At 39.4% G+C, this 72,089-nt stretch overlaps 1 protein-coding gene across 1 annotated transcript; it reads left to right on the forward strand.

Annotated features, from left to right (window-relative positions):
- Positions 1-4,672: 4,672 nt before the first annotated feature.
- Positions 4,673-48,664, forward strand: LOC138373245 (uncharacterized). Its single transcript, XM_069339285.1, has 2 exons — positions 4,673-4,787; positions 47,679-48,664. The coding sequence occupies exons 1-2, from the start codon at positions 4,673-4,675 to the stop codon at positions 48,662-48,664; spliced, it is 1,101 nt and encodes a 366-aa protein (XP_069195386.1).
- The last annotated feature ends 23,425 nt before the right edge of the window (positions 48,665-72,089 follow it).

A 72,089-nucleotide genomic window follows, 5' to 3' on the forward strand; every position in this document is an offset into this window, starting at 1 on the left:
GGTCCTGAAGTTGTTTATAAGTTTCTTCTTCTTGTTGATGTTTCTCAAGTTCTTTTGTTTGGAGTGATAATAACTCCTCCTCATATTGCAGTCGATGGGCTTGTTTTTGTTCCTCAAGTTGTTTCATATAGGTTTTTTCTAGTTCATGTTTTTCATAGTTACATTCCTCAAGTTCATTCTTGTAAGTTTCTTCTAGTTGATGTTTTTCATTAAGCCGCTTTAGATTCAAAAATTCTATTTGTTATTATTTTTCATTTATTTCTCGTTTACAAGTTTCAGTTATATCAATCTTTATTTTTTTATCACTTTCGCAATCGTTTAAAGAAATCCTTAACTCGGCAATATGTCTATAACTTTGAGTTAATTCTTCATTTATTCTATTTATTTTTTGTGTTTGTTCAGATAATTGTGTGGTACATAGTTGTAGTTTTTTATTGAGTTCAACATTTTTAGATTTTATTTCGGCATTATTTGAATTAGTTAGAATATTTAACTGTTCAATTTGATTACCTAATTCTGTTATTTGTTTGTCTTTTTCTGTTAGTTGTTTGTCTTTTTCTATATTTCTATTATCTAATTCTTTTATTTGTTTGTCTTTTTCCTCTATTTTATCTTCACATTCTTTTAATTGACCTAAATACAATACTTGGGTTTTCAATTCTTCTTCATATTTATTGTTTTCAATTTCTATTTTGTTTATCATATTTTTTTGTTTTTCTATTTCAGTTGTAAACTTGTCAACTTGTTTATTTAAGTCGATTATTTCGCGTTCTTTTTCTGCTATTGCAGTCTCTAGGAATTTTTTTCCATATAACACTCATCATATTGTTTATTTAATAAAGCTATGGTTTCCTTTTGTTGATATTGACTTTTAATAAGAGGATATGTTTTAGTTATTAATTTTATGTATCAATCAGACAGATCAAATAAATGAAACAATTTATTTAGTAATATGATTGTTCTTGTTTCATCATCATCTTTAGCAGAAACATTTTTTAAATAAGTTTTTATATTTATACGTTCTCTTAAACCTGAGGTCCCATCCTCAGGGAAATGTACCATACTCAAGATTGTTTTAACAATTTCACTCATTTTTTATGGGGTGAGAAAAAAATACCTATTTTGAAGTCCAATGTTAATTTTATCTTATTGAAATGAAATGAAACAGTCCATCAACCAATGCACATTATATTGAATAGGACATTCAATGTTGATTTTTCAGTATTCAAAATAATTATTTCTTGGATAGTATATTCAACACCAAGTCTGTTCAATGATTTTCAACATTGAATACATGATATCATAATTTTACATTCTCTCGAATATTACGTTTCTGGACTCATAATCGGGAACCATATCAGGGAGTCCTCCTGCTCTTCCTCCTGTTTCTTGTTCTTCTTCTGAGACTTCCACATTGATATTAAATTTAATGCTAGCAAAGGTTTCTGAGGAATTAATGTTCTTAGCCACCATTTTACATTCCACCTCATTATTACCATCTTGAGTTCAAGTTTCATTACCACAAATGGTGGTAATGAATTTTCTTTTATTGGAAAATCATACTTAGAGAATCCCTGAATAAATATATCTTGACTTGCCGCATGCGTACATGATATCCACAATTTGTCCATGTCGAATTTTTTTCTTTTATTGTGTGATTTGGCCCGTACTGCATTTATATGGTTCTGTAATGTAACATCTTGTATTTCACTTTGATCTGTATAAACATTAGGTTTTAAATCATGAATCTTCCAAGGAAATATTAAAATAATTGGATTTTTGGTATAATATCCCTTATCGTAACTAGAATTTTGCCATACATAATTTGCGTTATATGAGACAATATTATTATATAAATATCTGTGGATTTTATTGTAATTTAAAAGGAAGCTATTAAAAGGCTTAATGATTGTATTCTCACTTTCGATTCTATTCTTAGGATTATACGAAATTGTTGGTTTAGGAATAATTACAAGACCTTTATAGGTATTTATATCTCTGATAAACGGGGAGAATAATGATTCCAACTTTGAGATGATTATATTAGATTCTTCAGAGGACTCTGTTGTTGTTGTTGTTGTTGAACTGATGGTGGATTGTAATGTTGTTTCTTGAAGTACTTCAGAGGACTCTGTTGTTGTTGTTGTTGTCGTTGAACTGATGGTGGATGGTAATATTGTTTCTTGAAGTACTTCAGAGGACTTTGTTGTTGTTGTTGTTGGACTGATGATGGATGGTAATGTTTCAGAGAATTTTGTTGTTGTTGGACTGATGGTGGATTGTAATGTTGTTTCATAAGGAAGTTCAGAGAATTTTGTTGTTTGACTGTTGACGGAATGGTATGTTTCTTGATTGGAGGACTCTGGAATCGGATCATGTCTGATAGCCTTACTGACATTGATACGTTTTCCGCGTAAATGAATAATTATTATAACGACTACAATTAGGATTATAGCAACTAAAATTCGTATTAACCCCATTGCTACTTTTATCTTTTTTTCCTATTGTTTTTTAGTTATAATAAATTCATAAAAAAACTATTTTAACAAAATATCAAACATATGCTTGTTTGAACCCCCCAAAGCATTGATTAACAGTTATACATATAATTTTTGAACAATAAGTTTTACAATTAGACCAGCAAATATTGTTATTATAAACAACGCTATGAACAATAAACTGAACTATATCATCTGATAATATTAAACTATACCTGTCTTTATTATTATTATTATTATTATTATTATTATTATTATTATTATTATTATTATTATTATATATACATTTGTTTCTTTAAAAAAATAGAAGTTTAATAATAATGGAAAATTGCTTTTTGTTAGCTTTTAATTATATGCAAACTTTTTCTGAATCGAATGGATATGTCCATAAACGACATATCCTATACGAAGCCTCTGCTTCAGTAGTAAATATGGCTAATGGTTATTGTTATGTAGATAAATCGGTCTTTCATTTTCCCTTCAAATGCATTGATAGGTATCTAGATATAAATACAAAAACGAACAAAGATGAAATGACAGATGAAGAATTAAACCAAAATCAAGAAGAATTAAATAACTTAAGCGAATGTCTAGAAACTCTGGTGTCCAAATATGATATAAAATATGTCTGTGTCTATGGAATTAATCAAATCTTATTCCAATTACCTGTTTTACAAAATCTGGCAGTCTTCGATATCCGAAATAAGAACATCCACACATTTGGAGACAAAATAACAATAAATAAATCTTTCAATGAATCTCGAAATGTATTATACCGTCGGGGTAATATTTATACATTTCCACCAGTTTTACATAGTATTGCAAATCTTTGTCATTTACTCGCCCAAAATTTGATTAATGGATACCAGGATTCCACAAAGAGTATTACCTTCTATACCACAAACAAAAACAGCAATAATGATCTACAGTGTAATTTTCATTTAGAAGGTGAGAGTAGTTCAACTTGTGCTTGTCTGTTGAATGAAATAAACCGCCTTACTCTTATGTTCATATCGGCTAGTCAAGAGCTATATACGACAGAATATAAAGACTACATTAATAGTAATCATAGGGATAAGGAACGAATGTACCAATATATGGCTGAACGTGAAGTCGAATACAAACTGCAAGCGCTGTTGCTCAGTATGGTTTGGCCCGAGAAAATACATTGGCAATGTAGGAGAAACGTAAATGGAATGGATGTAGGCGTAACAATTCTAAACTCTCCTGTTAAAAATAAATATAACTGGATTCAATGGGAGGTTAGGAATTTTAACAAACACATAATGAAGCAAACAAGGGTGAATCATCAAGATTCATATATCATAGCAAATTTTCTGATCTTTTTAGGGTATGAAGAAACACATAATATACGTAAACTACCATAACAACAATCCTGAAACATTTCTCAGGCTTTGTGATAGAGAATCTGTTAACTTGATTTTGTTATATTATAGCTGCCCAAAATTACAAAATATATATTGTATAATATACTAATTAAAGAAAAGAGAGAGAGAGAGAGAGATTTGTTTTGTATTTCCAAACAGCTTGATTTCAACTTAAAAAAAAAAAAAAAAAAAAAAACATAAGTTAATATTTAGGGGGGTAGAACAGGAAATTCATTGGATGGCATCTAAAGCTTTTTTTTTTAATAAAATGGTGTTCTAAATCCTCTAATGCTAAGAAGACAATACAACTCTAAATTATTTTCAAATGCATGAGTTAGGAAAGAACCTGGGACATTGTTTAGCTTAACAATACGAAAGATGCAAGAATAAGGATTTTTTCAATGGTCACAAAGGGTTGACATGTTTCATTCCATATTAATTCCACTGTAATTTTCACTAAATAAAAGTGTGCATATTTTTATTTTTTTAAATTTTGCCTTGGTAATTATTATTCAGTGTATTCAGTGTAGGTTATCGAAAGGGCAGGGCTGTATGGGACATATGTTGTTTTTGTTGTGTTTGTGAATTGGCTAGATAAGCTAGATAGTAATAAGTACCACATAAAAGTCCCGGTTCTGACTAATAGCTGGTTGCCGGAAGCACTGTGTTAGCTGAGCCACATATATAAATATCCGTGGCCACTCTCACTACATTCACTAACGGACGGCCATCCAGCCAGCCCACCACACACACTTTGCTGCCCTTCCAAGAAAAAGTTGTACGAAGATGCTTTCCCAGATTAACCCTAGGCAGAGACAAGCTGAGTTGAATAAAACCTTGAAAAAAATGGAAACACTCTTGAAGAAGAAAAAGAAAGAGTTGTTTTACTTCAAGAACGAGCGTAAGATGTTAACACAGAAGAATGTTGTTATCTACCAGAAGTTTCCACCAACCAACAAGAGAGTGAACTAGAAAATAGAATATATAAGGGGGGAAGAAAAAGAAAGAGTTGTTTTACCTCAAGAACGAGCATAAGATGTTAGCACAGAAGAATGTTGTTATCTACCAGAAGTTTCCACCAACCAACAAGAGAGTGAACTAGAAAATAGAATATAGGGAGAGAGGGAAGTGCGATTGCCTTTTCCACTATTATTAAAGTTTTATAATAAATAAACATTGTTTATTTGAATGCCTTAATGTTTGTTTGTTTGTGTAAGTGTGTGTGACAGATTTAACCTTGTTTATGTTAATATGCTATAAAGTTTGTGTGAAGAGGCTCTGGGAAAATGAAGGAAATCAACCATTCCAATAAATATATTTTTCCAACTACATACATAAATACAATAATTATATTATAAAAAAAAAGTACCACCCAATTTAATATCATAAAATTGTGTAGTGAGTACAATAGGGCATGAATGATAGATACTACTACTAACCTTAAATATGGCACGAGCCAAGTTTAATTAATAAAGCTTAGGTAGGGGAAAATCAACAGGGGTGGTCACGGCATGTGGCACTTGGGTGGCCACAGCAATAATAACAATTGAGTTGGCCCACCCACATCGGGTGGCCCTGGATGAATTATTAAATAATTAATCATCAGTGGGGGGCCATTTCTCGATATATATTTTGTAAAAATGTAAGGTCCTCAATGAAAGCATTATCTAATCGAGACTTACTAATAGACTCTTGGTACAAGATAGCAGCTGGTATGTCTTCATGCCTGCAAAAATAGGCTGCCGAGTGCAAATAATGAAGATAATTTGAAGAATAATGACGTGCTACATGTAAGTGTTGATTATACCTTTTACTGGGTATCAGGTAAAAAGGACAATCTCGACATTGACAAGCATTACCCAACAGCCCTACATCTGGTCGGTATTTCTTATACACTTCTTCAAAAGTATCATTTGTTACCTGAACTCCTTGTCCAGAAGCCTCTATTAGGATTTGTGGCCTTGTCATGGGGAGCACAATTTCTCTGTGCGTTGATAAATATTCCTGCAACCACAAATCCTTTTTATGTTGAACAATTATATTTTCAAACTCATTGTAAATATTGAGACAATTCTCCTGGTGAACCCGCTGAGTCACTAAAGCTTGGACGTTATCACTAACATTTGAAGTTAGCCATTCACGAGAGTCTCAATACTGTAGGGCATGTGCAGTATAAATAAACACGTTGTGTTCATTAAACATATTGTCAATAACCTCTTCCTTTAGACCAACTTCTTTAGCAAAAATTCGCAATGAAAACCAAGATATATCTCCAGCCAGAAAAACATCCCGTAGCTTATAAATAAATAAATAAATAATTGTTTATTTAGGTAAGGTACATACATAAAGAGATTTTACAAAGTTTGTTGGATTAATAGATAGAGCTAGTACATACAATTCCTAAAGCCACTATTACGCAAAGCGTTTCGGGCAGGAAAAACATTAATGACTAAAGCTTAATACAAATGGGTAAAAAGAATAAAATGTGTTGAGAACAAATAAAAATAGAGGTAAAAGAGGGGGGAACATGGCTGTAAAAGCAGCACAAATACAATTACAAATATTTACAGAAAATTACATTCAAACAGCGTTGTTTTGAAAAAAACAAAAAACATACATGGGTTGACAACAGAGGGGTAAGGTAGGTTACAGGGAATTTATTAGGTAGTGCTTCGTTTTTATCTTTTTTATTTTATTTATTTATGCATATACAAGAATGTACATAAGGAATGTGAGGATACACATATGGTAATTACAGTCTTGTAAAGCCACTACCACGCGCAGCGTTTCGGGCAGGTCCTTAATCTAAGAACATTTTAAGGAGGTAAAATACTTGCAAAATTTATAGACAAAAAAATGATAACAGTTACATGAAATGAAAAAAAAAAGATGAGAGAAAATTGTAGGTACAGTATATTAAAGCACATAGGTAGCTAAGATTGATTGCAATGACAGCTTGAATGGTAGTTGACAAAAATTGGTAGTCACAATACAGCATATGGCTAGCACATAAAAGAAGACAGCAATGAACACAATGATAAGGTTGTTTGATATTACATAAAAATTAGGAGATTGGGTAACACTAGGTACAGAGCAAATTTAAAGCTCAGTGTAGAAAACTAAGAAGATGAAGTTAGGTACTTTTTGGTTTTGCTTTTAAATAAGGCAAAAGTTTTACAGTTTTTCAATTCACTAGGGAGTGAGTTCCATAGACTAGGTCCCTTAATTTGCATAGAGTGTTTACACAGATTAAGTTTGACCCTGGGGATATCAAAGAGATATTTATTTCTGGTGTGGTGATAATGGGTCCTATTACATCTGTCCAGGGAGAGTTTCAGAGCATGGTTTGCATTTATGAACAGGGTTTTGTAAATGTAGTTGACACAAGAGAATGTGTGGAGGGAATTAATATTTAGCAAGTTTAGGGATTTAAACAAGGGAGCTGAGTGTTGTCTGAAAGCAGAGTTAGTTATTATTCTGATAGCAGATTTTTGCTGTGTGATGATGGGCTTAAGGTGGTTTGCAGTGGTAGACCCCGATGCACAGATACCATAATTAAGAAAGGGGTAGATTAGTGCATAATATAGTGAGAGGAGAGCAGAGTTAGGAACATAATATCTGATTTTGGAGAGTATACCAACTGTCTTAGAGACTTTCTTAGTTATGTGATGAATGTGGGTGCTGAAGTTGAGTCTCTTGTCTAGGAATAGGCCAAGAAACTTGCCATCATTTTTATTACTGATGTTAATGTTGTCTATCTGTAGCTGAATTGCATTTGATAATTTGCTTCCAAATAAGATGTAGTAAGTCTTTTCGATGTTTAATGTTAGTTTGTTCGTTGACATCCATAAGTGGACTTTTCTTAATTCATTATTCACAACATTATTTAGTGTATGTGGGTTGAGGTTTGAATAGATAAGGGTAGTATCTTCAGCAAACAATATAGGTTTGAGAATATTAGAGACATTAGGCAAATCGTTTATATATATAAGAAATAGAAGAGGTCCCAAGAAGCTGCCCTGTGGCACTCCAACGGTTATTGGTAGAGTGGAAGAAGTTGTATCATTGATGGTTACATATTGGTGTCTGTCACTAAGATAGGATCGGATGTAGTCAAGGGCAAGGCCTCGGATTCCATAATGCTGGAGTTTAAGGGGGCATATCAAAAAATATCGTTATAAATTAAAATTGTTCAATTTGCTTATAAATTTTTTTATGAAATGGTTATAGAAAGGGCTGCAACTGGTCCAAGTTTCACCATCACACCCTAAACAGAAAAGGAGAAAAAAATACACAACGTATTATGCAACGAATGTTCAACATTCTCAAATAATCTCAGGGAACACATGTGTCAACTAAAATGTCTACTATGTGCTGTAGAAGCACAAACTCTTGTAATAATTGTAATATGTATGTTCAATATATTTATATTTAATTTTTTGTTTGTTTTCTTTTTCTTTTTTTTCTTTTTTTTTTTGGCCAATTTTTTTTCTCGTTTGTTATCAAGGGGATTTGCATGAAACTTGCACACCTTGCTCAATGGATGCCTATCTGCAAGGGTGCCAATTATGAACGAAATCTATCAAAGTCAAGCTCAGCTACAGGTGGCCGAACTTGGATCTTTATTTTACTCTGGAAAGTAATTTACACCTTCAAATTACTTCAGAGCTTTCATTTATTAATCAATTTACATGCAAATTACACCTTATATGTAGCGTTTGTGGTTCTACATACTCTAGTAGACATTTTAGTCCAAAGTTTATTTGTTGATTTTATAAAAATTTATAAATATCATATATTGCATATTTTTTTTAGTAGGGTAACTTTGAAAAATTATATTATTGCACTAAACATTTTTTTGATAAAACTGATCACTAGAATCCTTTATTATGTGCTTAATTTAATATCTGAGTGTTATAGAAATGATTTTAGTTGACACATGTGTTCCCTGAAACTATTTCAAAATTCGTTGCATAATTTGTTGTTTATTTTTTTTCTCCTTTTCTGTTTAGGGTGTGATGATGAAACTTGGACCAGCTGCAGCCCTTTCTATAACCATTTCATAAAAAAAATTATAAGCAAATTGAACCACTTTTAATTTTACATCGATATGCCACCTTAAGTAAGAGGTAGTTGTGATTAACAGTATCAAAGGCTTTTCTTAGGTCAATGAAGAGTCCAATCGGAAACTCATTTTTGTCAAGGGCTGAGTAGATAACGTCAAGGAGACTAATGATTGCATCGTTGGTGCTCTTTTGGGACCGGAAGCCAAACTGGCAGGGGCTGAGTATGTCGAATTTTACGAGGTAGGAATAAAGCTGTTTGTAAATAATTTTTTCAAATATTTTTGATAGAATGGGTAGATTTGATATTGGTCTATAATTGTTTATGTCCGCCGGATTGCCTCCTTTATGGACTGGCGTTACTCTTGCTTTTTTGAGGATATCAGGGAAGGTGTGACACTCTATAGATTTGTTGAACAGTAGTGCTATGGGTGGGGCAAGGGCATGGGAGGCTCTCTTGTACACAATGGACGGAATTTCACTGGTGTTCCCTGCCTTGGATTTTAGAGAGTGTATGATGGACACAACATCTACGGCCTGATTGGTGACAGGAGAAGAGAGTTTGGATAGCTGCCTGAGAGATATGTGTTAATATGCGTCTGAGTCTGTGGGATTTTACTGGCAAGATTGGCACCAACCGATGAAAAGAAACTATTAAATTCATTTGCCATTTCTAAATCAGTTGACGGTATATCCCCATCCTTGTAGAGTTTTATTTGGTTATGTGAGTGTTGTTTAGTTCCTAGGATACTAGAGATAGTTTTCCAAGTGCTTTTCATGTTGCCTTTTGCTTCATTGAATCTATTCACATAATATGCAAGTTTTGCCTTTCTTATGATACTGGTAAGCATTGATGAGTACCTTTTAGCTACTTCCTTTGAAACTAGGCCAATCCTAACTTTCTTTTCATATTCATGTTTCTTGTTGATTGAGTTGAGAATGCCACTTGTGAGCCATGGATTGTTTAATCTTTTGTCAGTTACTTGCTTGGTAAGAAGGGGACAATGAAGGTTGTAGAGGCTTAGAGTTTTGGAGAGGAAGAGGTTAGCTAATGAATTTATATCATGGGTATTATTGAATTCAGAATCCCAGTTAATATTGTGAAGTGCCTCTGTAAGATTGTCTAAAGCTGATTCACTGTGTAGCCTAAATGAAAGTTTCTTGCTTTTTGGTGGTGTTATGTCCATGTTCGCTATGAGAAAGGTAGGATAGTGGTCAGTTGTTCTGTCGTAGATTATACCAGATACAAGGGGAGCTGTTATGTTTGTCCATATGTGGTCCAAGGTGGTGGCTGATGTTTGAGTGACTCGGGTAGGTTTGGTGATTGTGGGGATTAGCATACAGGAGTTCATGCTGTTAAGGAAATAGTCAACTTGAGAGCAATTTTGTTGACCCAGGTCAATATTAAAGTCTCCTCCCAGAATGATGTGGTTTTTGTTGAGATTGTTGTTTATAATAAGATTCCTTAGGTTGTCTGAGAAAGAAGCTATGTTAGTATTAGGAAATCTATAGATGGCTCCAATAGTCAAAGAGGATTTAAGGGATTTAATTGTAAACTGAGCAAAAGTATATTCACAGTAGTCATCTCTGTCACTAATAACACTGTTGCAGATAAATGTATCTCGGTAATATATAGCTGTGCCACCACTTTTTTTATTAGGCCTACAGTTATGAATGGCTTTATAACCAGCTAAGTTGTAGAGTTGGGTATAGTCTTTATTTAGCCAAGTTTCTGTTAAAATAATGAACGATAGGTTAGTACCTAGTGCTGTGAGTAATGCATTTAAATCATCAAAATGTTTACCAAGTGATCTAACATTTTGGTTGTAGACTGATAGACAGGTGCTATTTTGGAGTTTGTTTTTAGCCTGGTGTGCTGTGAAATACTTGCAATAATGATGATCAATGTGCTGGTTGGTGTAGATATGAGACAGAAGATTTTGATCAGGATCAATATCATTGTGCATAGAGATGCAGAAGGATCACGATACAAGATACACGATAAAGCAAAACACAAGAATAAAAGCAAATACAATAAAATAGTAACAATTTAGAAGTAAAATAAAGATCCAATAGATAGCCAGGGAGGACACAGAAGTTACATAAAATAAAAAACAAAAAATCAGTAGAGACTGACAATATAAATGTAAAATAAAAAATAATAAGAAAAATAATAATCATAAAAAAATGATCTTGAAGATAATTAGCTTAGTAATGGTTAATTAAAATCCTATAATTGGTATGAACCTAAGAAAACAGTGAGCTCAAATAGATAATTCCGAGAGAAAAAAAAGAAAAGAAAAAAAAATGACATGTAAATCTAATTAAATCTTGAAATTTACTCTAATATAAATCTAAGTGTAAAAATAAACAGGGTGAGAGTATATTCATGTGGAAGATTTTACTAAGATACTGAGGTAGATGCTTATATAAACAATTATACTGTTAATTAATTCCAATAAATGATTATAAGAAACAAATACCAAGTTACTTTAAGTAACAGGGTAATAAAAAGCCCTAGGTTTAGTGACAAGGGGATTAACTAAGAACAAATAATTAAGAGTATAAAACAGGCAAAGATGACAAACAAAAAAATAAAATAAAAATAAAAATAAACACCTTTGGAAAGGAAAGGCAGAGCTTAAGTACACTTTGGTTGTATGTGAGACTACAAATAATGTTCTGGTTAATCAGCTGATATCCCACAGTCATCCAGGAAAGAAGTGAGGTGTGCTTCAGTGGTTATGACATAAGTTTTTCCAGAGTCAGTCTTCCTAGCTATTATTTTACCATCGCGCACAAAACAATGTTTAATAGCAGTGGATCTTTTGCAAATTCCACGTAGTTTAAATAAGAGATTTTGTCTGAATCTGGTAAGACATTCGTTCACATAAACATTGGATTTTCTAGCGACTGCAGCAGTGATAAGGTCTGACTTGCGGGAGCAGCTATCTAACTTCGATTATTGGGATAATCTACTCGCTACAAGTCTTTAACATAATTGGGAAGGTCATTCCACATTTGAGGTCCCTTGATTTGTAAAGCATTTCTAATTTGACTAAGTCGTACTCTTGGAATATCAAATAGGTATTTGTTTCTGGTGTGGTGCTCATGGGATCTGCTACAACCTTCTAGGAAGCTATTAAGGTCCGGATTGACATTACAGTTCAGCGTTTTATATATAAAAAATACACATGAGAGGATGTGTAGTGACTTAATATTTATTTATTTATTTATTTATTTATTTATTTATTTATTTATTTATATACAAGAAGGTACATTGGGTTTGTGAGAATACATAGCATAGTATTTACAATCTTGTAAAGCCATGGTACATGGCTTTACAAGTCGTCGAGGGAGGGGGAAGACGTACCGTGCGCGCTCCATTAAAATCGTGTCATTAACCGGGGTTCTTAAGACTACTGCCATGGATTTCTGATTACAGACATAACAAAGTGCATAGTGACCCGCTGGAAAATTGTAAATAGTCATTAACAATAGAACTTTGTGCTAAATAGAGAATAAAAGGGAGACACGTGTGAGCCAGTGAACGAGGCTTTGTGTACATGCGTGTATTAGGAAAAAAAAATAATGAACGGTGAATCGTGGAACAGTGATGTAGAACGGGTATCACAACAACATATATGTTGGAAGTGAAGGAAAATCGTGCATAGAATATTATAAATATAGAATACTAGAAATATAGAATAGTGGCAAGAGGCGACATCAGTGGTTATAAATCGGGTAACTGGAAACTGGTGACATCACCCTGGGACAACAAGAGGTCACCTGTATTCACCGGGGACCAGCTTCGCTACCCTACGCTAAGTACCTGCCGTAAAGTTTGAACAAAATAACATACATAATTGTTACGGCCCTATTGGGTCGCAACCGGGTTCTTTCTCTGATGTAAGTAGAGTTTGGGTATCCGGCCCCAAGCTAGTAGTGGCTTTCAAGGGGTGTGCTCCGTAATGCAAGTAAATTAAAGGGGAAGGGAGACAAAGGCAAAAAACTTAATAATATAATTATCACCATCACCATAAATAATATATTGATTATCACACGGGGGAGGTATAAACACTAATTATGTACAACGTAGTCTTCCTCTGAAGACTCTGGACGTTCACGGTGCTCAACGATGCTAAGCTCTTGGTCCTCTTGTGGCCTCACGATGAATCCTTCGATTCTCTTGAGTCTACCCTGGCCACAGGCCAGCCAAATCACATTTCCACTGGGGGCACCGTCGTGGAGGCCGTCAACCACAAATCCAGCCTGTAGCTGGCAGGTTCCAATCAGCAATGCTGCGTAGGCCACTCCACTACCGATACTAGGGCTGCGAGCCCTAGGCAGGAGCCTCGTGTGATAACACAGATCACTCTCCTCACCACAACACCCCAGTGGTTAGTCTTCTCCACCAGTCAGTCCCAGGTACGACAATTCCTCAACTGCCACGTCACAGGCAGGCCAACACCACAGTGTTCATCCGGGGGGTGACTCACAGCTGCTGCAGCAAACACGTGGAGATTCTTCGGTTGCCTTGGGTAGACTGATCCAACTTCCATTACAGCAGTCCCAGGTCGACTCTGTAATCAGACACGTCATCAGTAATAGGGACACTCTAGGGCACCTCACTTACAGGCTTAGACACAAACGCCCACCTATCCACTCCATAGATGGCGTTGCTGTCTAAGCTCCACCTCACCAGAGGTCAGCAGCGGCTGTGTTATGAGCTGATCAGGATGGGAAACCAGCCCTCGTGGCTGGTATTTCCTGTCCTCACTAGATGGCGCCGTCCATTTGGAGGGGGTTTCGGGAGCTGACCCACAGATGGCGCGGTCGTCACTGCTCCGTGCTCGGACGCTGGGCTCGGGTCCGTAACAATAATATTACTAATATACGGTACACATATAATATAAATATTAAACATATAAATATATATACATATAATTTTATAAAGAGTTAAAAGGACTGACATCAACAAGTGATCCATACAGTGACTCTCAAATACAACACAATACACCAGACAATGGAGAGGTGTGGCGAGTGTTCGGGAGTACTGGGAAGACGTAATGCAGGCGTAACGTGCTGCATCTGTAACATAAGATTTCACCTGGGCTGTACAGAATTAGCTCCAGGATGCATAAAAAGGCAAGGAATTTACTGGGTTTGTAAAGATGACAGATTCATGTTAGAGAACATAACTAAGCTGAAGAAAAACATTCCCGAGTCACAGAGATTATCATTCACAGACAGGCTACCAGTGATATATGCGGACTGGGAAAAGTCAACATTAGATAACGACCAAAACTCAGGAACAGATAGTTTGGAGAACCGCAGCAGTAGTGTGGAGGAGGAGACTATTGTGGTACGAAATAACAGCAATATTGCAGAGCCAGATAATATAAACGATGAGAGCAACAGTGAAACAGAGTGCATAGATGAAGGAATTAGGACGAAAACCGGAGATGGCTCCAATAAAGAGGTAGACAAGACAGTCACATATATAAATACCTTGAAAAACGCAAAACCGGAACACATTTGCAAATTCTACGCTAAAGGAATATGCAAATATGGAAAATTAGGAGCAAAATGCCATTTTCTGCATCCTCGAAAATGCAGGAACATGTTGGAGAGGGGTACATGCCGTTTTGGAACAGGGTGTAGATACTTCCACCCTAAATTATGTCAATTTTCAATTAGGGACAAAAAATGCTACAATCTTCAGTGTCCGGAATTCCATGTGAGAGGTACAGAGCGTTATAGACGGGAAGATCAATATGACACTACTGGTAATTTTTTAGAGGAAGACAGAAACAGAGTAGTAAATATAAGAGAGAGTAACAGTCAGATGGAACCACTACAGGATTACAGAGGGGAACGGAGATACCCACAAGACTGGAATTCAAATTACCAACAAGCACACAGGTACTACACCAGACAACACCCGTCCTACTACCAAAACTGGACGAATCACTTCCAAAACGACACACCCTGGACGCAAACACAGTGGCCTCCTTACCAGAGCCTCAGATATTAACACCAAGTAAGGCTTCCAGCACTTCCACTAACACGATAACATCATTTATATTTGCCAACATCCAGGGTATAAAAACACGCAAAACCAACAAAGTTCAATTTATAGATGGTCTCCTTCATGAGGCAAATGCAGTGTTTGCAGCCCTAACAGAAACCCACACAAAGGACTACCATGATGGTGAAATATGGATCTCAGAGAACAATCTTTTCAGATGTGATAGGAAACACCGGCTTCAGGGTGGGGTCAGCCTCTACATCAAAGACACACTCATCTGTACTGAGCTGCTAAACACCTCAAATGATATGATGGAAGTGCTGATAATCAAAATAGAGATTTTAAATGTAGTTATTGTCCTTGTATATAAGTCACCGGAGGCAAACCCTCAGCAGTTTAAAGACCAACTAATGAAAATAGAACACTGCTTGGAAAACCTCACAAATCCAGCTCCGAACATCATCCTGCTTGGGGACTTCAACCTACGGCACCTGAAATGGAAACACCTGGCTAACACAGTAATATCAGAAAGAATACCAGGAAGTAGCCTAAATGAACAGGCACATGCAAATGACCTGCTACGGATGTGCGACAGGTTTGCCTTAAACCAGCAAATAGTAGAACCAACTAGGAAGGAGAACACGCTGGACCTCATTTTCACTAATAATGATGAATTGATCAGGAACATAATGATTACAAATACCTGTTACTCAGATCACAACTTAATTGAAGTTATGACAACCATGGGGAGTAGACCTTCAAAACCAGTCCAGATTCCCGGTGGAGGAGATTTCAGCAAATTCAACTTCAATAATAAACAGATAAACTGGGAGCAAATAAACCAGGACTTCACAGAAATAAACTGGGAAGAACAGCTAGAAAATGCAAACCTGAACCAGTGCCTGGAAAAAATAAGCTCAGTAGCACTAGAAATATGTTCAAACCGCATACCTCTAAGAAAAAAGAGGAAGAGATGCAGATTGGAACGGGAACGTCGTTCCCTATATAGGCGAAGAAAACGAATCGCGGAACAACTTGAGAGTCGCACCCTATCTCAAGAACGGCGAAGAAGGTTAGCTAGAGAAATAGAAACAATTGAACGGAAGCTACAAGAATCACACAAAACCCAGGAGAGGCAAAGAGAGCAAAAGGCCATCAGTGAAATAGAAAGAAATTCGAAATATTTTTTCTCCTATGCAAAATCAAGATCAAAAACCACATCTAGTATCGGGCCCCTGCGAAAGGGAGATGGGACTTTCACCGATGACAACAAAGAAATGAGCGAGCTACTGAGGACGCAGTACGACTCTGTCTTCAGCGAGCCATTAAACACACTAAAGATTGATAACCCAAATGAATTTTTCATGGATACGATACCAACATCAAATCATATATCAGACGTCACCCTATCCTCACTGAATTTTGAAGAAGCCATAAACAGCATGCCTATGCACTCTGCACAAGGCCCGGATTCTTGGAACTCCATATTCATAAAGAACTGTAAAAAACCACTATCGCAGGCCCTTCACATTCTGTGGAGACAAAGCCTAGATACTGGCGTTATTCCTGATATACTAAAAACAGCAGAGATAGCACCACTTCATAAAGGAGGAAATAAGGCAGAGGCAAAAAATTACAGACCGATAGCGCTAACATCGCACATCATAAAAAATTTTGAGAGAGTGCTAAGAAGTAAGATCACAAAATACATGGAATCACAGCAACTCTATAACCCCGGACAACATGGTTTCAGAATAGGGCGCTCTTGCCTGTCGCAGTTGCTGGACCACTATGATATGGCATTGGATGCTATGGAAGACAAACATAACGCGGATGTAATTTACACAGATTTCGCAAAAGCTTTTGATAAATGTGACCATGGTGTTATTGCAGATAAAATGCGTTCAAAAGGAATTACCGGAAAAATAGGCAGATGGATCTACAATTTCCTGACCAACAGAACCCAATGTGTAATGGTCAACAAAATAAAATCCAGCCCATCAACCGTGAAGAGCTCAGTCCCCCAGGGTACTGTGCTTGCTCCAGTACTTTTTCTCATCCTCATTTCGGACATAGACAAGAACACAACCTATAGCACTGTATCATCCTTTGCAGATGACACTAGGATCTTCATGAGAGTAGGCAACATAGAGGACACGGCGAACCTCCAGTCAGATGTAGATCAGGTCTTTCTATGGGCTACAGAAAATAATATGGTGTTTAACGAAAATAAGTTCCAGCTCATGCGCTATGGAAAAAATGAAAATATAAAAACGGAAACCACGTACAAAACTCAGGCAAATCATAACATAGAACGAAAAGGCAATGTAAAGGATCTGGGTGTACTCATGTCGGAAGACCTTACCTTTAAAGAACACAATAAAGTAGCTGTCACAACTGCAAGAAAAATGACAGGTTGGATAACAAGAACTTTTCACACTAGAGATGCTATACCGATGATGATATTTTTCAAAACGCTTGTGCTCTCTAGAGTAGAGTACTGCTGCACAATGACAGCACCTTTCAAAGCTAGAGAAATTGCTGACCTGGAGAGCATGCAGAGATCCTTTACTGCTAGAATCCATTCAATAAAACATTTAAACTATTGGGGCCGACTAAAGAGCATAAAACTGTACTCCCTTGAGCGCAGGCGGGAGAGGTACATAATAATTTACACGTGGAAAATATTAGAGGGGCTGGTCCCAAACCTGCACACAGAAATAACATCACATGAGACCAGAAGACATGGCAGGATGTGCAGAATACCCCCGTTGAAAAACAGAGGTGCAACTGGTACTCTGAGAGAGAACTCTATCAACATCAGAGGTCCGAGACTGTTCAACACGCTTCCACTACACATAAGAGGCATAACTGGCCGACCCCTCACAGTGTTCAAGAGAGAACTGGATAAGCACCTCCAAAGGATACCTGATCAACCAAGCTGTGACTCATACGTCAGGCTGCGAGCAGCCGCGTCCAACAGCCTGGTTGATCAGTCCGGCAACCAGGAGGCCTGGTCGACGACCGGGCCGCGGGGACGCTAAGCCCCGGAAGCACCTCAAGGTAACCTCAAGGTAAGCCACTAGTATGCGCAGCGTTTCGGGCAGGTCCTTAATCTAACAGATAATTTTAAGTAGGTAAATTCTAGCAGGATTAATAAAATGATAACAAATACATTGCAAGAAAAAAAATGAAATGAGAGAGATTAGTAAGTATATTAAAGCACATTGGTATATCAAAGCTCTGATTGATTACATTAACAGCTTGATTGGTAATTTAAACAAGATTAATAGACACCATACAGCAGATTAACAGCACATATAAGAAGACAGCAATGATCACAATGGTAAAGATGTTCGGATTGGGTACATAAAGATTGGGAGATTGGGTAGCAATAGATACAGTGCAATTTTAAAGCAAAAGGTAAAAACTATGAAGATGAAATTAGGTACTTTTTAGTATTGTTTTTGAATGACGCAAAAGTTGGACAGCTTTTCAATTCAATAGGGAGTGAGTTCCATAGACTGGGTCCCTTTATTCGCATAGAGTGTTTACACAGATTAAGTTTAACTTTGGAGATATCAAAGAGACATTTATTTTTGGTGTGGTGATAATGGGTCCTATTACATCTGTCCAGGGAGAGTTTCAGAGCAGGATTTACATTTAAGAACAGGGTTTTGTAAATGTAGTTGACACAGGAGAATTTATGGAGTGAGATTATGTTTAGCATGTTTAGGGAGCTAAACAAGGGGGCTGAGTGTTGTCTGAAAGCAGAATTTGTTATTATTCTGATAGCAGATTTTTGCTGGGTGATGATGGACTTGAGGTGGTTTGCAGTGGTTGAACCCCATGCACCGATATCATAGTTAAGATAGGGATAGATTAGTGCATAATATAGAGAGATGAGAGCAGAGTTAGGTACATAATATCTGATTTTGGAGAGTATACCAACTGTTTTAGAGACTTTCTTAGTTATGTGTTGTATGTGGGTACTGAAGTTGAGTCTCTTGTCTAAGAATAGGGCGAGAAACTTTCCATCATTTTTATTGCTAATGTTTACATTAAATAAATAATAAATAAATAAATGTTTATTCAGGTAAGGTACATACATAGAGGAGATTTTTACAAAAATTGCTAGGTTTATAGATAGAGCTGGTACATACAATGCCTAAAGCCACTATTACGCAAAGCGTTTCGGGCATGAAAAACATTAAAGACTAAAACATAATACTAATTGAGTTTAAAGTATAAAATGTGTTGAGAACAAATAAAAATAAAAATAAGAAAGGGGGGAACATGGCTGAAAAAGCAGCACAAATATAATTAGGTCGACAAACAGCGGTGTTTAAAAAAAAAACAGACATGGGTTGACAATACAAGGGTAAGGTAGGTTACAGGGAATTTATTAGGTAGTGCTTCGTTTTTATCTTAAATTGGTTAAGAGAGGTACAGTCTTTAACATGATTGGGAAGGTCATTCCACATTCTGGGTCCCTTGATTTGTAGAGCATTTCTAGTTTGATTAAGTCGTACTCTTGGAATATCAAAACTGTATTTGTTTCTAGTGTGGTGCTCATGGGTTCTGTTACAACCTTCAATGAAGCTTTTGAGGTCAGGATTGGCATTACAGTTCAGCGTTGTATATATGTATAATACACATGAGAGAATGTACAGTGACTTAATGTCTAACATATTCAGAGATTTGAGTAGGGGTACCGAGTGATGTCTGGGGCTAGAGTTGGATATTGTCCTAATAGCAGCTTTGTGTTGAGTAATCAGAGGACGTAAATGATTTTGGGTAGTAGAACCCCAAGCACAAATACCATAGTTGAGATATGGATAGATGAGGGAGTAATAGAGCGTCACCAGTGCAGGGCGGGGTACATAATATCTGATCTTAGAAAGAATGCTGTAATGATCTGGGGCTCAGATCATTGGTTCTCCCTTCTCCCCTCTTTTCCCTCTCCTTCTCCTCTCCTTTCCTTCTCCCTCTCCCCTCCTTCCTTCTCCCCTCCCCTTGGCCGTCATTCGTCTCCTCCTCTTCCCCCCCCCCCTGGTCGCCCATTTGTCAGGGTCAAGAGGTTGACCTGAGGGTGGGGTGGTCGTGGATACCTTGGCTTCTCCCACTCAACTTCCCCACTCAGATATTTCCCTCTCCACCCCCTCTCATCCCCTCTCTTCCCCTCTCACCGGCCTCTTCCCCATACGAGGCAGAGTCAAATGTCCATACTCGCTATCTTAGAGGAGACAGGCTTGAACATAATTTATCAGTTTTGTAAACAATACTCGCAGGTGCCTGGGCTCCATAGAGGCGCCTTGTCTCCCTTCTCTTAGCTGGGGAGAGCTGACTCAATCTTCAGGAATTCATGTAGCTTTCCACGGCAGATCAGTGAAGGTGATTGGCCTGAGATAAGGGCCAAGTCCTTATTGGCCCTAGAGAGCCAGACCTCAGGCCTACGTGTTAAATGGTTGGCCATGGCCAAAATAATGGGTGGAGCCTGGGGCTGTATTAGATGGTGGGAGGAGTAATCCTTCCCAGCAATAAGTTGGAAAAACAAAATTTCATTAGTGTGTCTTGTGAGTGTATTAGGAACAGGGCCGCAAGCCCGTATCCTAGGAGCTGAGGGCAGCCATCAACATCTTGGCCGTGGTGCGGGTATTTAAGGTATAGTAGCACTTGAGTTCGTGCCCTCAGTAAATATCCATTGTGCCTCTAGGGAAATAGAATAGGTTATGTGTTCAAATTGTCTTAATTTACATGTTTCATAAAATAAATTGTATAGCTTGTCCAGTGGTATTCACTTAACTCCCCTTTTATATATTTTGCTACTTTGTCATTTTTAGGTGTTGTATTGGAAGCCCCCCAGGTTCTCCTAACAATTAATCGATACTAAAGTTGCCCTTGGATTTAAATTAGTAACGTAAATTACACAAACTAATTTTCCAGAATTTATTACTGAAATTCATATTACCCGGAGTCCCATGGTTACTGATTCCTTGCCTTCCTGGGGGATCGGTGATAAGACACATTCAGGTATGGTTGGTCGGGAAGGTGGTGGCAGCGCAAATGTGTTTTGTTATTTTTTTTAACTAATAACCCTTGTCCTTGGTGTATCTTCCTCATTTAATATTCCTCTTATATACGGGGCAGTCCAGTGAGGGGTCATGCTGGACTATAACAGGGTTAAGCTGGGGTATTGAGTGAAGAGAGACAGAGATGTACAACAGAGAGCGTATATTACGATCACGAGAGATAACAAGATAACAGGATTAATACTGGGGAACATCGGGTTATTACAATAGAGGCCGCGGTTATTACGACAGGGTAAGCAGTCATTACAATGCCAACAGTTTTTTGAAACTTTTTTTGATATATTTAGAATGTGTCCCTGGAAATTCAGCTTGTGGTCAATGAGAATGCCAAGGAATTTGCCATCTAATTTGTTACAAATTTGGGTATTGTTTATTTTGAGATTTATCTGATTAAAGGATTTATTGCCAAACAGAACATAGAAAGTTTTGTCAGTGTTAAGGGTGAGTTTGTTGGCGGTTAGCCAAAGATGGACTTTATTTAGCTCAGTATTTACTGTGGCATTTAGAGCAAGGGGGTCAAGACTGGAGTAAATGAATGTTGTGTCGTCAGCAAATAGAATTGGTTTGAGGTGTTGGGAGGCATTTGGAAGGTCATTAATGTAGATGAGAAAGAGGAGAGGGCCAAGTATGCTGCCCTGAGGAACACCGATGTTGATAGGTAGGGTGGGAGAAATTGAATTATTCACAGAAACATACTGGAGCCTGTCAGTAAGGTAAGACTTGAGGTTATTGGTGAGTGTCCTCTGACTCCATAATGATGTAATTTAAGAAGGTTTTGGTGGTTGACAGTGTCAAAAGCCTTACGCAGGTCCACAAATAACCCAACAGGAAACTAATTTTTATCAAGAGCTGCATGAATCAAGTTAATCATACTAATAAGTGCATCGTCAGTGCTTTTTTTGGATCTGAAGCCATATTGACAAGAGCTAAGTATATTGTGTTTGGCTAGATAAGAGTAAAGCTGCTTGTAGATTAGTTTTTCAAATATTTTTGACAAGTAAGGCAGGATTGATATAGGCCTGTAGTTGTTAACATCTGTGAGATCACCACATTTGTGGACAGTGTTTACTCTCGCTTTTTTTTAGAATATCTGGAAAAGTTTGGAGTTCAACTGACTTGTTGAAGAGCAATGCAATAGCAGGGGCTAAAAATCTGGAGGCTTTTTTGTAAATTAAAGTTGGTATCTCCTCAAGGGCACTAGACTTGGTTTTAAGGGAAAGGATTATCTCATTAACGTCAGTGGAATTTGTAGGCTTTAGGTACAGAGATTGTGGATAGTTACCTGTAAGATAGTCCTTAACATCAGTACTGGAAGATGGAATGTCATTGTCTATCTGAAGCTGAATTGAATTTGTAGATTTGCTTCCAAATAAGATGTAGTAAGTCTTTTCTATGTTAAGTGTTAGTTTGTTGGTTGACATCCATAAGTGGACTTTTTTTAGTTCATTATTAACAACATTATTTAGTGTATGTGGGTTAGGGTTAGAGTAGATGAGAGTAGTATCATCAGCAAACAAAATAGGTTTCAGGTTTGAGGGACTTGAAGTAGAGGGGGTAGAAATAGCCTAAGCTACTTTATCCCTTTGAGATGTATTTATTGCTTATCTCAATAAACATACTTGAACTTGAACTTGAATCGAACAAAACGGAAATATATAAATAAACGAATAGAAGTGGAGCAGTAGAACCAGAATAAGTACATAAGTAATAACTAAAATAGTAAATTTAATAACAAACAAACGGATAAACAAGAATAAAACGAATAAATGTGTCGCAGTACAAACAGAATAAGGACAAGTAAAACTAAAATAAAGTAAAGTAAATCACGAATGACAAAATAAATAAAACGAATAAAGGAGTAGCAGTATAAGCAGATTAAGGACAAAACACCCCACCTGGGAATCCTACTATTGACAATTGGGAGAAAAAGGGGGGAGGAACTAAAGAGGAAGTTGGGGCGCACAAATGCAGTGAGTACAAATAGACAAATTGCACCCCTCCTGCAGGATCTTCGAGACGTTCTCCGACGCCCTGCAATGGATCCTCGCGGGATGTCGTGAAGGTGCTGGACGACTTCCTCTTCGTGAGTTCTACCTACAACGAGTGCTTGCAAGTAGTGTAAAGTGCGACTACGACGACGCGCGCCATCTGTCCAGGTGGCTCTCTTGAGAGCCAGCTGGGCAGGTGGCGCGCGTCGTCGTAGTCGCAAAGGGTTTGGGAGGAATTTTCCCGGAAGTTTGGCGCGTGTCGGACGCGTGTGAGCGTCCGGTGTTAGGGTATGTGGTCAGGAAAGATGGGAGGTCATGTTGTTGGGGTGTAGGAGAGTATGTGGGCTATGTGGTAGAGTAAGAAATACAAGGATAAGAGTGGAATATGAGGAAAGAGTAGTTAAATATGTATGTGTTTTTGCCGTAGACTTAATCCTGTGTGTAGATAATAGTTTTGATGATAGTAAGTAAGCTATGTAGAGGTTGAGTGAGAGGGGGGAGCCAACATAAGGTGGATATGTTGTTTGGGGTGAGGGAGGGGAGAGGAGAGCCCCCTTACCTGAGAGGATAACATTGACGTCCATTAGCTTCCCCCTACAGGAAGCTGTAAGTGTTGAGGGGGGGTAAGAGAGAGCAGCCTCTTGCGAAAGTGGTCCATTTGCTTTAATGGTTTTTCGATGTCTTCAGAGTAGTCTGGAGATGTTCACCCCAGCATGGCTCTCCCTCCACTGCGATTCGTTAAGGAGGGGCGAGGTTCGTACTCTCGCCAGCAGGGGCCTCACCTGCCAACCATCAATCACTCCCACCCCTCATCCCCTCCTCTCCCCATACCATCAACCATTGTTCTGTGCAAAGCCTTTAGTATTATTTCTGTTAATATGTGTAAGCTATATCATAACGTGACCAACATGGCAACAAGTACATCATCATCATTCTTTGCCCAAATAGCATTTTTTTTTTAAGAGCAATAAACGAGGGAAACATAAACACATAATATATATAAATTTATTTCTTTTATTAAACACTAAGCGATTTACAACGATAATAATAATAATAATAATAAGACTTCTTCTTGGTGGTTTAGCTAGCAGACAGATGGGGAAAGGCTTTCATTCAGTCCATCGAACCTTCCCACCACGCTAGTCAACCAGCCAAATCTGTAGAAAGGGTTTAAGTAGTAGACAGACAGATTGGGAGTCATTCATCCACGCCATCGAACCTTCCCGCCACGCTAGTCGATCAGCCAATCTGTAGAAAGGGGAAAAAAGGTTATAAGTTATTTTGTTGTCAATGTTATAAACATAAATACAGACGTAATTATATTCATCATTCAGTCCTAACATAAAGTATTACTCACCACGCTATCATCCTAGCCAACTTCGTCACACAGCGTTTCACAGCATCAGTACCGTTTAAGCAGAATGTTTGCTTACACACAGGCATTTTCATCTGAGCATAATTGAATTTCAACACTTTTTCATCATTCTTGCGAAATTGACCATATTTAAATGCTTCATCAAAGTGAAGCAGGGCCGCCTCTAAGCCTAGTCTGGAAAAATGATATGCAAAATAAACGCCGTAATTCCCACAGAAGTAACTATTCAAGGATTGAATCCTTTTCTTCATAATATATAGGGTGTAGTCTTGGAAGTAAGACATAAACTCTTCGAAATATCTTGAATAAGATCTTATTGCAGGATTGGCATAGCTGTTTAGTATAACTATCTCGCTTCTACCTTCATCCTTATTTACATAGAAAGTTATCCAATGCCCCATTTTATTACGAGAACCAGACTCCAGAGTGTTGATTATGAACACCACAGGTCTTTTTTTATGTATTTTTGTCAGTATTTTCCTTACGTCATCAGCTAGGAAACATCCTAGATAGTCTACCTTATCACCTAAATTACTTCTGATAGCCTCATTTATTTCCAAACAATTCATATTAGTATTTTATCCTCGCGTATCGCAAATAACGCGGCGATCCGCGTTAATGCTGATCACACCTGTTGTAGACCCATAAACTAGAATGACTTTATTTCTAGACACACCTCGTTTAAATTCCAAAGCGATCCGCAGATTACCACTTTTTTCAATTGGGATGGTGTCATCTATATCCTCAGGTTGTAAATTAAAGGCCAGTATGGTTCCACCATTCACATATGTGTCATAAGATAATATATTGTCTTTATCGAAGACTAAGGCTTGTAATGCGGTGTAATACAACTTGGCGCAGTTATGAGGGAAGTCGCAACCAGTATTGACAATATTAGTGCTATTCTGCGATATTAATACTTTACTAAGCTCACAGTTTTCCAAATAAAGCGGGTTGCGATTATAAGAATTCTCAAAGAATTACTCATTATTGCTATCTAAGATAATTAGACGAGCCAAAACTAAATACTACGAAGATAAATTTACCCAAATAAAGAGCAACATTAAACAAACTTGGAGAACAATTTCACAAATATTGGGATCAAAGAAGTCTTTAAATAACAAACCGACTCTCCTGTCTAATAACGATGGTCAGCTTTCAGCCTCTGATTCTGCTATTGAGTTCAATAGGTTCTTCTCTTCCATTTGTTCATCCCTTGCTAATGATATTCCATCTTCCAGTACTGACATTAAGGACTATCTTACAGGTAACTATCCACAGTCTCTGTACCTAAAGCCTATTAATTCCACTGACGTCAATGAGATAATCCTTTCCCTTAAAACCAAGTCTGGTGCCCTTGAGGAGATACCAACTTTAATCTACAAAAAAGCCTCCAGATCTTTAGCCCCTGCTATTGCTTTGCTCTTCAACAAGTCACTTGAACTCCAAACCTTTCCAGATATTCTAAAAAAAAAAAGCGAGAGTAACGCCTGTCCACAAATGTGGTGATCTCACAGATGTTAACAACTACAGACCTATATCAATCCTGCCAAACTTGTCAAAAAATTTTGAAAAACTAATCTATAAGCAGCTTTACTCATATCTAGCCAAACTCTATATACTTAGCCCTTGCCAATATGGCTTCAGGCCCAAAAAAAGCACTAACGATGCACTTATTAGTATGCTTAACTCGATTCATACAGCTCTTGATAAAAATGAGTTCCCTGTTGGGTTATTTGTGGACCTGCGTAAAGCTTTCGATACTGTCAACCACCAAAACCTTCTTAAATTACATCATTATGGTGTCAGAGGACACTCCCTGCAATACCTCAAATCCTACCTTACTGACAGGCTCCAATGTGTTTCTGTGAATAATACAATTTCTCCCACCCTACCCATCAACATTGGTGTTCCCCAGGGCAGCATACTTGGCCCTCTCCTCTTTCTCATCTACATTAATGACCTTCCAAATGCCTCCCAACACCTCAAACCAATTCTATTTGCTGATGACACAACCTTCATTTACTCCAGTCCTGATCCCCTTGCTCTAAATGCCACAGTAAATACTGAGCTAAATAAAGTACATCTGTGGCTAACTGCCAACAAACTCACCCTTAACATTGACAAAACTTTCTATATTCTGTTTGGCAATAAATCCTCTAATCAAATAAATCTCAAAATAAACAATACCCAAATTTGTAACAAATTAGATGGCAAATTCCTTGGCATTCTCATTGACCACAAGCTGAATTTCCAGGGACACATTCTAAACATATCAAAAAAAGTTTCAAAAACTGTGGGCATTCTTTCTAAGATCAGATATTATGTACCACGCCCTGCCCTGGTGACTCTCTATTACTCCCTTATCTATCCATATCTCACCTATGGTATTTGTGCTTGGGGCTCTTCTACCCAAAATCACTTACGTCCTCTAATTACTCAACACAAAGCTGCTATTAGGACAATATCCAATTCTGGCCCCAGACATCACTCGGTACCCCTACTCAAAACTCTGAATATGTTAGACATTAAGTCACTGCACATTCTCTCATGTGTATTATACATATATAAAACGCTAAACTATAATGCCAATCCTGATCTCAAAAGCTTCATAGAAGGTTGTAACAGATCCCATGAGCACCACACCAGAAATAAATACAGTTTTGATATTCCTAGAGTACGACTTAATCAAACCAGAAATGCTCTACAAATCAAGGGGCCCAGAATGTGGAATGACCTTCCCAACCATGTTAAAGACTGTACCTCTCTCAACCAGTTTAAGTTAAAAACGAAGCTATATGTAATAAATTCCCTGTAACCTACCTTACCCCTCTGTTGTCAACCCATGTATGTTTTTTTTTTTTTTTTCAAATCAACGCTGCTTGAACGTAATTTTCTGTAATAATTTGTAATTGTATTTGTGCTGCTTTTTCAACAATGTTCCCCCCTCTTTTACCTCTTTTTTTATTTGTTCTCAACACATTTTATTCTTTTTACCCATTAGTTTTAAGCTTTAGTCATTAATGTTTTTCCTGCCCGAAACGCTTTGCGTAATAGTGGCTTTAGGCATTGTATGTACTAGCTCTATCTATAAAGCCAACAAACTTGTAAAATCTTTTTATGTATGTACCTTACCTAAATAAAAATTATTTATTTAATTATTTATTTATTTATTTATTTTATTTATATGCACCAGACACTGCCTCCATATCAAGGATGATCATATATAAATGTTCTGATATAACAGTCCCCCACGGCTGGTCCATTGTTATCGAGCGCTGACCTGTGCCCAATATATACGTTTTGTATAAAGTTTTATTAAAAGTATACGTAATAGGAGAGTTGTTCTGCACCATGGCTTTATTAACAGCTACTAATCCTTCAGGGTATGGCAATACCCGATCCACCCATAGACGTGTAGACTTGACATTGTATTTAAAATTAGCGTGTTCATTTTCGCTGAGTATAAGCCACTTATCAGGTTGAAGTTCGAGCCGCACCCTGATGTCCACATTATCCAAAACGTATTCACTAACTGATGTGACATCCAGCATTAGTTTAAAACAAGTATTCACGCCACTCGTTTTCATATCAGTCATCCGTTGCTTCTCACCAGCCGAGGCGTTAGTGAAATAACCAGCTTCAATTTTACCAGGATCGACTCGGTTAAAAAACTGTGACAGTTTATCATAGCGATTAGCCTTACACCCAGAAATCGTAGATAATAACTTTACGTATGACCAGAATGAGAATAATGAGCTGGTTTCAACTACTGTTTCGTTTAAATACACAATAGCGGATTTGAATAGAGTTTGCGATAATCCATTCACCAACGAAACGTTTTTAGTGTCTCCTAAAGGCGTTATTCCATCTTCTTCGGTTAGATCAATAGACAACTCCAAAGCTATAGATGATAAATCCACCAGTTGACCATTCACTCCCTTGATGATGAATTCCAGATAGGTGTCTGTAAACTTATTATTGACCCCAGAATTCACAGGTAATACATTCACCGTTTGTCTGCTTGCAATTGTTGATTCTACCAATCGAGGGGAAAATACTTTAGGAAAGGCTTCACTAACAGCAGCTGTATAGTGTTCTAATGGCACCTGGAGGCCAAGAGCGTTATATCCGGCCATGTTCGCGCTTTAGACAACACCAACCGAGTGAGAAGAAGTTATGACAGCACATCATTATATTTCGCTTTAGTAAAACGTTTGATGTTTACTAATTTTTTTGTTTGTTTATTCTTTTTCTGCACTCTTCCGCCTATCATTTGCTTCCCCACTCCTTTCAATGTTTCAATTCCGCGTTTCTTAAGAGATTGTTTGAAAGTTTGTTTGTCATTATTAATGTCGTCTAGTACGTTCTGCCCCAAGCTAAGCGCTGCCGGGGCCAGAGTCCTCATGATAAAGGGCGCTGCTCGACGCGCTATCCCGCTTAAAAACGAAAATATTCCTCCTCCACGCGTATAACGTCTACTGCTGTTGAAAATCCGTATATCATCAGTCCCCCCACCTCTAGGAGGGGTTAACAGAATGTATAATTCCTCAACAGAGGGGGGAATAAAGTGGACACGCATTTCTCCGCTTGTTTCAGACGAATGAGGAGTGGCGGGAAAGCGTTGGTGTTATATACCTCCTGTAACGGGGCGTACATGCAAGACTGCTATGATACACCCACGTTCATAGAAATGTATTGGGTTACCATCTTGATCCCTAATAGTGATGCTGACGCTGTCTATCATGTTAGTGTTAAGACGCACATATAGTTTTTTATTGTTGCTGTTATCACTTCCATTTAGGGAGATTACATCCAAAATATTTACAGACTGGTTTCCATATCTAGTAGAAGAGATTTTATCGCAATAAACACACAGAATATCAACTCCTCCTCTAGGCATTGGCGGGAATAGACATGTGTTAACTACACTCGAGGCATACTGACGTTTTGCGAATATGTCATATTCTATTTCTGGAACTACACCCAACACTTTCCCAAAAGCGGTTCCAAATGATAATGTAACTCTACTGATGTTTTTATGCCCCGTTGCAGAGCTAATATTCTCATCACTAATCACAGTAGTGAACTTGTTTCGATTGGAGGAAGAATCATATTTAATAAAATTCGTTCCATATTTAGCTGAAAATTGTTTTAATGACTTTCCTAAAAAACTCAGTTTAGCATTACTTGAAAATATGGCTTCTATTTCTGTATTAATCGTGGTATTAATTTCTTTTATAGTTCCAGCTAAAACATCAGATGATAACAAATGCTTTGAATGCATGTATTTCCCCTCACCCACTTTCTCATACGTAACTCCTACACGTATATATGCCTCAGGATTATCACGCTTAATAACGTAATGTGAAGTGGGGAGGAGTAATTTTTGTAGACACATTTCATAACTCCTCCTGGGATCTAATTCTAGCTGGTTAAACAATCGATTTTGGAACGATGCGGGGACGTTATTGGGGAATAAATGCGTATCTGATACGCTGGTGGCGTATATCACATGAGTGTCCATCGCTCTGTCTCCTTAGACTGCTTTTTGCCTAGTAAAGCTAGCTACACATTACATACACATTTATATACACTCACCTGTTAATATACGATCCAGGAAGCATTCCTTTTACTGTGAGGATCAATCTTTGCAGTTGCCTTTCTCTTAACAGATGGAGCCTCATACACTTAACTGCTTGCCGTAGTATTACGGAATAAATCTCGTGGTGTAGATGTTAGTGTGAAAAACAGTTGAGCAATGGGGAGTTTATCCGGTAAAAAAACAGATTTAAGCACAGTCATTTTATGTATAATGTCGTTAATTATATGTATGCCAGATACTGGAGCCAATACATTTCCATTCAGATCCCAACGAACGATTCCAGTAGCATCATAATGGTTTAGCAAGGATCTTGCATATTCATGATCTCGCACTTTCAACTTCAAATCTATTAAATGTTTTATGGAAGGGTTGGTATGCAACTGAGGAGGAGGTGGTTTGACAGTAAGATGTTGAGCAACAGCTTTCACAGTGGAGTAAGCAGGGCTGTGTGCAGCTTTACGGTTGTCCACTATTTTACGCGGTACGAGATAAAAGGCTTTCATTTTACTTTACTTACTGAACAACCGTGTAATTAAACTAGCTGCAATCGGCAAAATAATGGATAAAATACTGCCTCCTCGTTTGCTGGTTAATATCCGTTTCTTAGTTGACACAGAAGGTTTCTTACAGGCTAGTGACCGAATAAGCAATTTATATTTTTTCAACTTTTTAACGACCTTGTCAGGCACGGGCAATTTTTTTTTTTAAAAGTTATTAAAAATTTCTGATAAACAATTTATATGTGGTTTCTTCAATTTTTCAATCAACTGTTTTCTCGAGGAATACTGAAGTTTTGATAATAGTTGGATCAATTCCTTGTATTTATAAACTAAGGGCTTCTTATAATAATAATAATTTTATTTAGGTAAAGGTACATACATAAAGATATTTTACAAAGTTTGTTGGCTTTATAGATAGAGCTAGTACATACAATGCCTAAAGCCACTATTATGCAAAGCGTTTCGGGCAGGAAAAAACACTAATGACTAAAGCTTAAAACTAATGGGTAAGAAGAAAAAAATGCATTGAGTACAAATAAAAATAGAGGTAAAAGAGGGGGGAACATTGTTGAAAAAGCAGCACAAATACAATTACAAATTATTACAGAAAATTACATTCAAACAGCGTTGATTTGAAAAACAAAAACAAACAAAAAACATACATGGGTTGACAATAGAGGGGTAAGGTAGGTTACAGGGAATTTATTAGGTATAGCTTCGTTTTTAACTTAAACTGGTTGAGAGAGGTACTGTCTTAAACATGGTTGGGAAGGTCATTCCACATTCTGGGCCCCTTGATTTGTAGAGCATTTCTGGTTTGATTAAGTCGTACTCTAGGAATATCAAAACTGTATTTATTTCTGGTGTGGTGCTCATGGGTTCTGTTACAACCTTCTATGAAGCTTTTGAGATCAGGATTGGCATTATAGTTTAGCGTTTTATATATGTATAATACACATGAGAGAATGTGCAGTGACTTAATGTCTAACATATTCAGAGATTTGAGTAGGGGTACCGAGTGATGTCTGGGGCCAGAATTGGATATTGTCCTAATAGCAGCTTTGTGTTGAGTAATTAGAGGACGTAAGTGATTTTGGGTAGTAGAGCCCCAAGCACAAATACCATAGTTGAGATATGGATAGATAAGGGAGTAATAGAGAGTCACCAGGGCAGGGCGTGGTACATAATATCTGATCTTAGAAAGAATGCCCACAGTTTTTGAAACTTTTTTTGATATGTTTAGAATGTGTCCCTGGAAATTCAGCTTGTGGTCAATGAGAATGCCAAGGAATTTGCCATCTAATTTGTTACAAATTTGGGTATTGTTTATTTTGAGATTTATTTGATTAGAGGATTTATTGCCAAACAGAATATAGAAAGTTTTGTCAATGTTAAGGGTGAGTTTGTTGGCAGTTAGCCATAGATGTACTTTATTTAGCTCAGTATTTACTGTGGCATTTAGAGCAAGGGGATCAGGACTGGAGTAAATGAAGGTTGTGTCGTCAGCAAATAGAATTGGTTTGAGGTGTTGGGAGGCATTTGGAAGGTCATTAATGTAGATGAGACAGAGGAGAGGGCCAAGTATGCTGCACTGGGGAACACCAATGTTGATGGGTAGGGTGGGAGAAATTGTATTATTCACAGAAACACATTGGAGCCTGTCAGTAAGGTAGGATTTGAGGTATTGTAGGGAGTGTCCTCTGACACCATAATGATGTAATTTAAGAAGATGGTTTTGGTGGTTGACAGTATCGAAAGCTTTACGCAGGTCCACAAATAACCCAACAGGGAACTCATTTTTATCAAGAACTGTATGAATCGAGTTAAGCATACTAATAAGTGCATCGTTAGTGCTTTTTTTGGGCCTGAAGCCATATTGGCAAGGGCTAAGTATATTGAGTTTGGCTAGATATGAGTAAAGCTGCTTATAGATTAGTTTTTCAAACATTTTTGACAAGTTTGGCAGGATTGATTTAGGTCTGTAGTTGTTAACATCTGTGAGATCACCACATTTGTGGACAGGCGTTACTCTCGCTTTTTTTAGAATATCTGGAAAGGTTTGGAGTTCAAGTGACTTGTTGAAGAGCAAAGCAATAGCAGGGGCTAAAGATCTGGAGGCTTTTTTGTAGATTAAAGTTGGTATCTCCTCAAGGGCACCAGACTTGGTTTTAAGGGAAAGGATTATCTCATTGACGTCAGTGGAATTAATAGGCTTTAGGTACAGAGACTGTGGATAGTTCCCTGTAAGATAGTCCTTAATGTCAGTACTGGAAGATGGAATATCATTAACAAGGGATGAACCAATGGAAGAGAAGAATCTATTGAACTCAATAGCAGAATCAGAGGCTGAAAGCTGACCATCGTTATTAGACCCGAGAGTCGGTTTGTTATTTAAAGACTTCTTTGATCCCAATATTTGTGAAATTGTTCTCCAAGTTTGTTTAATGTTGCTCTCTATTTGGGTAAATTTATCTTCGTAGTATTTAGTTTTGGCTCGTCTAATTATCTTAGATAGCAATAATGAGTAATTCTTTGAGAATTCTTTGGAGACAATTCCTAACCTATACTTCTTCTCAAGATCATGTTTTTTATTAATAGATTTAAGTATTCCCTTTGTAAGCCAGGGATTGTTAAGCCTTTTGGTTGTGACTTGTTTTGTAAGCATAGGACAGTGGGTATTATAAAGGCTAAGAGTTTTTTGAAGAAAAGATTGAACTGCTAGGTTGATGTCCTCTATGTTACCTAACTCGGACTCCCAGTTGACATTATCAGTAGCAGTTATAAAATTGTCTATAGCAGTTTCATTGTGTAGTCTAAAACGTATCTCTCTTGACTCAAGAGGTGGTTTGCTAATGTTAGTTAAGAGAAATGTGGGGTAATGGTCTGTAGTGCTATCGGTGATTATACCTGAAGTAAGCGGAGAGGTTATGTTTGTCCAGATGTGATCAAGAGTCGTGGCAGTGCTATCAGTGATTCTAGTAGGTCTAGTGATTAAGGGTATGAGGAAGCAGGAATTCATACAGTTGAGGAAGCTAACAGCAGTAGGGTGTTCTGGCTCGCAGAGGTCAATATTAAAGTCCCCTGCGATAATTAGGTGGTTTTTGTTCAGTCTGTTATCAAGTATTAGATTTCTAAGGTTTGAGTTTAATTCGGACACGTCAGTGTTAGGAATTCTATAAACTGCACCCACAGACAGGATAGACTCAGCACCCTTGACTCTGAAGCTGGCGAAGATATACTCCCCATAGCAGTCTCTAGTTCTAATTTCTTTTAAGCATGTTAGTTCTTGGTGGTAGTAAAGAGCAGTGCCACCACCTCTCTGAAGTTGACGACAGTTGTGAATTGCTGAGTAGTTAGGCATGTTAAAGAGTTGAGTAGTATCCTCTTTCAACCATGTTTCAGTAAGTATAATAAAAGAGAATTTGTTGTCAATAGCTTCAATCAAGGCACTAACATCATCGAAGTGATGTTAGGATCTAACATCACTAGGATCTAACATAGATCCTAGGGATCTAACGTTCAAATTGATTACAGAGATATTGTGATTATGAGTTAATACATTGTTTACATCATGTGCTGCAAAATATCTGCAATTTAGATCATTAAAGTGATTATTGTCATAGATAGTGGATAAGAGGTTAAGTTCTGGGTCTATACTTGACTGCATAAAAAAAGCTGATTGCAGGAAAAAACAAGAAAAAAAATATATACACAATACTGTACAAAACAAACACAAAAAGGGCTTACAGGGGTACAATGGAGTAAGGGAGTATGGCTAGGCTAGGAAATCTAGGTAATAAATGAGATTAAAGAAAAAACATATAAACATGGACTATACAAAACACAAGATATAGATATACAAAACAAAAATATAAACAAGACTAAACAATACAAAAACAAATTGAGCAAAAATGAAAAATGAGGTAGATTGCTTACAGGTACTCTCAGGTACACTGTAAGTAACAATAGACAGATAATATATATCAATATAGATAAGAATGTCACGATACAATAAGATAAGCAATTACAGGAACAGATGAAAAACAAATCTGCTGTAAAATAAAAAGTAATTATAGCAAAACACAACAATATAATAATATGACAATACAATAAGAGCTTACAAAGTATTGAGTCTGCTAAAATAGAGAATAATTATGGCAAGACACAACAATAAATGCAAGTAAACAAAAGAATTGAAACAATTAGAGGTAGAATTAAGGTCACTAGATAGCCATGGAGGATACACAAGTTTGGTGGAGAGAACAAAAAATCAGTAGAGACTGTCAAGATGAATATATAGAAAAATTTGACAAATGATAATTGTAAAGTAAAATAATCTTAAAGATAATAAATTTGATTAAGCTTAGTTTTAACTTATAATTAGTATGAACTTAATTAAAAGAACAAAAATGAGATCAATAATTGATTTCAATAAATGACATAGATCAATACAAATAAATTTAAAATATAAATGGAATAGGGTAAGATTAGATTTAAGAGTAAAATTTTACAATGAAACTGAGGTAGATGCTTGCATAAGTGCATGGAGACTTGATGGATTATTTAGGAAATTATATGAATAAGAGAACATTAGGTAAATGGTAAGGCAGAGACAGCACCTTAGACAAAGTTAGATTAAGTTAGGTTAGGCTCAGGCACTGAAAGAGTTATTTTATGTACTGGCATTGTTCGGGTTCAGGTTTTCCGATATACCACAATCACTTAAGAAGGCCAGGAGTTGTTGGTCACATTTTATTTCATATCTTTTTCCTGTACCTTCTTTCTTCGCAAAAATCGTACCATTCCTAGTGTAGCACTGCTTGATAAGACCAGGTTTTTGTTTGCGAATTTGGCGCAGCCTGTAGAGGAGGGATCCACGCTGCTTTGTAAGACACTCATTTATATAGAGGTTGGTTTTTTGCTTAGCAGCTGATTGTATGAGGTCAAACTTCGCAGAGGGGTTTGCAAGTTTGATGAGCATTCTCCTACTGTTACGGGGATTGTTTTTATCTATCCTAATAGCCGATTTGATTTGAACATTGACACTGATCTTTGAATTAATTAGGGTGTTGGCTATGTTACAGCAATCCTCACCTTGTTGTTCATTAGGTAGATCAGTAGAGCTAATTATCAGGGAGTCATGAAGTTGTTGTTGCTCTTGGTCATCTTCGGAAGCCGCCTGGTGAATCTGAAGGAGATTGATCTGTTTTTCCAGCTTTTGAAGGAGGTCACTTTGAGCTTGGAGGGTTTCTTCGGCCTGAATCTTACGTATTTGATCCATTGCACCATTTGCAACAGTTTGTATGTTGAGAATTTCTTGGTTGTTGTTCATCGACGATTCAAGGAGGCGGTCTATGGTATGTTGTTGTAACGGTTCTATTGTTACGTAAAGTATGGTGACAAATAAACACAGCCACTAAGATACTATATATATATATTTGGTCGAATATACAGAAGTACACCGGTGATACTTTGGTGTGAGTTGAGCGCACTGAGCGTCGGTACAGTATCTCGCAAGTGTCTGCTCTAGACCACACTTGAAAGTAGACTAGCCAATGTTCGCTACACCGCTGCTTATATGCTCGGGCAACACCTCACCGTGTTGCCCAGGCAACGCCTCACCTCATTCATCTCCAAAGGTTGACAGGAATATCAACAATGCATTTGGAGCGAGTATATTATTGGGATAATCTACTCGCTACAGAACTCCCCCTCCCAGGGGATGAAGGGAAAAATACTTGATCAAGGAACTTAGCTGGTCGGTGAATTGTACGCCCTGCTCGCGTTACATAACCATCAAAGTTAACTTCCTCCTCTTCGCTGATGTCATCTAACTGGGGTCGTAGGGTGGGAGGTCGCACAGGATTGTCCGTCGTCGCAGAATCAGGTTGTGGTGCGGCTGGTAACTGGGGTTGTAGGGTGAGAGGTCGTACAGGATCGTCCGTTGTCGTAGGTGGCGGTGCTGCTGGTAACTGTGGTCGAAAAGTGAACTGCGTAGTCGGCGGATGTGTCTCTGGAGGGATGTCTGGGGCAGCGTCACAGTGTGCTGGTTTAAGGCGATCGATGGAGATGTTTACCCGCTGTCCTCGGCGTTCAATGGTGAAGAACTTCGGTGTTCGAGAAACCACTTTAAATGGTCCTTCGTAAGGTGACTGTAGAGGGCGTCGAACAGCGTCGACTCTTACAAATACGTGTTCAGTTGTGTGGAGCTCATGAGGCACATATGTAGCACGAGTTGTCGGTTGGCGTGGTGGTGTAGGCCGAATGTTTGTCATGGCCGCCCGTAATTTCTGGACAAAAGTGGGGTCTGGGGGTGTGATAAGTGGCGTTGGGGTTAAGAATTCGCCCGGAAGCCGCAGGCTAGATCCGTATACTAAGTCTGCTGCCGAGAATCCACTGCCCTCCTTCGTGGCCGAACGGATGCCAAGCAAGACTAATGGAAGGTTGTCGATCCAATCATCAGGGCGTGCTTGAGCTCTTAGGGCAGCTTTTAGTTGTCTATGAAAGCGTTCTACCATTCCGTTCGACTCAGGGTGGTATGCTGTGGTTCGGTTATGTGTGGTGCCGAGGAATTCCATAAGTTCCTTCCATAGATATGATTCGAACTGTCGTCCTTGGTCGGTGATGATGACAGAGGGGCTGCCAAAACGGGCGACCCATCCAGAGAGGAAAGCCTGGACCACTGACTCAGCTGAGATGTTGATTAATGGGATTGCTTCCGGCCATCTGGAGAATCGATCGATGCAGGTGAGTAGATAAGAATATCCTCTTGCCGACGGTAATGGTCCAACGATGTCTACATGCACCACCTCGAAACGGTCAGAAGGTAACGGAAACTGTTGAAGAGGGCTCTTTGTGTGACGATGTGTTTTCGCTCGCTGGCACTGGAGACATGAGCGAGTCCATCGTCGAACATCGGCATTGATTCCTGGCCATACAACACGCTCCGTTAGTAGTTTCTGGGAAGCACGTACTCCTGGGTGTGCTAGGGAGTGAAATACTGAGAACGTTTTCCAGCGAAACTGGGCAGGAATGTAGGGCCTAAGTGCTACCGTCCGTGAGGTGTCACAGATTATCCTTCCGCCACCTTCCATGGGAATCTCGATGAACCGGAGAGCTGTGTCAGATGTTCGTAATCGCTGCAGATCAGGGTCTTCCCGTTGGGCCTTACTGATTACACAATAGTCCACCTGAGCTGGGTTTGTCACGACGTGGTTTATGGTGGGTCGAGACAGTGCATCGGCTATGACATTATTAGTTCCTTTGACATGACGGATATCCGAGGTAAATTGGGAAATAAATCCCAGGTGGTTGGCTACTCGAGGAGAGTGAGCATCACCCTTGGCCGCCAGCGCATAAGTGAGAGGTTTGTGGTCTGTGAGGATGTGGAAGTTCCGCCCCTCGAGAAAGTGCCGGAAATGTTGTATGGCTGAGTAGATGGCGAGCAGTTCCCTATCAAAAGTGCTGTACTTCTCTTCAGTGGGTGACAGGCGCGCTGAAAAGAATGCAATTGGGCGCCATTCTCCTTCAACGAGCTATTGTAGTACAGCACCAATTGCTGTGTTTGAAGCGTCGGTAGATAGATTGGTGGGAGCGTCAGACACTGGGTGTGCGAGCAAGGTGAATTCCGCCAGCTTGTGTTTTATGTCGGTGAATGCTGTCTCTGCCTGGGGAGTCCACTCCAACGGAAGACGGGACGTGAGTTTCCGACCTCGTAAGAGGTCGTATAAGTGTCGCAAGATGTCCGAACAATGTGGGATGAATCGATGATAAAAATTCACTACACCAAGAAATTCTTGCAACTTCTTTGGAGTAGATGGGCGCGGGAATTCCTTGATTGCCTCGATTTTCTTCTCTAGTGGTTGGACCCCTGCTGCTGACACACGGTGTCCCAAGAAATCCAGCTCTGGAACATGGAAAATACACTTCTCGGAGTTGAGCTGCAAGCCGAAGTTGCGCAGACGGGTGAGAAGGAGTCGGAGGTGTAGCAGATGTTCTGTTGGTGATGTACTGGCCACCAGCAGATCGTCAATGTAGGCGTAGCAAAAAGGAAGGTCCTTAACTACTTGGTCGATGAAGCGTTGGAATGTCTGGGCTGCATTCCGTAGACCAAAAGGCATCCGGACGAATTCAAACAGTCCAAAAGGTGTTGTGATCGCTGTTTTCGGAATGTCTGCCGGTTCCACAGGGATCTGGTGAAATGCCCGCACAAGGTCAATTTTCGAAAAAACGGTTGCGTTGCTCAATCCCTGTGAGAAATCCTGGATGTGTGGTATTGTGTAGCGATCCGGCAGAGTGCGAACGTTGAGAGCCCTGTAGTCTCCGCAAGGGCGCCATTCCCCTGGGGCTGTTTTCGGGACCATATGGAGAGGTGAAGCCCATGGACTGTTCGAAGGGCGGATTATTCCCGCCTCCTGTAGCATATTGAATTCAGCACGTGCTACCGCCAGTCGTTCCGGTGCCAGGCGGCGTGGTCTGGCGAAGGTAGGTGCTCCCGTTGTAGTAATGTGATGCGTAATCGTATGTTGCACTTCAGGTCGAGGGCTGGCGGGTTGGGTCACATCTTTGAATTCATCCAGGAGTGCTTGAAGTTCCGTAGATGCGACTGGGGTGACGATGTTAACTTGTGTAGAGGTACTAGGAGAGGCTCGAAGTACTGCACCTGCGGGATCCACCATAAGTCGATGGTGTTGCAGGAAATCCCATCCAAGAATGGGTTGTTCCACATCCGCTATGAGGAAAGTCCATGTAAAGCGACCCAGAGAGGCGAACTCGAGAACCAGGGCGCGGGTCCCATATGTACGGACGGACGTACTATTGGCGGCTCGTAAGTCCAAACCAGGAGTATGGGTTGGTTTGACCAGTGGGGGAGGCAACACGCTAGCTGCTGCACCTGTGTCAACGAGGAAACGGCGTTTGGTTATGACGTCAGATATGTAGAGCAGTGTAGTGTTTGAAATGGCGGGGTCACTGGCCGTTAACAGTCCCCGCCGAAGTAGTTTCCCGACCAGGAACAAGGAGCCCTACAGTTGCGGGCTTGGTGTCCGAACTTCTGGTGGTAAGAACAAAGCTTTCCCCGACGTTCTCGCTGTCGCCTAGAGACTGATACTGGATTCGCATGGTACGTTTTCCCTGGGTGGACGAAACGCCGGTTCTGGAGGACGTCGAGTTGTTGGGTGTCTGTAGTCTGCTGTGTATCACTGAGGTGGGACAATATAGTGTTATCAGACGTCGTATGAAGCCGGTCTGCCAGTGTAGCCAGCTGGGCTAATGGGGTGTCGTCAGCCATACTGAATAGGGCCGGTTGAATGTGTTTTGGACAGAGTTGTATCCACAGTGATCTCACAATCTCGCTGGGGGCTGGGCCAGTTGCAGTATGCATCACATACTGAATATGCCACAGAAGCTGAGCTGGTGTTTTGTCTGCTAATCTTGTGTCAGTGAAGAGTTGGTCCCTTTGTTGAATGCGGCGTTTCATTGCTGCCTGTAGAAGAGCGGCCTTCAATGCAGTGTACGTCCTGGTGTCCGGTGATGGCGCGGTGATGACAGCGGAGGCAGTGTGCATAGCCTCCGAGGGAAGTGTTGGCAGGGTACAGGCATATCGGGCTTTCTCAGTCGAAATTTCGTGAAGGTCGAAAATAGCCTCCATCTGCATGAACCAAAATTCTGGCTCATCTGCGTTGTATGCTGGAAACCTGGTAGATAAATCCATGGCGAAGACCTAGTTTGTGACTAGGTGTTCTTTTTCACTCACTGGGTCACCAATGTAACGGTTCTATTGTTACGTAAAGTATGGTGACAAATAAACACAGACACTAAGATACTATATATATATTTGGTCGAATATACAGAAGTACACCGGTGATACTTTGGTGTGAGTTGAGCGCACTGAGCGTCGGTACAGTATCTCGCAAGTGTCTGCTCTAGACCACACTTGAAAGTAGACTAGCCAATGTTCGCTACACCGCTGCTTATATGCTCGGGCAACACCTCACTGTGTTGCCCAGGCAACGCCTCACCTCATTCATCTCCAAAGGTTGACAGGAATATCAACAATGCATTTGGAGCGAGTATAATAGTATTGGGATAATCTACTCGCTACATTGTTGTCGGGTGACTGTGTCTTGGAGGGCCAAAATAGCTTCTGATTGCATTTTCACAAGGTTGTGCAGTTTCTGGAGCCATGGATTACTTCGGAGAGGTTTGAAGTTTAGACAGGGAGCCATAGATTGAGTGAATTCTACAGCTAGAGATTCGAGGTGAGTTGAAGGGGGGGAGTGAGGAGGGGGAGCGGATGCTGTGTTTACCAACATCGGCGAGGGTTGCGGCGTTGCCAGTGTTTCATTCAGATCTCTAGGAGTAATGGAACCAGAGCGAGAGGCACCCCTACCTTGCTTGTTGTTATGTTTGGGCATGTTTTCGACGAATAGATTCTTGGTAGCGTTTCTAAAGGTAGATACTTGGTGAATTATAGTAGGGATGCCTATCGTATAGGGAACACTTGGCAGAAGGGTCGTAGAAAGGCAGGCGAAAATTGGTTAATTTTGGTTGATTACTGTTGAGGTTCACTGTGAGTTATGGCATATTAAGTCTCCATGCACTTAACTCGTGCTTTCTGGTTTTCTTGTCGAATAGTGGACCTCGGGAATACCAAGTAGTTAAGGTATTAGTGAGACTCGGATCTTCCACTAGCCCAATACAAGCGGTAGTAGTAGATAAACTTCCTACAGACCTGCAGGTCACAGGGGTTAGCTCGCACTGCGAGACATCTTAGACGAAACCGCATGAGGCTAGCAGATTATAAAATAAATTCTGACTGCCTCACTGATGTTGGAATACTTATAGGCGCGGATCGTTATTACAAATTTATAACTGGCTGCACTAGACAACACGGAATGAATTTGTTGTCGTCTGCAGGAGGCAAATTGCTTACGGGACCGGTGCTTTTCAGACAAAATCCTGCGTCTACAAACCAACAATCTAATAACATAATAGTGGCGTGACTAGGCTTGGAACAGTCACCCCTACGTTTCAGAGAAATATCTGAGGATATTGAGTCTGACCCACCAATACATCGTTTGTGGGATTTAGACACTTTAGGTATTATCCCTGAACAACCAAGCCCTGATGATACGTGGACTTACCAGCAATATCTGGATACAGTTGTCTATGAAAATAAACAATACTGGGTAAGACTCCCATGGAAGTTGGATCATCCACAACTTCCAGTAAATTATTTTATGGCAGCCTCACAATTGCACTCTCAATTAACACGACTACAGAAGCAGCCCGACAAACTGAACATGTATCGTCAACTCATCCAACAACAACTTAACAGTAAATTTATTGAAGTTGTTGATAACGATGACCGAGAAATAGGTCATTATTTACCTCATCACGCTGTGGTGAAAGACTCATTGACAACCCCTATTCGTATTGTCTTTAACTGTAGTGCTAAAGCAAAGCCAAGCAGTGTCTCCTTAAATGAATGTCTCCAAACGGGACCTAGCCTAACACAAAGGCTGCATGATGTGCTGTTACGATTTCGCACTGGTATTTTCGCCTATACTGCTGATATCAGCAAGGCTTTCCTCCGAGTAGGTTTACAGGAGGAAGATCGTAACTTCCTCGATCGTAACGTAACACAAAATTTCTCTGGATTAAGGACCCACTGGATCCTAACAGTGAAGTCATCACATATCGTTTTGCCTCAGTATTATTCGGAGCTACGTCCTCACCGTTTCTTTTGCAAGCAACATTAGACACGCATTTGAGGAAATCAAACAGCCCCTATAAGGCAGACATTAGCGACAACTTGTATGTCGACAATTTCCAGGGAACAACTAATGATCAAACTAATTTGGTAGAAATCTGCCATGAGGCTAACCGTGAGCTATTAGGAGCCAATATGCCACTACAGTCATGGGCCTCAAATAATGAATTACTCAACCAGGTAATCGAGAAAGAATTCCCAGGTTATCAGGTACCCAATCAATTAAAGGTTCTGGGTGTGGAATGGAACACCAGTACTGACGAGATGAATGTCAAGTCAGTACAAACTGATAACTCAACCCTTACCATGAGAACACTGCTCTCGTTTGTCAGTCAACCATTTGACCCTTTAGGCCTACTTAGTCCTATATTAATAAGGGGCAAACTCCTAATGCAGGAGTGCTGGCAGAAACATATGGGATGGGATGATCCGTTACCAAGTGAGTTACAAGCTAAATGGCAGATACTCGCAGCGGATTTTAATCAGTTAGGTGTTTTGAAATTTCCTCGTAATGCTTCAGGACCAAACTTACCCACCAATTTGCACGTTTTCTGCGATGCCTCTGGCAAAGTATATGGCGCAGTAGCCTACTTAGTTAATAGTGCACAATCAATTTTGCTCACATCTAAAGCAAGAGTTGCTCCCATTAAGAAGAGATCTTTACCTCAAATGGAGTTGACTGCATTGCTGGTGGGAGTAAGATTGGCTCGTTGCCTGGCAAAGACACTCAATAATATCCACTTTGGTGAGATTGTCGTGTGGTCAGACAACGAGGCAGTCTTACAATGGGTAAGAAACAACAACAACAAGACTCCCTACGTCAGTAATCGTGTTAGGGAAATTCATGAGTTATCTGCTGGATATAAATTCAGACATGTTCCTACTAAGGACAATCCTGCAGATTATTTATCTCGAGGGTTAACACTAAAACAACTTATCAAGTCTTCATTGTGGTTCAATGGACCTTCATGGCTTGTTGGTGGTCAGTGGCCCAAACAAAAGCCACAAGTCATAGTGACCAATATCACCACTCCCATGAAAGAACCAGAACCTCAACGAATCTTAGCCATTGATCCTCACAATTATTCTAGCTTAAGCAAGTTATTAAGAGTGACTGCACATGTGTTTGACTTTCTTGCTAAGATAGGAATTCGACATAAGTTTCCCAATCCTATCCTCTACTTGATCAAACGTGCACAGCAAGAGACATATGGAAGCGAATATGAAAATCTTCAAGACAAATTAACTAAGTCTCTAGGTATCTGGTATGATGCCAACACTCATAATATACTAAGATGTGGAGGACGTTTGCTTCATGCAAAAATTGATTTGGACACGAAGAATCCAATTCTTCTACCTCGCCACCACATCATCACTAAACTTCTTGTTTTACATCACCATCAATATGGTACTATACATGGTGGAGTGTTAGATACTCTCACCGACCTTAGACAAAAGTACTGGCTTCCTCAAGGTCGTCAGACAGTTAAGTCAATAATTAAATTCTGTGTAATCTGTAAAAGATACGATGCTAGAGTATGTCCTTACCCAGGACCTCCACCACTCCCTGAAGAAAGAGTGGTTCATCTTCGTCCCTTTGAAACCACTGGTGTTGATTACACAGGAGCCTTACTTCTCACTGGCAACCCAGATAATATACCAGTGAAAGCATACATTTGTCTCTTTACGTGTGCTACAACCAGAGGCAAACATTTAGAAGTCACTTCAGACATGAGTGCTGAAGCCTTCATCCAGGCCTTCCGCAGATTTGCTGCTCGCAGATCTTTTCCCAAATTAATGATATCGGACAATGGATCCAATTTTGTGGCAGGAGAAGCTTGTTTGCGAGAAGTCTGGAATCACCCAGAAGTACAGTCAGTCCTACAGAGACGACAATGTCACTGGAAATTCATAGCACCGAGAGCCCCTTGGCAAGGTGGGTTCTATGAGCGAATGGTAGGCACAGTCAAGAAGTGTTTAAGAAAAACTTTACACAGACAAAAGGTCAGTTACTCCGAACTCCAAACTATTGTTGTGGAAATCAAGGCGCGAGTCAATAACCGCCCAATAACCTACCTGTCTGATGATTTCACCCAGAGAGAACCTCTGAGTCCCTCACACTTGATCCATGGAGGTCTACTGAGCCCTCTCATCCCTTTAACCGAAGAGGACCCTGTAGACCCGTCACATGTGACCAGAGGTGACTTTGTGGAAAGCTACCAGCATCTCTCAAGGGTTATTAACAGGTGGAATGAGGTGTGGACTCGAGAGTACCTCACAGCTCTACGAGAGTACCACTACGGAGCTTCGAGTCCTTACAATAAAGTGCAACTAAAACCAGGGGACCTAGTACTAGTCGACAGTGATGGACCAAGGTCAGAGTGGCCCATAGGCAAAATTGTTGCCATTCATCCAGATCATCAAGGTGTCCTGAGAGTAGTGAAAGTTTTATGCCGAGGCAACACTACTCTAAAAACTTTAGAGAAGCTGGTTCCTCTTGAATTGGCTGAGCGAGAACATCAGCCAGATCCAGTTTCTCCAGTAATTTCCGAGGACAGTAATTCTGAACCTCCGAACAACCGCCCCACTAGAGCTGCTGCTCAACAATGTAGGCGTAAATTACAAGCCTATTACAGCTCTGACCAAGAGTAATTCCTTTTACATCCAATTTAGATAACTATGATGATACTGTGGAGTGATGTCAAGTAACCAACCATTACAAGTCACTATGACCCAGGACTTCCTCTCACAGTAGATTCTGTTGTTTGAATTGTGTGATTTAAAATCTTTAATTATTGTATAGGCTATAAATAACATTATTTATCTAGAGTACCTGAGAGTTTGCAGACTTAGGGATTTGTAATATACCCATTACATGTCATAGCGACACCAGTCTCAGAGTTATTGCAAGCTTTCTTAATTATTAACTTTAGGTAATTCATAATAACATGTTCTATTTGACATGAAATTAGCAAGACTTAAGTTTCTTGTGTGTCCTTGACAAATACGGGACATTCGTTATGTGTGTACTAACATACTAACATACTAATATTAATACCAAATTCGGGATAGGTGTCAGTACTCCACATTACACTATGACCCTATAACTCTCCCCCAGAGTTATGTTGGAAATTTCCAACACTAAATACAACACTGTTGTATTCTCATTAATTATTACTAAATCTACTAATCCTTGTAGTGATTCAAACTAACCAAACGTAGAGTTCACATGTACTAATAATTACATCTGTACAATAAGGCTAAAATTCTTACGTCACCAGACGCCAGTATTGCATCAGATTCCATTGTAATAAACACATTTATATCCAGTGTGTCTGAGAATTGAATTTGATTCTCTATAAAACAACGGTGTTCTGTGTCATAATTAATTACAGATAAACTGATCCCCAACTAAAGCCAAATAGAGCGTTTATAGTTATAACTGTTATCTAGTAATAAATTTAACGTCACGCGTGAATGCCCTGGAGAGACTTTAATTCATCTCCATTGTCCGTTTACCATCATAAAACGGGCAAATAATAATATTTAACTCCTCTGAATAATAAACCCGTCCTTATCCGAGCATTTCAATCACAACTTTGAGAAATGATAATATCCGTAATAAATAATTTGTGTAGCAAACGCGGGACGCGGGGCGGGGGAGACGCCATTACCCCAGCAACCAGGGTAGACGCTATCAAGAGCTTCAGAAGAAAGTCGCCACTGTGAGGTGTGAAGAACCTTTGCAGACATTCATTTCGCTGGTGTCAGTGTCATTTTACACGACGAGTTGAATTGTCAAGAGATTTAATTTGACATTCGACCAGAACCTGTTAAATTTGGTTCCGTGTAGTTCAACGTGACCGGCCAGTGAAACGCGTCAGCATCTAGGCTAGGCTAAACACCATGTGTTCGTTATTACGAAGCCTGAACCTAGGACGCGAACTGCGGCAAGCCTTAACTTACACAGTGCCCATATTAGCTAAGTACCTTTATCCTTATTTGATGCATCATCTAGGTGGGGGTTTATAGCTGGGTAGCTTGTCGTGACGCAGAGCGACAATAAAAAACCACAGGTTAATATTTACTCTCAGTATTTAATCCAAATTTCTTGAACATAGATGCCTAGCAGCTTAATCTGTTGCTACTGAATATAATTTGATTTGCAGCGTGTGTGAAGAATTCTCCGAGCTGTCATTTCCCGTGTTAATCATCTCCCAGTGTTCCATGACGAGTCCAGGAGAATCAGAGGATGAGTCGTAACTAACTTCTAGGAAATCGTCTTCAAGCTAAGACTCTTTCCGTATTCCTTGAATTCTATTATCTGTATTCCTTTACATGCAGAACATTGTTTCTTTGGATTGACATGTGTTTATTATAAATATCAATTCCCATGTTCTTAATCTATGTTCTTATTGGCGTTAAAGATAATGATTCTCTAAATGATCAAAGGATTAGATTATTACATACTGGACTGGTGTACGAACCACACTAGTTCCTGGACGTATTGAGTTCCAGTAATAACCCCCCAATGTAGGTGTTTGAGGCTTTGATTCAGTTAATTATACAGCCCATTAATTATATAAGTGATCATATTCTCTAGTATTTTATCCATAGTTACTGGTTCATCTAGGAATTTTCTAATGATCATATTTCCTTAGTTTCCCTCTTTACTTTAAAAGCGGGTGGTCCTTCGTAATTGATTTTCATTATATTAAGTTTTAAATAAATCGAGTCAAGCCCCAAATATCCCACACCGAGAGCCTCCCCCTGCGGGACCTGCAGGGGATTATCGGCAAACTGCAATTTGCCACGTCAGTCATACCGGGGGGACGGGCCTTCCTCCGACGACTCCACCCGCTCACACGAGGTGTACAACGTCCCTCACGCCTCTGCCTGCTGGACGCGGAGGCGAAGCTCGACTTGGGAGCCTGGCACACTTTCCTCGGCGCATTCAATGGGATAACGGTTTTTCCACCAGACGGTGGATGGGGGTGCGCCACGGCCCTCGCGATGTGTGCGGACGTTTCATCCAAGGGTTACGGACTCACACTCGGAGCGACCTGATTCAGGGGTACCTGGCCTACGGACTGGAGCCGGCTCAATATTGCGCTCCTCGAACTTTACCCCTTCTACATGGGGATATCCATCTTTGCACCAGTGTTAGCAAACAAGAGGCTTGTGTGTAAGGTCCGACAACGCTGCTGTGGTAAACGTGCTGCAATCTCTGTCCGCCAGGTGCCCCCTCCTCATGCAACTGGTCCGGCCACTGGCAATCCTCCTCCTCACCCATAATATTACGCTTCTTCCATCACACCTCCCGGGCAAGTTAAACGGGGTTTGTGACGCTCTTTCCTGGTTGCAGGTACTGCCGCCCTCGTTCCTGCGAGACGCAGGACTCGCCGAGAAGCCAACCACAGTCCCGCAGCACCTTCTGCCCTGCAACTTCACCCTGAAACTGTAAGGACGCTGCTCGACTCCCTGCAGCCCGCGACACGGCGCACGTATCAACATAAGTGGGCGGAGTACGTGGCGTGCGTATCGAACGACAGGAGACGGGAGTGTCCCTTCGAGGCCTCGTCCTCGACACTGGCGAACTTCCTGCAGTTGCTGCTGTCTTGGGGCTTGGCTTTGCGCTCTCTCAGCGCTTACCTCGCGGCGATCGCCTTCATGTTCAAGCTGCATGGTAGGGAGGATCCTACTCGCCAGTTCCTAGTCACACAACTGCTTAAGGGAGCGCGCAACAAGGCCCAACGGCTCCCCGCACGACGATTGCCCATGACCAGACGACTACTGCATCGACTACTGGGGGCCCTGCGAGGTGTCTGCTGCTCAACTTACGAGAAGACCTGCTACCGAGCGCTCTTCTCCCTCGCCTACGCCTGCCTCCGGCCAGGGAAGGTGACCTATACAGGGAAGGGGCAACACACGCTATGCTTGTACCAGTTAACTTTATCACGGACGGGGATCGACATCGCGTTTGCCTCCTACAAGCACAGTGCAGGTCGTACCCCGACTTTAAACCTGAGTGCAGACCCCTACAGCAAGTACTGCCCGGTCCGTGCCATGGCGAACTGCATAAGACGACGGGGCATGGAACCAGGACCTATATTCCTAGACGAAACGAGCGCCCCAGTCACCAGACAAGATTTCACATGGGTGCTCCGTGCTGCCATTCGAGCACTAGGACTGCCCCCAAACGATTATGCTCCGCACTCCTTCAGAATCGGCAGGGCCACGCAGATGTCCAAGGATGGCCTGGCGCCGGCAGCAATCAGAGCAGTCGGCAGGTGGAAAAGTGATGCGTTCCACTCCTACGTCAGGCAAGACGTCATTCCACTACCTAGATAAGTTACTTCTGCGGCCAGCGGGCACCTCGCCCTTCCGGGGGTGGGGGATCGGCTGTGCTGGCCTGCGGAGTGGGGGTGCTGCACCGGATCCCCAAGTCTAGGGCTGCCCGCAGCTACTTACCATATGTCAAGTGCTCACTTGTAGTGCAAGTTGGGGGTTGCAGACTTTACATGTAAACTAGGCACTAGCATATCATTACCCCTGGAAATTCTTATCTATTCTTTTCTATGCCCTCTGTGTATGCAGAATATATTTTATACATACTGTACTGGCTGTGCCACTCAATTAACTCTGGTGTTGTCTTTAATTATAGCATTAAGCTGATTGCGAGTACTGCAACATTCCTTCAGCTAACTGGCACTAGGCACGGTTAATGTGCTACGACTTATTTCCTTAGTTGCATCTTTGCAGTACTGGCATTCTACTAAGTCATGTTATACGACATCATTTATATTGTGGTACAGCAGTTGCTCTGTATACATTATTTAATAAATTAAGGTCCCCCCCAATCCTAGCTTGTCCAAAAGACCAAAAGACACAAAAATGGAATCAATACAGGAAGAGGCCGAACACCCAAACATACCAGCGATACAAAGATGCGAGAAACAACTACACGGCAGTGAGGAGAGAGGCAGAAAGAAATTTTGAAAAAGGGATTGTAGACAAATGTAAAACAGAACCAGGTCTATTCTATAAATTCATAAACAACAAATTGCAGGTAAAGGATAATATTCAGAGGTTGAAAATGGGAAATAGATTCACGGAAAATGAAAAGGAAATGTATGAAACATTAAACGAAAAGTTCCAAAGTGTGTTTGTACAAAATGAAATTTTCAGGGAACCAGATACAATCAGAATTCCAGAGAACAACATAGAGCACATAGAGGTGTCTAGAGACGAAGTGGAAAAAATGCTCAAGGAGCTAAATAAGAACAAAGCAGTTGGTCCAGATGAAGTTTCACCATGGGTTCTGAGAGAATGTGCACCTGAGCTCAGCATTCCTCTTCAACAATTTTTCAGGCATCCCTGTTTACAGGAGTTGTAGCTGATGTGTGGAAAAAGGCTAACATAGTTCCAATCTACAAAAGTGGAAGCAGGGAAGACCCCCTTAATTATAGACCGGTATCATTGACAAGTGTAATAGTCAAAATATTGGAAAAAATAATTAAATCTAAATGGGTAGAACACCTGGAGAGAAATGATATAATATCAGACAGACAGTATGGTTTTCGATCTGGAAGATCCTGTGTATCGAATTTACTCAGTTTCTATGATCGAGCAACAGAGATATTACAGGAAAGAGATGGTTGGGTTGACTGCATCTATCTGGACCTAAAAAAGGCTTCCGACAGAGTTCCACATAAGAGGTTGTTTGTTCTGGAAACTGGAAAATATTGGAGGAGTGACCGGTACGCTTCTAACATGGATGAAAAATTTTCTGACTGATAGAAAAATGAGGGCTGTGATCAGAGGCAATGTATCGGACTGGAGAAATGTCACAAGTGGAGTACCACAGGGTTCAGTTCTTACACCAGTGATGTTTATTGTCTACATAAATGATCTACCAGTTGGTATAGAGAATTATATGTACATGTTTGCTGATGATGCTAAGATAATAGGAAGGATAAGAAACTTAGATGATTGTCATGCCCTTCAAGAAGACCTGGACAAAATACATATTGAAAATGATATTGAACAAAATAAGTACATGGAGCGCCACTTGGCAAATGGAATTTAATGTTAATAAATGCCATGTTATGGAATGTGGAATAGGAGAACATAGACCCCCACACAACCTATATATTATGTGAGAAATCTTTAAAGAATTCTGTTAAAGAAAGAGATCTAGGGGTGGTTCTAGATCTATCACCTGAGGACCACATAAAGAATATTGTGCGAGGAGCCTATGCCACGCTTTCTAACTTCAGAATTGCTTTTAAATACATGGATGGCGATATACCAAAGAAATTGTTCACGACTTTTGTTAGGCCAAAGCTAGAATATGCAGCAGTTGTGTGGTTCCCATATCTTAAGAAGCACATCAACAAACTGGAAAAGGTGCAAAGACATGCTACTAAGTGGCTCCCAGAGCTGAAGGGCAAGAGCTACGAGGAGAGGTTAGTGGCATTAAATATGCCAAAACTAGAAGACAGAAGAAAAAGAGGTGATATGATCACTACATACAAAATAGTAACAGGAATTGATAAAATCGATAGGGAAGATTTTCTGAGACCTGGAACTTTAAGAACAAGAGGTCGTAGATATAAACTAGCTAAACACAGATGCCGAAGAAATATAAGAAAATTCACTTTCGCAAACAGAGTGGAAGACGGTTGGAAGAAGTTAGGGGAGAAGGTGGTGGAGGCCAAGACCGTCAGTAGTTTCAAAGCGTTATATGACAAAGAGTGCTGGGAAGACGGGACACCACGAGCGTAGCTCTCATCCTGTAACTACACTTAGGTAATTGTTTTTTCTCCTCGATCAGAAATGGCCACTGCTTATTTTGAAATAAGCGGGGGAATTCTGGGAAGGAGAAAAAACATTTACGCAGCACTCTGTGAGAGCTGCGTGCGCCGTGAGAAGGGGGGGGGGGCACATTTAAGCAAACGCATGAGGAGTTTCTCCCTCAGTCCTCCACAGCTCCGGTCCGCTTCGCTCGAAACACCCGCCCTCCTCCCTTGACTGCAGAACATCTATGCACATTAGAGCTCCTAACGTTTTCTCCTGTGCATACTTTTCTAATATAGAAATTTGAGGAGTGCTGCGCCGGATCCCCAAGTCTAGGGCTGCCCGCAGCTACTTACCATATATCAAGTGCTCACTTGTAGTGCAAGTTGGGGGTTGCAGACTTTACATGTAAACGAGGCACTAGCATATCATTACCCCTGGAAATTCTTATCTATTCTTTTCTATGCCCTCTGTGTATACAGAATATATTTTATACATACTGTACTGGCTATGCCACTCAATTAACTCTGGTGTTGTCTTTAATTATAGCATTAAGCTGATTGCGAGTACTGCAACATTCCTTCAGCTAACTGGCACTAGGCACGGTTAATGTGCTACGACTTATTTCCTTAGTTGCATCTTTGCAGTACTGGCATTCTACTAAGTCATGTTATACGACATCATTTATATTGTGGTACAGCAGTTGCTCTGTATACATTATTTAATAAATTAAGGTCCCCCCAATCTTGGCTTGTCTTTTCTCCCTGATCAGAATTGATATGTTTGTCCTGCACACCGCTCCTAATCCAGTGGGCAGCGATGGATAGGTTACAAACCTACCTTACACCTATAATGTCAACCCATGTCTGTTATTTTGAAACAATGCTGTTTGTCGATAAAATTGTATTTTTGCTGTTTTTCTGCCAAGTTCCCCCCTTTTTTATTTTTATATTTTTCTCAACACATTTTTATACTTTAATCTCAATTATTATTAAGTTTTAGTCTTTAGTGTTTTTCCTGCTCGAAATGCAAGTTCAAGGTCAAGTATGTTTATTGAGATAAGCAATAAATACATCTCAAAGGGATAGAGTAGCTTAGGCTATTTCTACCCCCCTCTACTTCAAGTCCCTCAAGGGGCGCACAGATGCAGTGAGTACAAATAGACAAATAACATTACAAGAATCCCATTTAACATTGCTGGTTAATATAGTAAGTACAGCATATAATTGTTACACTCTTGGGGCAAAATTCTTGTAGCTCCTAAGTATACTGTCTATCATACCATTATCACACATCCAAACAATTTGATGTGGTACACTATTTATTTCCTTATTTCTATAGTTTTCAATAAGTTGACACTCTAATACATAATGTTCTAAGGTGTGGGCGTGCGGCATACTACATAATTTACACTCCTTATCTTTTTCACTGACATCAACACCGTATTGCCAGATATATTTGTATCCTAATCTTAATCTCATGTAAATTGAATCCTTCCAAGTAGACTTTCCTTTACCATAAGTGAAGGACGAATTTGTATTTATTATTGAATAATTCTTAAGTGTGTTACTACTGCCCACCATTGCCATTCTCTTTATCATTTCTTCATCCTCTTGGATCATCTTGATTCTTGTTTTTATTTGTTTCAAGGTTAACTGACATACAACATCAACAAGAGTTCTTTCAGTGGCTCTCTTCGCTATGTCATCAACTACCTCATTCAACAGTATTCCCACATGTGAAGGGATCCACATGAATCTTACTTTATACCCAGTTTTTTTCTAATTTCTTAACATTCTCTCTACACTCTATCACAATATTCTGATATACTGGGCGTCTGCTATTTAAAGACTCTAACGCTCCTCTGCTGTCAATAAAGAAGCAAGCATTTTTACCACATTTGACTACTTCCTGTAATCCTGCTAATACACCTTGGAGTTCAGCCTGCGTTGAAGAGACATTGTCAGTTAAGCGGCGTCCAATAACAGTATCTACAGTGCCGATGTCAGTGTACTCCCTGATCAAGACTCCACATCCTGCCTTCCCATCCCTAGCTACTGACCCATCACAATATACATGTAGAGTGTTTTCTGTAGGCAATTTCCTAATTATACAATCATATGTTGCCCTCAGCTCTCCTATTTCATACATACTTTTTTTATTTTGCAAGGGAGTAATTACTACATCTACATTACAATCCTCCCATGGTGGTGTGAATTTTCTCTTGGGCACAACAATACACTCTGTAATAACATCATACTTTATAACATTATAACATAAGTTATTCATATATACTCTCTTCTTCATCATATATTGTTCATTACTTCCCACTTTTTGAACCGAGAGGATTAATTCATTAGCTCCCACACCTCTCATTAATCTAATGGCAGAGGCTACATTTATCTCTGCAATTTTATCCCCAATACTCTGCAGATTCAACTCCATTCTCATTATCTCAATCATAGCATTTCTTGGGCATCCTAAGATAATTCTTATGGCTTCATTTTGTACCTTCTCCAACTTGCCCATCCTACCTTTACCAAAACAAGAAATGACAGGTGCAGCATAATCAATAAGAGATCTTACAGTACTCAAATATATCATTCGTAGCACAGGGACTCCCACTCCCTTTCCACAGCATGCCAAGGCCTTCAGAGGTTGTAATCTCTTCCGACATTGACCCAACAGTCTGTTCATCTCAGCTTCCAAACTCTCATGGATATATCCAACATATATGCCTAAATATTTATATATATTAACTCTCTCTATATTTTTACCGTTCATTTTCAATATAATGGGCCTCCGACTTCTACATTCAAACTTAGTTTTGTTTTCATTAACCACCAATCCCATATGGTGACACAACCCGTTCTCGCAAATTTAATAAGTCAATATTGACTTATTAGTTGCGTGCATAGGTGATATTCAACTCTAATTCAACTCGAATTCAACTCTAACCTTAGAAATCTAATACTTGATAACAGACTGAACAAAAACCACCTAATTATCGCAGGGGACTTTAATATTGACCTCTGCGAGCCTGAACACCCCACTGCTGTTAGCTTCCTCAACTGTATGAATTCCTGCTTCCTCATACCCTTAATCACTAGACCTACTGAATTTCCAGGGACACATTCTAAACATATCAAAAAAAGTTTCAAAAACTGTGGGCATTCTTTCTAAGATCAGATATTATGTACCACGCCCTGCCCTGGTGACTCTCTATTACTCCCTTATCTATCCATATCTCAACTATGGTATTTGTGCTTGGGGCTCTACTACCCAAAATCACCTACGTCCTCTAATTACTCAACACAAAGCTGCTATTAGGACAATATCCAATTCTGGCCCCAGACATCACTCGGTACCCCTACTCAAATCTCTGAATATGTTAGACATTAAGTCACTGCACATTCTCTCATGTGTATTATACATATATATAAAACGCTAAACTATAATGCCAATCCTGATCTCAAAAGCTTCATAGAAGGTTGTAACAGAACCCATGAGCACCACACCAGAAATAAATACAGTTTTGATATTCCTAGAGTACGACTAAATCAAACCAGAAATGCTCTACAAATCAAGGGGCCCAGAATGTGGAATGACCTTCCCAACCATGTTAAAGACTGTACCTCTCTCAACCAGTTTAAGTTAAAAACGAAGCTATACCTAATAAATTCCATGTAACCCACCTTACCCCCCTGTTGTCAACCCATGTATATTTTTTGTTTTTTTTGTTTTTCAAATCAACGCTGTTTGAATGTAATTTTCTGTAATAATTTGTAATTGTATTTGTGCTGCTTTTTCAACAATGTTCCCCCCTCTTTTACCTCTATTTTTTATATGTACTCATCACATCTTTTCTTTTTACCCATTAGTTTTAAGCTGTAGTCATTAATGTTTTTCCTGCCCGAAACGCTTTGCGTAATAGTGGCTTTAGGCATTGTATGTACTAGCTCTATCTATAAAGCCAACAAACTTTGTAAATCTCTTTATGTATGTACCTTACCTAAATAAAGATTATTATTATTATTATTTATACTAGAATCACTGATAGCACTGCCACGACGCTCGATCACATCTGGACAAACATAACCTCTCCGCTTACTTCAGGTATAATCACCGATAGCACTACAGATCATTACCCCACATTTCTCTTAACTAACATTAGCAAACCACCTCTTGAGTCAAGAGTGATACGTTTTAGACTACACAATGAAACTGCTATAGACAATTTTATAACTGCTGCTGATAATGTCAACTGGGAGTCCGAGTTAGGTAACATAGTGGACATCAACCTAGCAGTGCAATCTTTTCTTCAAAAAACTCTTAGCCTTTATAATACCCACTGTCCTATGCTTACAAAACAAGTCACAACCAAAAGGCTTAACAATCCCTGGCTTACAAAGGGAATACTTAAATCTATTAATAAAAAACATGACCTTGAGAAGAAGTATAGGTTAGGAATTGTCTCCAAAGAATTCTCAAAGAATTACTCATTATTGCTGTCTAAGATAATTAGACGAGCCAAAACTAAATACTACGAAGATAAATTTACCCAAATAAAGAGCAACATTAAACAAACTTGGAGAACAATTTCTCAAATATTGGGATCAAAGAAGTCTTTAAATAACAAACCGACTCTCCTGTCTAATAACGATGGTCAGCTTTCAGCCTCTGATTCTGCTACTGAGTTCAATAGGTTCTTCTCTTCCATTGGTTCATCCCTTGCAAATGATATTCCATCTTACAGTACAGACATTAATGACTATCTTTCAGGTAACTATCCACAGTCTCTGTACCTAAAGCCTATTAATTCCACTGACGTCAATGAGATAATCCTTTCCCTTAAAACCAAGTCTGGTGTCCTTGAGGAGATACCTACTTTAATTTACAAAAAAGCCTCCAGATCTTTAGCCCCTGCTATTGCTTTGCTCTTCAACAAGTCACTTGAACTCCAAACCTTCCCAGATATTCTAAAAAAAGCGAGAGTAACGCCTGTCCACAAATGTGGTAATCTCACAGATGTTAACAACTACAGACCTATATCTATCCTGCCAAACTTGTCAAAAATTTTTGAAAAACTAATCTATAAGCAGCTTTACTCATATCTAGCCAAACTCAATATACTTAGCCCTTGCCAATATGGCTTCAGACCCAAAAAAAGCACTAACGATGCACTTATTAGTATGCTAGCTTAACTCGATTCATACAGCTCTTGATAAAAATGAGTTCTCTGTTGGGTTGTTTGTGGACCTGCGTAAAGCTTTTGACACTGTCAACCACCAAAACCTTCTTCTTAAATTACATCATTATGGAGTCAGAGGACACTCCCTACAATACCTCAAATCCTACCTTACTGACAGGCTCCAATATGTTTCTGTGAATAATACAATTTCTCCCACCCTACCCATCAACATTGGTGTTCCCCAGGGCAGCATACTTGGCCCTCTCCTCTTTCTCATCTACATTAATGACCTTCCAAATGCCTCCCAACACCTCAAACCAATTCTATTTGCTGACGACACAACCATCATTTACTCCAGTCCTGATCCCCTTGCTCTAAATGCCACAGTAAATACTGAGCTAAATAAAGTCCATCTGTGGCTAACTGCCAACAAACTCACCCTTAACATTGACAAAACCTTTTATATTCTGTTTGGCAATAAATCCTCTAATCAAATAAATCTCAAAATAAACAATACCCAAATTTGTAACAAATTAGATGGCAAATTCCTTGGCATTCTCATTGACCACAAGCTTAATTTCCAGGGACACATTCTAAACATATCAAAAAAAGTTTCAAAAACTGTGGGCATTCTTTCTAAGATCAGATATTATGTACCACGCCCTGCCCTGGTGACTCTCTATTACTCCCTTATCTATCCATATCTCAACTATGGTATTTGTGCTTGGGGCTCTACTACCCAAAATCACTTACGTCCTCTAATTACTCAACACAAAGCTGCTATTAGGACAATATCCAATTCTGGCCCCAGACATCACTCGGTACCCCTACTTAAATCTCTGAATATGTTAGACATTAAGTCACTGCACATTCTCTCATGTGTATTATACATATATAAAACGCTAAACTATAATGCCAATCCTGATCTCAAAAGCTTCATAGAAGGTTGTATCAGAACCCATGAGCATCACACCAGAAATAAATACAGTTTTGATATTCCTAGAGTACGACTTAATCAAACTAGAAATGCTCTACAAATCAAGGGGCCCAGAATGTGGAATGACCTTCCCAACCATGTTAAAGACTGTACCTCTCTCAACCAGTTTAAGTTAAAAACGAAGCTATACCTAATAAATTCCCTGTAACCTACCATACCCTTCTATTGTCAACCAATGTCTGTTTTTTTTTCGTTAAAGAGCGCTGTTTGTCGACATAATTGTATTTGTGCTGCTTTTTCATCTATGTTTTCATTTCTTGTTTTCATTCTACTCATTATGCTCAATTAGTATTAAGCTTGTCATTTAAGTTTATCATGCCCGAAACGCTTTGCGTAATAGTGGCTTTAGGCATTGTATGTACTAGCTATACCTATAAGTCAAACAATCCTTGTAAATATTTATTGTATGTATGTACCTTACCTAAATAAAATTGTATTGTAAAAATAAATAAATTGTATTGTATATACTAAACATAATAGTTTCCCTTGAAAAGCTTCATAGAAAACACCGACCTTGCCTAACCTACTTAGTATGTTAAAATAAGCATCTTATAGCTTCGTAATTACAATTGTTACTTAACCTATTATAGGTATAGGTTAGGTAATAATTGTAATTACGAAGCAATAAGATGCTTATCTTAACATACTAAGTAGGTTAGGTAAGGTCGGTGTTTTCTATGAAGCTTTTCAAGGGAAACTATTATGTTAAGTATGACACCTATGCACATATTTAATAAGTCAATATTGACTTATTAAATTTGCGAGAACGGGTTGGGTGACACAGGTTTCCGAAATTGTCCAACATTGTTTGAACCTTTGAAATATCCTTGCCCTGAAACAAAATATCATCGGCATATATGATCGGAGTTACCCCATTTGAGTATCTCTCAGATGCTATCTTATTCATTAGTACATTAAACAGGGTGGGACTCAACACTCATCCCTGAGGTGTGCCGAGTTCAAAAGACCTCACACCTGACATACAACCTTGATACCACACCTGAGCCTTCCTTTCGTGAAGATAATTCCCTATCCAGCGCAATAATCTCCCTTTAACACCAAGACCAGCTAATTCATATAAAATAACCTCTTTGTTGGCTTTATCAAAAGCTCCTTGTAAATCAATAAAAATTATATAATAATCATTTTCATTAGCTAGACATTTAATAATACAATCAGAGGTACTTTTTCCTTTGAGGAACTCAAACAAATTACTAGACAGCTGATCACCTATTATATATAAAAGTCTATATAAAATGATCCTCTCCATCATTTTACAAAAACACGAGGTTAAAGACACAGGTCTGTACTCTCCATTGGCTTTAGGAATAGGGATGATCATAGCTTTTTCCCATTTACTGGGAATACTGCCCTCTTTATAACTAATATTAAAGAGGTCTAAAAGTGGGCTTTTCGTCATAATGGCAAGTTCATTAAGTATTTCATAAGTTACTCCATCCTCCCCAGGGGCGGTAGATTTCCCAACTTTAATCGCCGTTATTAGTTCTTCTCTGGTAATACCTGTGCAAGTGACATCACCACTGTTACCTGCTGTAAGTATAAAATCCTTTCTTAGATCTTTCCAAGAATCTAATGACTCTCTCGTTACAACAGGTAATGAACTAAGTTTGGCAGCTTCTGCCCATTTATTTACGAGACCATTTCCAATTCCTTGAGGGTCAGGATGTGCAACAAAATTATGTTTTTTACCCCTTATTTTATTTACGTCTTGCCAGATTTCCTTCAAGTTTCTGTTACTCCCAACTTTCTCTGCAAACTCCTGCCAATACTTGCTCCTAATTTCCTTTCTCTTCTCCCCACACAGCCTAGCAACTGCCAGTAAAGCATTCTTCCCTTCCTCAGTCCTACCATTCCTTTTCCAATCCCTGTGAGCTCTCCTCATTGTTAATGTCCACCCCTTAAGCATCTTGTCATGTGTATTCAGATTCAGATTCAGATTCAGATGTTTATTCAGGTAAGGTATATACATACAAGTGATGTTACATTAATGGATTGATATATAGATAGAGCTAGTACATACAATGCCTAAAGCCACTATTACGCAATGCGTTTCGGGCAAGAAAAACATTAATATCTAGAACTTAATACTAATTGAGCATAAAGAATAAAAAGTGTTGAGAACAAATACAAATAAAGATAAAAAAAAAGGGGGAACATGACTGAAAAAGCAGCACAAATACAATAGGTTGACAAACAGTGTTGATTAAAAAAAAAGAAAATAACGGACATGGGTTGACAATAGAGGAGTGAGGTAGGTTACAGGGAATTTATTAGGTAGTGTTTAGTTTTTATCTTAAACTGGTTGAGAGAGGTACTGTCTTTAACATGGTTGGGAAGGTCATTCCACATTCTGGGCCCCTTGATTTGTAGAGCATTTCTGGTTTGATTAAGTCGTACTCTAGGAATATCAAAACTGTATTTATTTCTGGTGTGATGCTCATGGGTTCTGTTACAACCTTCTATGAAGCTTTTGAGATCAGGATTGGCATTACAATTTAGCGTTTTGTATATGTATAGTACACATGAGAGAAATTTATAATAAAAAGTATAATTTTCTTTTCTGGGGGGATGCTTTTTTATACTAGATGTTTTCCTGTTCAATGTTGCATTAAATACATCTACCTCCTTAATTAAATCTTCATAAAATGCTTCTGCCGAAACTGGCTTATAAGTATCATACCAAGACTTAATATGGCCAACAAGACCCCTTAATTCTCCCTCATTAAACTTTAACCTTTTCCTCTGAAGGCAGGCATGCTTTTTATTTAGTTTAAGCTGTATTTGTAATGCAAAATGATCACTTAGCATTTCATCCACAGTAAAACAATTCCCCTCTATGCCCTCAGCATTTATCAAACAAGCATATTCTAATCTCCCTCCCCTCAAATGAGTAGGAGAGGGCTCGCCCAGCAGTTGAACATCTTCATGTTCCTGCAAAAACTGGTATCATCTGCAACCATTCCTATTTGCTTTACCCCTTGATCCTAAAGCTGGATGTCTGGCATTAAAATCCCCTACCACAAGCGTATCTTCAGAAAAGAAGGAATCTGGCAAGTATCTTAAATGAAGGGAGCTATCAGAGATGTATAGATTAATGAAATTTAACTCTCGGTCCTTTAATTGTATCCGCAAGCTAATACTTTCAATACCTCTATATCTCTGTGGGATTCCAGTTATCTCGGCAGGTATGGTACTTTTGACATAACATGAGACCCCCCTAGTTCCTCCATCAGCATATAAGTGAAAACCTCTATAGCCATTTAGCCTCAGAATGCTACCATCCCTATCCCCAGTTTCCGGAGTGCTACTATGTCAATATCCTCTCTAAGAGTATAATAGTGTACATCCACCGCTCTAGTTTTTATTCCATTAACGTTCCAAGATAATATTCTCAATTTACTTTCATCCATGATTAATAATAAAACTACCTTTGCCCTGTCCGTCACATTCCATGAGATACGAAAATATCTTAGAAACTTCCTTCCAACACCGTAACATTTTTTCTTTCTCCTCACTTTCACAACTACTACTAACATCGAAGGTAATATTATTCATATCTATTTTCTTTGTTATTTCTGTAACCCGTTTTACTTTAACCTTTCTTTCAACATTTGTCACAACAGGAGGTTGAACACCACTAACACTACTAGAAAGTGTATTCTCCTGACTATCCTCTATCATCATTACGTCATGCACATCATTACTTTCTTCTACGCACGTTTCACTTTCCATTTCACGTCCTGTTTCACTTTCAATTACCCGTCCTGTTTCACCACCATCTTCACCCCGTCTACCATCCATAGCCAATTTTTCCAATGCCTCAATCCTCTTATCTAGTTTTTTTAGATACTCCAAAATTTGATTACCAACCTCAGAGGTGACCATACTGTCCTGAACCTTGTCCTCACAAGGTTTCAGTTTTTCCACTGCATGATGTACTTTCCCTAGGCTCGCTTTTATTTTCTCCGTCCCTTTCTCCCACACATTGATCATAGGGGCTGTCGTTGGCTTCTAGCTGTTTCCTCCATGTTCCTCTTGCACAATCTTTCCTTGCTGCGAGGATACATCTATCCTGCTTGTAGGACCCGTCATAGTCTCTTTCAGATGAGGCTTCATGGGGCATAGAGAGGAACCAGCATTGCGGCTGCCTCGACAGTTGCAACAAAGTGGGACGATTTTTTCACTTCTTTCAATCTTGACTCTACACTCTCGCGAGTCGTGTTTCTTCCCACAATACCGACACCTGGGGTCAAACTGGCATTTCCATGCCATATGTCCCCAACGTGAACAATTCATGCACAGTATGGGCTCCTCAACGTATTTTGCAACGTTCCTATAACCTAGTCCTTGCACAAAAATTTTCTCCGGCGCCTCACCCTTTACCAAGGCAACAACCTGGCTTTGTTTGTCACCACAAACACTGTTCCTCTTTGCCCAGACAACATTATCATTGTTAAGAAGAAGACAGTCAGGATCCAAAAAAGTTGGAAACTTGAAAACTATGATCTTTGTGTGCAACATACCTTCTTCTGGAGGAACCATCACTACATTTTCAAAACCAACCGTCGTGAGGCGTTCCACGGCCTGTTCAGTCCCAACTGTTATGTAGGGCCGGTGAAGACCCTCCTTGAAGAGTGGTTCGTATTCCAAACATTCTGTAGCTAGACGTACCGTCCACTCTAGCTTTTGGTGGAAATTCAATTGGCATGTTGTAAGGAACAACAGCCTCTTCCTTCTTGTCTTGTCTTGCTTGTCTTGAGTCTTGCTGAGTAGGGTCTCATTCTTTGGTCTCTTTGTAATTTCATCGTCACTTTCACTGTCTCGCTGTCTGTTATTATTTCTCCGTTTCTTTCTGTTCACTACTACTTCAAACGGTCTGTTATCATCTTGTCTGTCCTCCTCACTGCCACTTAGGCATACCGCCTCAGCCATTTCTTCGAGGCTGTCAACAATCGAGAACAAATTCACAATATCCTGTATCACCACGTGCAAAAACGAAGAGTGTGGGGGCAATACTCCACCTCCCACCAAGCAGCGGACGCCAACCTTGCGACCGCACACGACCTACTGTGCTCGAAATTATGCTTTGTGTAATAGTGGCTTTAGGCATTGTATGTACTAGCTCTATCTATAAATTCATCAATACTTGTATCACCCCTTGTATGTATGTACCTTACGTGAATAGACATTTGAATTTGAATTTGAATTTTGAAGAATAGGGTGCAGCACATTGCTGTGTATACCTAAGCTTGTTAATAATTCCTTGGCATTCTCATTGACCACAAGCTGAATTTCCAGGGACACATTCTAAACATATCAAAAAAAGTTTCAAAAACTGTGGGCATTCTTTCTAAGATCAGATATTATGTACCACGCCCTGCCCTGGTGACTCTCTATTACTCCCTTATCTATCCATATCTCAACTATGGTATTTGTGCTTGGGGCTCTACTACCCAAAATCACTTACGTCCTCTAATTACTCAACACAAAGCTGCTATTAGGACAATATCCAATTCTGGCCCCAGACATCACTCGGTACCCCTATTTAAATCCCTGAATATGTTAGACATTAAGTCACTGCACATTCTCTCATGTGTACTATACATATACAAAACGCTAAATTGTAATGCCAATCCTGATCTCAAAAGCTTCATAGAAGGTTGTAACAGAACCCATGAGCACCACACCAGAAATAAATACAGTTTTGATATTCCTAGAGTACGACTTAATCAAACCAGAAATGCTCTACAAATCAAGGGGCCCAGGATGTGGAATGACCTTCCCAACCATGTTAAAGACAGTACCTCTCTCAACCAGTTTAAGGTAAAAACGAAGCTATACCTAATAAATTCCCTGTAACCTACCTTACCTCTCTATTGTCAACCCATGTATGTTTTTTGTTTTTTTGTTTTGTTTTACAAATCAACGCTGTTTTAATGTAATTTTCTGTAATAATTTGTAATTGTATTTGTGCTGTTTTTTCAACAATGTTCCCCCCTCTTTTACCTCTATTTTTATTTGTACTCAACGCATTTTTTTCTTTTTACCCATTAGTTTTAAGCTTTAGTCAGTAGTGTTTTTTCCTGCCCGAAACGCTTTGCGTAATAGTGGCTTTAGGCATTGTATGTACTAGCTCTTATCTATAAAGCCAACAAACTTTGTAAAATCTCTTTATGTATGTACCTTTGCCTAAATAAAAATTATTATTATTATTATTATAAAAAAACAACGAACTCTTGTATATATAAATTAATAAATAAATTATGTAATCTCACATACCAATTGTACTTGTAAATAAATAAATAAATATATATATAAATATATATATATATATATAAATATATATAGGTTCCTATATATTATATAGGTATATACATAGGAACCTAAACTTAGGTTTAGGTTCGTTTCCTCGTCAGAATATTTGTTTACAAGTCACAGCGAAGTTTATGCCTTTCGCTGTGCAGCTGCCTAGAGGTCACCGGTTAATGTTTTGCTTTTCCTGTCCATTGGGTTACGTTTTGCCTTAAGGCAGTAATATTCAACTGCCCGATTATTTGCGACGCCTGGTGTCTTTATCGCCACGGGCTGGTTGATAGATTTTCTAGTGTTTTCCGGCTTGCACCTCTGGAATTGAACAAGGGTCTGGAGCCGGCTTTGGCGAGAGGTGGTGGTGTTCAGCGGGCCCTGGAGGCTCCTGTGTTGCCTCTGGACGTGGAGGGCGCCTGGCTCTCACTCTGCCCGGGTTGTTACTCTGTGTGTGGTGTGGGCCTGCACTGCCGGGGGGTATTCGGGTGTCGCCAGGTGAGCAACGCTACTTAGCGGTTTTCTTCTGCCGTCTGGCTTTGTTTCCATACCGGAATTCCAGTTCAGCAGGTTGCATACTTCTTGTTTCGTCATCGCCTCAAAAGAACAACAACAGTGAAGTTGGTCTCCGACGCTAGTGAACAGTAAAAAACAAAAAATGGTAAGTGAACCAACTTGAAATCTGTCTTAAAGGTCATAAGTACTAACGATTAATGTATAGACTTAATTGTTAGAATAAAATGAATTGTTTCCATTCTTATAGATTGCAACCCCACATTTACCTAACTCCTGGGACCTTATTTACTTCTACAAGAACAGAGCCATTAGGTGAAAGGAAACTTGTCCAACCATTTCTGATCTGCTAGGAAACTGAACCCAGGATTGCTGCTTGTGATTCAAGAATGAAGCTACCTGTTCTATAAGATATGTTTGCCTTTTTTCTTAATTCAAATCAAATAAAATGTTTATTCAGGGAAAAGTACATACTGTCTCCACTCGATCATCTGGACTATATGGGAAGGACCCCCAGCCGGATTATCACATTTTTCGGATAATGGTACTTTTTCACCTACGAGTCCAAAAGTGACAATTTCCAACTACTTTTATACTACAAACAACATAATTTGAATTGCCTTGCCACATACAATTATTAAATATTCAAGTAGAAACCTCAACTTACCTTGTTGGTGTTCGTCTTCTTGATTGATGCCACACATCTTGAAGTTAAGAATTCTTAACAATTTATGTAACCTATACTAACACAACACTAAAATTAACACTTAAAATTACTGTACAGTTCATTAAGCAAAGCTAGTTTTGACTGCCAGCTGCTGAAGCCTCACTGGTTGAGGGCATTTGGGTTGCCTGTGAGGCCTCACTTGTTGAAGCGCTTGCATGTCCTCACTTGTTGAAGGCGCTTGGCTTGCCTGTGAAGCCTCACTTGTTGAAGGCATTTGGCTTGCTTGTGACGCCTCGCTTGTTGAAGGCGCTTGCTTGCTTGCGCTTCACTTGTTGAAGGCGCTTGGCTTGCCTGTGGTGCCTCACTTGTTGAAGGCATTTGGCTGCCTGTGACGCCTCACTGGTTGAACAACACATAACTTGTCTTTAATTGCTAGGACAACCTTCTTCCTCTTAACACCTCCAGAACAATTGATGCTGCTACCAGACATATTCTTGGCCAAAAATGTTCAAAGTTACTATGAAAATAAAAAAGTTATTTAAAAAAATATTTCACTAATGGCGCAGCACTGTGTATAACACGAGGGACGGACGCACATGGGTTGACCAGTGTTGGACGGGTCCACTTGGTGTAGGGCAGCTATAGCACGTTACGTAGGCCGCCAGGAGGAAAAAACTCACAATATTTTTGAAGGAAACTTCAGCCTGTGCACATTACTTTTAGGAAACTTATTTATTTGTTATTACATAATTACTAGTACTTATTTCATTTGTTTTTGGCTATGATTAAGTGTTCTAAAATTAATGGTAATTCCTGTACCCAGGTGGTCCCTTCCGACGCTCCCCTCCCACCCTCCCAACACCACCCACCCTCTCCACCCCCTCCTCCACCATGCGTCTAGAGCCACAGACGGGATTAATACGGTATGGCGGAATATTCATCAGGCCAAATCAGCTTTTATCCGGTTCCTGTGGCCATTTTGGCCGGATATTGTAATACCTTTATCCGATCACGATTTTGGCCGTATAAGGGCGTTTTCCGGATGTTTGAATCCCGGATAATCGCGGGGTTACAGTACATAGAGGATTAGTTACAAACATAATGTTGGATTTATAGATAGAGCTAGTACATAGAATACCGAAAGCCACTAGTGCGCATAGCATTTCGGGCAAGGTGAAGTGGGGAAAAAAACAGACTAAAACTTGTTAGTAATTGAGCTTAAAGTATAAATTGCATTGAAAGAAAAAAAAAATATAAGATAAAAAAAGGGGGAACATGGTAGAAAAATAGCCAAATATACAAGTTGGTCAACAAACAGCATTGTTTAACCACTGTGCTGCGCCGAGTTTATTGTGAAATTCCCCTGGTGCTCATGAAATAAAGTATTCCCAAAAATTCTTTTTTCTTCGTAAATTGATAAATTCCCTTCCCTGAACATGTCTATGGAAAAATAAATACCAACTTCCACTTACTTTGGCTGTGGGGACGTGGACAAGGTTTGCTGTGATGTCATCAGGGCCTGGTCGCCCGTGCGTGAATCGCCCAGACACGGTCGCGCGAGCCATTCAAGCACCGGGTGTTGCCACAAATATATTTTCAATTCTTTGTTTTATGTATTTCCAATGTGGTTTTATTTGTTTTTGTTTTTTATCGTATATGATGCATATTTGTTGTCCTTTACAATATGTATACAGTAGAACGTTCATAATGTTCCCTGGAATTGTGATAAATTTGTCAGTAATGTGTCCACAATAAATGTTTATTGTCACAATATTGCCTGTTAAAAATTCACTAAAATTACAATATGTACAGTTTCACACACTATTTACACAGTAACACACTGTATTACACACTCAGTACTTAAGAAGTGAGTAATAATCAACGAAGTAGTCCATGGTACACAGCGCGACTTTGCTCTCGGTGCACCAGGTACAGATAAATTTTCGCTTCCTGTTTCTTCATTCTGTGTGCTTGCAAATAATGCACTCACATACACCCTTGGCTTTAGTACTTGTAGGTTGCATGTAGCCAAGCTTGCAAAGCATAAGGAAGTATTGAAAAAATTATAGGAAAAGATCAATTTGTAAGGTAGTCTTGAAAAGATCGCTTTGTATGGTCCCACACAGGAAGAGAATCAGCTTACCTCAAGAGTGTCCGTCGGTCAGAAAGAGATTCAGCTAGCCTCAAAGAGTGTCCGTCAGTCAGGAAGAGATTCAGGTATACTTGAAAATATCTATGGAAGACACCACCATGGAAGCCGCTAACACTGTTATCTATGCTATTTGTATCAGATGCTTCATCACTGAATGCAGAAAACGATTCATCTATGTATCATCTAAATAAATTGCAGATAGCATAGGATTGCAAGGGTGACGCTCAGAGCTACAACTGGATACGCCCACTGTATCGTCCTCATAGGTGCTTTATCACTTGCTTCCGACCTTTGTGTTAGGTCCTTATTGCTCCTAGCTTCACCAATATTATGACCCTTATGTTCTTCAAACAATAAGGTTTGAATTTCACCAACAGTGTTATCTTTCAACACCGCGTCGGACAGGTGTTTGGGAGCCAGAGGCGCGTGTGCCAACCATGGTTGCTCATTCAGTACTAATCCAGCCAGCAGCCTTAGGGCATTCTGGGAATTTTTACCAAGATGGCTGCTTCTCGCTGGAGGTCCTAAGAGTCCATTTCGTACACAACTAACCTCGTACACATTTAAAATTGTTACCGAAAAATAAAAAAAAGTTTTCTCGGTTGGTGCAGTTTCCCGCTGACCAAGAATACTCAGTTGGCGCAGTTAAGTGGTTAAAAAAAAGTAAGACATTGTTTAAAAAATGTAAGACATGGGTTGACTTTAGAGTAAAGTAGGTTACATGGAGTTAATTAGGTAGTACTTAGTTTTTATCTTAAACTAGTTGAGAGAGGTACAGCCTTTGACATGATTGGGAAGGTCATTCCACATTCTGGGTCCCTTGATTTTGTAGAGCATTCCTAGTTTGATTAAGTCGTACTCTTGGAATATCAAATAGGTATTTGTTTCTAGTGTGGTGCTGTCCTTGGGTTCTGTTACAACCTTCTAAGAAGCCTTTAAGGTCAGGATTCACATTACAATTTAGAGTTTTAAATATATAGAGTACACATGAGAAGATGTGCAGTGACTTAATATCTAACATATTCAGAGATTCGAGTAAGGGTACCGAGTGCTGTCTGGAGCCAGAGTTAGATATTGTTCTAATAGAAGCTTTGTGTTAGGTAATTAGAGGACATAAGCTTGGTAAGACATAAGTTTATGTTAGCTTGGTTGTAATTTGCCTAATTGTGCTTGCTGGTGTTGAGCTTAGGCTATTTGGGCCTGCCTCTCAACTGTTGTACAGATTCCTGAAGCGATTGGCCTCTCTAATATCTGCATTTGAGACTGTGTATGGAGTCTGTCTTCACCACATCACTGCCTAGTACATTCCATTGTTATCTACTGACAAAAAAAAGTTCTTTCTATGGCTCATTTGGGCACTTAGTTTCCACCTGTGTCCCCTTGTGTATGTATCACTTTTGTTAAATAAACTTTTTATCTACCATATCAGTTCCTTAGATAATCTTTTGTGGTGTCTCTTTTTATGTCTCGCCTAACTCTTCTTTCTTCCAGCGATGTGAGGTTTAGTTCTCATAGTTTCACCTCGTAGTTCGTACCCTCAGCTCGGGTAATAGTCAAGTGGCATTCCTTGGAACCTTTTCCAATTTACACACAGAAATCACAATAGCGTGATGCATCAAATGTCCACAAGGGCCGTGATGAGGGTTCGAACCTATGTCTGAGAGGATCCCAGACGCCAGAATCGTAACTCCAGGTTACAATTCTTGTAACCCATGTCGTGGCCTAGTCGATTAAGGCACATAAGGGATCCTCACAGACATAGGTTCGAATCCTCATCAAGGCCCATGTGGATTTGTTCATTTAATGCATCACGCTATTGTGATTTCTGTATGTGATGAAGTAAGGGTGAAGAGGTATAAAAGCTTATTGACAGAGCCCGAGTGCATGGGGGAATTGTGTGAAACCCTGGTTTGTGTCTCGGAGAGACTGCAGGATCCGTGTGAGGCCAGAGGAACTCCCGGTTACAATTCCTTTAACCATGTCATGGCCTAGTCGATTAAGGCACATAAGGGATCCTCACAGACATAGGTTCGAATCCTCATCAAGGCCCTTGTGGATTTGTTCATTTTCCAATTTAGTCTTGTGCTTGACTAGATGTGGACTACAAACTGGAGCTGTATACTCCAGGATTGGCCTGATATATTTGGCATACAATTTTCTATGTGATTCCTTACGCAAGTTTCTAAAAGCAGTTCTTTCGTTGGCCAGCCTAACATATGCCACATTTGATATCCTCTTGATGTGGGCTACAGTGGACAGGTCTAGCCTGATGTCAACCCTCAGGTCTTTCTCCCTGCTTTTTGAAGGATTTCATCTCTCAAATGATACTGTACTGTGCATCTGGCCTCCTGATTCCTATACCTATCTTCATTACTTTATATTTGCTTGGGTTAAACTCTAGTAGCCATTTGTTATAAACTAACTAGACAATAGGAAACCATTAATAAATCCTACATATCTTTGCACTTACTTGAAATATTGTTAAACGGTATTAAAGTTTTGTCTCTTCATATATCAAATCAAATCAAATGTTTATTCAGGTAAAGTACATACAAGGTGAGATACAAACATAATGTTGGATTTATAGATAGAGATAGTACATGCAATTCCTAAAGCCACTATAACGCACAGCATTTCGGGCAAGGTGTGGGGAAAAAACACTTAGACTAGAACTTAATACTAGTTGAGATCGAAGCATACATTGAGTAAAAAAAAGGGAGGGGAAAAAAAATACATGGCAGAGAAAGAGCAGTTATAAAACTTTGTCAACAGTGTTGTTTGAAAACAGCAAGACATGGGTTGACATTTAGAGGGGTAAGTTAGATTACATGGTGTTTTTTAGGTTGTACTTAGTTTTTCTCTCGAACTGGTTGAGAGAGGTACAGTCTTAATGATGGGGAAGTCTTGGCATGATTGGGAAGGTCATTCCATATTCTTGGTCCCTTGATTTGCAGAGTATTTCTAGTTTGGTTAAGTCACACTCTTGGAATATCAAATAGGTATTTGCTTCTGGTGTGGTGCCCATGGGGTTCTGTTACAATCTTCTAGGAAGCATTTAAGGTCAGGATTTACTTTACAGTTCAGAGTTTTAAATATATAGAGAACAGTTGAGAGGATGTGCAGTGACTTAATATCTAACATATTCAAAGATTTAAGTAAGGGTGCCATTCTTAGTACGAAAATATGAAAGTAGACTGAACCTCTTCTGATACTCTGGACACTGGTGGGGTTTAACTTCAGTATAATAATAAGAATAAGAATAATAATCATAATAATAATAATAATCATATATAATTCACACAGAAAAATACACTAACATGATGTTTATCAAAGAAAATCCACTGGGGCTATGAGGTGATGCAAATCCATGACCAAGGCATTGCCAGCCTCATACTCTATCACCACTGATTAGGAAAAGTCATACAACTGGATTTCTACTGAAATCACACACAGAGGGGGAGGCATCTTCTGATGTCTGTCCAAGTTTTATGTATGACCTCCAAGCACTCTGGTGCAGGCAAAGTAGTTCAATACTGTATGTCTCTACTTCATATACAGTACACTAATATGTATCTGTGTATCTAAAGTTGGGGTGTACGGTGTTGAAGTACTTTGCCTGCACCCGAGTGCTTGGGAGTTTTGCATAAAACTTGGTCAGGCTTCAGGATCGGCCTCCAGACTTCATGTGATTTCAGTAGAAATCCAGTTGTATGATTTTTTGAAGTCAGTGGGAGTACAGTGGTTGGTAGAGTATGTGACTGGTAATGCTTTGGTTGTGGTTTCGTGTCACCTCAGAGCCCCACTAAATTTTGTTATATAATAACAATGATTATAATAACATTATATATATTATATATATATATATATATATATATATTATATATAAGTAATCTAACTTACCCCTCTAAATGTCAACCCATGTCTTGCTGTTTTCAAACAACACTGTTGACAAAGTTGTATAACTGCTCTTTCTCTGCCATGTATTTTTTTCCTCTCCCTTTTTTTTACTCAATGTATGCTTCGATCTCAACTAGTATTAAGTTCTAGTCTAAGTGTTTTTTCCCCACACCTTGCCCGAAATGCTGTGCGTTATAGTGGCTTTAGGAATTGCATGTACTATCTCTATCTACAAATCCAACATTATGTTTGTATCTCACCTTGTATATACTTTACCTGAATAAACATTTGATTTGATTTGATATATGAAGAGACAAAACTTTAATACCTTTTAACAATATTTCAAGTAAGTGCAAAGATATGTAGGATTTATTAATGGTTTCCTATTGTCTAGTTAGTTTATAACAAATGGCTATTAGAGTTTAACCCAAGCAAATATAAAGTAATGAAGATAGGTATAGGAATCAGGAGGTCAGATGCACAGTACAGTATCATTTGAGAGATGAGATCCTTCAAGAGGCAGGGAGAAAGACCTGAGGGTTGACATCAGGCTAGACCTGTCCACTGAAGCCCACATCAAGAGGATATCAAATGTGGCATATGTTAGGTTGGCCAACATAAGAACTGCTTTTAGAAACTTGCGTAAGGAATCACATAGAAAATTGTATGCCAAATATATCAGGCCAATCCTGGAGTATACAGCTCCAGTGTGTAGTCCACATCTAGTCAAGCACAAGACTAAATTGGAAAATGAACAAATCCACAAGGTCCGTGATGAGGGTTCGAACCTACGTCTTTGAGGATCCCATGTGTGCCTTAATCGACTAGGCCATGACATGGTTAAAAGAATTGTAACAGGGAGTTCCTTTGGCCTCACACGGATCCTGCAGTCTCTCCGAGACACAAACCAGGGTTTCACACAATTCCCCCATGCACTCGGACTCTGTCAATAAGCTTTTATACCTCTTCGCCCTTACTTCATCACACACAGAAATCACAATAGCGTGATGCATTAAATGAACAAATCCACAAGGGTCGTAATGAGGGTTCGAACTTACGTCTGAGAGGATCCCAGACGCTCCTTAATTAACTAGGCCACGACATGGTTAAAAGAATTGTAACCTGGAGTTACAATTCTGGTGTCTGGGATCCTCTCAGACATAGGTTCGAACCCTCATCACGGCCCTTGTGGATTTGTTCATTTGATGCATCACGCTATTGTGATTTCTGTGTGTA

The sequence above is a fragment of the Procambarus clarkii genome, chromosome 41 (genome assembly GCF_040958095.1).
Source record: "Procambarus clarkii isolate CNS0578487 chromosome 41, FALCON_Pclarkii_2.0, whole genome shotgun sequence".
NCBI lineage: Eukaryota > Metazoa > Arthropoda > Malacostraca > Decapoda > Cambaridae > Procambarus > Procambarus clarkii.

Coding starts and splice junctions, on each gene's coding strand:
- LOC138373245 (XM_069339285.1), top strand. CDS start 4,673: ATGCTTTCCCAGATTAACCCTAGGCAGAGACAAGCTGAGTTGAATAAA. Junction 4,788..47,678: donor GTTTTACTTCAAGAACGAGC/GTAAGATGTTAA, acceptor TCCTGGTTGCAG/GTACTGCCGCCCTCGTTCCT.